The sequence below is a fragment of the Eutrema salsugineum genome, unplaced genomic scaffold (assembly GCF_000478725.1).
Source record: "Eutrema salsugineum unplaced genomic scaffold, Eutsalg1_0 scaffold_9, whole genome shotgun sequence".
In the NCBI taxonomy this organism is placed as follows: Eukaryota; Viridiplantae; Streptophyta; class Magnoliopsida; order Brassicales; family Brassicaceae; genus Eutrema; species Eutrema salsugineum.
Genome location: NW_006256342.1, coordinates 9,864,636 through 9,918,581, shown reverse-complemented (window position 1 = coordinate 9,918,581; position 53,946 = coordinate 9,864,636). Strand labels below are relative to the sequence as shown.

Below are 53,946 nucleotides of genomic sequence, written 5' to 3'. Positions count from 1 at the left end.
AATGGTCTCACTACTTGCTTGACACCGACCACACTGAGCATCGTTAACGAGATGTCTACTGGCCAAATTCCCAGAAATCGCAAGGCAGTTGCTCATGCACTTCCATAAGAAAAGTTGGACTTTAGGGTTCGTTGTTGTTTCCCAGAAAAGTTGGAACATAGGATCTAGGCTTAGTTGAAGCATTTCCACTGGTCTGTTCATCGGTTTCAGAATCTTTGTAATTAGAACCCAATATCCCGACTTCACTGTATACTCCTCGTTTTTAGTAAAATCTCAGAAAAAACCGTCCTTTGTTTCACCACCTCCAGGTCTAACTTTATCAATCACAATTGCATCCTCATTCGTAAAAACACCTGCGATCACCTCCCGATTCCACTCCTTGCCAGTTCCATCAATAATTTGATCTACCTTTGTATCAGGATCAAGGAGATGATTGAGGTGTGAGGGTACCTGGTGTCGAGCCGTTGGAGTAGTAGTCGGTTTCTTATCAATCCATTTATCCTGCCACACCAAGGTATCTTTCCCATTACCAATCAGCCTTCTTGACCCAAAGTTGAGAAGACCTTGAGCCGCATGTAAGCTTTTCCAAGCAAAGGAGGGTCTGGAACTCTGGATCCAAGGCTCATCGAAAGTGGATCAGAGTCTTTAAATTCTCTCCCTTTAAGCACTCAAATAAGAAGGGCATCTGGCTTAATCACTAATCTCCACAATTGTTAATCTTCCAAATCCTTGAAATCCCAATCCGCCTTCATTTTTTGGTTAAACAGAGATCTTTTCCAATGCATACCCCTAGACTCTTGCTTATTTTACCAGAACTCCGTAAAATACAGAAACAATGTTATCGCATACTGTTTTGGAAGCTTAAAGCAGCTCATCGTATAGGTGGGGAGCGACATGGCCACAGGCTTAAGCAATACTTATTTACCTCCAAGGGAGAGAAAATGGTTGTGCCACCCATTAACCTTCTGCTGGATTCATTCTTTTATAAAACCCAAGGTTTCAACTTTAGAACCACCAAACGCCTCAGAGAGTCCGAGTTTTTGAGGTTAGTTAGTCTCTTTTATTTTTGTTTTATTTGGTTTATCATCTAAAAATAAAAATAAAAACAAAGCAAAAGACATTGTTACAATGTTGGAGAGTAGAGCCTAGTCAATCGTTCATAAAGAATTGATATATCATCGATGTTCTCTTATTTGGTCTATTAGTTTTTTTAGGTCGTCTGGAGAAAATTTGGCCATCATAAAAAAATTTCATGATATTTCATTTCAAAATTTTAAATTTGATCAAACAAATCAGGACTGGAGAAATTTTAGCCATCATAAAAAATTCCATGATATTTCATTCCAAAATTTTAAATTCGATCAAACAAATCAGGATTTGAGAGATTTTTTTTTGAAACTGTTGATCCAACCGAACACCAAAGGAACATAAATGGGTATCAAAATACCATTCTTGTTATTGTGGACAAAAGAAGCAATATTTTCTACAAATACTCCAAGTCTCCAAGATAAGAACCCTCAAAGGTTCATTCCCTTTTGCAAATCATTTTTTTTTGTCTTTTGGGTGGTGAAAATTCATTTTTTTTCCCTGTCTTCTTATTTCGTTAATTACTGTTAAACCCAAACCGCCCTTTTCGACTCAAACAAAAACCTTAAAGGCTTAAACCCTTAAACCTGTGCGCCGCGTTCTTCTCCTTCATTCTCTCAAACACACAATTTTGTTCTCAAATCCCTCAATTGCTTTCGGTTTTTACAGTAAGATTTCTTCCGATTCTTAATATACAGTATCCTCTTCTTTCCATCACCACTTCCTTCCCGAATTTTTGCGTCGATTTCAATTTTCGTCGTGTCTGGATGGAATTTAGCAAAAGAGACGAAATTGATTGCCGTTACATATAAACCCTAATTTCGAGCTCTATCTTTGTTTCTACAGGTTTCGATGGCTATTGACGGGAGTTTCAATCTTAAACTTGCGTTGGAGACGTTCTCTGAACGTTGCCCCAAGGTGGATGCTTTTCCTACTTTCATTTCGATTATCAGCAAGGTAAGTCCTAGTAATTGTTTCCCTAAGCTTGACTTAGACATTTGTGTTCGGGTGTGTTTGAAATGTTTCTTCTTTTTGTCTTCTGTGTGGTGGGTTTGTTTAGGGAGAAGAAGTGGTGGATAACGAAGTTGTGATTAATGCTTTATCGGATGTATTTCTTCACCCGGAGCTTACGATTCCATTGGTTCATTGCTTCCTTCCCATCATAAGAAGAGTTGTAGATAGAGTGGTTGGTCTTCTTCATTTAGTGGGTGGTCTAAGCTCAAGTACTGGCTACTCAGAGGATGTGTCAGTCTTGGAAAATGCCATGAAGGAAGGTGTTAGTGTGATCGATTTTTATGTTCGGCGTGGGCAAAGGCTGGAGCTTCATGAATGTGCTTGCTTGGCATTCAGTCGTGCTCTTCATATGAATACGTCTTTGCTAGGGTAAGAGGGACTTTATTTCTATATTTTCGAAGCTAGAAAGAATATACAAGATGAAATCTGTCATGTAAACAAGCAATAAAGCTAAGAAATATGTTGAAAATTTACTTTGGTTTAGTCAAAAAAAGCTCGACTAGTCTCCTAACAGAAGTTTTCCTAATTTTTTTAGGTCTATTCTAAGTTATTTTAAGAAAGCTCCACCACCATACGAGCGAATTCTTGTGAAAGAAATAATTTCTGAGTCGCACATTGAGGTATGCTTGTTATCTTTGACATTTATAGATGTTAGAGCATCCTATGTAAATTATATGATATCGTTATTATTCTTATGATTTTTCTACTCTTTGGTTGGTTTCATTGGATATATATATATTTTTCCCCCTGAATCAGGCTACTACAGCTCCATACTTGCTTTGTCTTCAAGTATCATATCGTTTTCTGGTTATTAGACCTGAGGTTTTCTGTAAGCTGTGGGATTGGTCCTGTTACTTGGATTCCATGAAAAGGCTCTCTGACTGTCCCAGACAAAAAGGGCATTTCTTGGAAAAGCATAGAGACGCTGTGTGGTGTGGGATACAAATTCTTTCTGTTGTTTTGAGATGCAATGACAGAATGGCAGGATGTTATGGTTTTGAAGTAGAGGAAGCACTCTCATGCTTGCTACGGTATTGCCCTTTTTAGCTAGACTCAAGAATTCTATATTTGGTTATCGTCTTAAGTTCTGTTTCTAAAGGGTTGTTTTTACATTCAGCTGGGAGGAATTTTGTCAGGATATAGAAATAGAAAAGGCTGGATCATACATTCAATTGCCAACATACACGGGGTTGAGGTCTTTGCAAAATTTTAGTACCCTTGTACCTGGGACTCTTAAGCGACAATCAGCAGGGGTAGAAGAGAAGGAGCCGTTGATGAAGATGCGGAGGCTGGACACCTGGTCGGTTCACGTTGTGTTAATTTGAAATAAATTTCTGACTGATGTCTCATGTACTTGATTTTAATTTTTCTCATTTCGGGTTGATTCCTCCTTCCTCTTCAATTCAGGGATGTCGAATCTTTCTCTGAACCATTTGAAATTCACTCTAGGGTGAAGAAATCTTTTGAAATGGTCTCATTGGCTGTTAGTCAAAAAAGACCTGTTCTTCTGTATGGTCCCTCAGGCTCTGGAAAGTCTGCCCTTATTAGAAAGTTGGCTGATGAGAGTGGTAACAATGGTATGATATATCTTTAATATCTACTTATATTTCTCTCAAGTGTTTTTCTACTTAACTAGGTTCAAGGAACTTTCTACTTTACTGGAAGAGGAAAAGCAACTATCTTGAGATAGTACTGTGCATACTAATGCATTGAGTGTTTTCACTGTTAAACTGTAGGCCTTAAACGGAATTATTTCTCATTTGATTTTCTTTCTTCTTTATGCCTCTCTTTTTTTTTCGATAGTTGTATTTATCCATATGGATGATCAACTTGACGGGAAAACGTTGGTGGGCACTTATGTGTGTACTGATCAACCTGGCGAATTCAGATGGCAGCCTGGCTCACTTACCCAGGTTTGTTGCATGGAATTCAGATGGCAGCCTGGCGGTATCTATCCTCCTACGATTACGTTAAAATTCTTTTTTTTCCTTTTTGGCAGGCTATTATGAATGGTTTCTGGGTGGTTCTTGAGGACATAGACAAAGCTCCATCAGATGTTCCCCTTGTCTTGTCACCTTTGCTGGAAGGCTCATGCTCATTTGTGACCAGCCATGGAGAGGTAAATACTTTCTTTTATGCTCCTCTCTAAACTTCTTATGAAACATTTCTGTAAGGCACACACTTTTTGTGCTTTTCCTCAAAGATGTATTCAAGTTTCAGAGCTTCTTAACTTTTAATCTTTTCGCAGGTGATACAGATAGCAGAGAGTTTCCAACTATTTTCAACCATATCTACACCCGAATGCAGTGTATCACACATCAGGGAAGGTATATCTGGCAGACACTAATTAATTGACAGCTTAGCTATTGCATTCGTTGGCCTGATCCTGCGCTAGACCTACCAGTGATATCTGTTATCTTGCTAAAGTAGCGTGATCTAGGAATGACATACTGACATAGTTGCAAATTAGGTCAAATGGTCTTTTTGGTAGATAATGAAACCTACAACGGAATTTGTTGCTTGAAGTAGAAAGTCAATTGTCAGAGGAGATTAAGAGGCTCAACAGACGGCTGTTATAGTGGCTTTTCATGTTGGCTATTGGTCCCAGTTAAAATGGCTAATCTAATGACTGATTAATATGGCCTTTCGCAAATAACCAACCTACCTCAATGTGCTTGCTGGATTAGTTTCCTCCAATGCTATTGATGTTCGCAACACTAACGAAGTCTTGTAACTATTCATATTATCACGTGGCTTTAGTGCTTAGGGAATACCTTACTTTTTTTTGCTACAAATAAGATTTATCTCAGGAAACCCCTTACTTTCCTTGCCGCAAATAAGATTTATTTCAGGAAACCTTAATGATTTTTTTTTTTTTTTCTGGTTTTCTTGGATGTAGCTGGAAATTCTCTAAGTCCTCTGTGGAGGAGAATTGTTGTTTACCCTCCAGATCGTGAGAGCTTGCTAAATATTGTTGGTGCTCGGTATCAAAACCTCATACCTGTTGCAGAGAAACTTATTGGTAGGTTCCTCTTGAACATACGCCCTTGGCATGGATACTGTACTCACAGTTAAACTATTCCATCTTCGCAGAAACTTATGAAACTGTCAACTCTGCTCTTCGTCCCCAATTTTCCGGTTCAAAAACTGAAAACTCAGTGACTTTCAGCTCTCCAAGTAGATTTTCACTGAGGTAAGCATATTTCCATTAGTTTTCTTGTTCTTAATGGTTTGGTCTTTCTATTCTTTCTGAATGGTCGTCATTTTCAGAGATCTGCTCAAGTTTTGTGAACGGGTTCATGGTCTGTCCTCGTATGACGGTCATGCAATTTCTCAGGAGGTCTGATTCTTTAAGAGTTGCGTTTTTTAGTCGTTTATTCTAATTTTCATATATTTAATTCGGCTTACTTTGTGCTTTTTTCTCAGGCAGCAGATATATTCTCTGCGTCTTATATGTCAACTCAAAACCGAGTGACAGTAAGTGAAATTGTCGCTAGCATTTGGAATGTTCCCGTTCCAGGATCTCAGCATAAGCCCCCAATTCAGGTAGCTTAGTGTTCTTGACAGTGCGTTGCCTTTCTGCTTTGAGATTTTTACTAATTTTTCAATGCACTGCAGGAATTTTCTAGAACTCTAAAAATTGGCAGAGTTTCTCTTCCCCTTGGTGAAACTGCGGTTAGTTTTTAAACCTCTCTGTCCTATTCATTAGTCAGAGCCCCTTATTGATGTTCTTCTTTTTTTTCTTCAGTCGCATGATCGCTCAAGGTTTGTTGAAACACGCACATCCACACGGTTACTTGAGAAAATAGCTCGCTCTGTCGAGTACAACGAGCCAGTTCTCATGGTAGGAGAAACAGGGACAGGGAAAACTACTCTAGTTCAGAATCTTGCACAGTGGATCGGACAGAAACTCACTGTTTTGGTGTGTTTTGACGTACATTCTTATAGTGACCTTTATCGTAGTGGTTTTAATTTTCTTATTATTATTATCATTTTTTTTTTTGCAGAACTTGAGCCAGCAAAGTGATATAGTTGATTTATTGGGAGGTTTTAAGCCTATTGATGCAAAGCTTATGTGCAAAATGCTGCACAATGAATTCCATGAGTTGGCAAGAGATTCGAAGATGAAGGTATTTAAAACTTTCTCTCTTAGATTTCCTCCTGCTCTTATTCCTAACCTGATATACTTCAGAATGAATTTATTGGATGAGTCATGAGTCCTTTTCGTTTTTGGTATCCAGGATGATTCAGACGTTATGATATGGCTGCGAAAAACATTTAGAGCCAAGAGGTGGGATAAATATTTGATAGGGTTAAAGAAAACTATTGACCATCACATCAAAACTTGGGAAAAAGGGTCTAAATCTGGTAGGAAGAGGAAGACACCGGAAGAGATTGAGAGTTGGACTTGTCTGTCCCAAAAAGTGAAGAAGATTCATCAACAGATTTATTCAGGTGGAATGGTTTTTAAATTTGTCGAAGGTGCATTTGTGACTGCCCTCAGGGAGGGATATTGGGTTTTACTAGATGAAGTGAACTTAGCCCCACCGGAGATATTGGGCAGGCTTATTGGTGTTCTTGAAGGAGTGAAAGGATCACTTTGTTTAGCTGAGAGAGGGGATGTAATGGGCATTCCCAGACATTTGAATTTCCGTTTGTTTGCTTGTATGAATCCAGCCACAGATGCGGGTAAGCGAGACTTGCCGTTCTCCTTCCGTAGCAGATTTACAGAGTTTGCTGTGGATGATGACTTGTGTGATGATGACCTGGAGATATTTGTGAGGCGATTCTTAGGTGGACGTGAATCTGACAGTAAGTTAGTTGGCAACATTGTTTGCTTTTACAAAGAAGCTAAAAGGCTATCTGAAGAAAGCTTGCAGGATGGTGCTAATCAGAAGCCACAGTATAGCTTAAGGTCTCTTTACCGTGCACTAGAATATGCGATAAAAGCAGAAGGTATTGGCGGATTTCAGAAAGCATTATATGATGGATTTTGCATGTTTTTCCTCTCTTTATTGGATGCTTCCAGTGCCAAGATTATGCACCCCATAATACTACAACTTATCTCAAGGGAAAGTAGCCGTGGGCAACCACTTCAAAGATACTTGGGAGAATTAAAAGGCAGTTCTGATGAATACGTTATGACGAAGAGTGTAGTTGAACACCTTAATCATTTGGCGCATGCCATTTTTATCAAAAAATATCCTGTTCTCTTACAAGGACCAACATCCAGTGGAAAAACAAGCCTTGTCAAATATCTTGCAGCAATAAGTGGAAACAAATTTGTTCGGATCAATAATCATGAGCAGACAGATATCCAAGAATATTTAGGTTCCTATATGACTGATTCTTCTGGGAAGCTTGTATATCACGAAGGAGCGTTGGTGAAGGCTGTTAGGGATGGACATTGGATTGTCTTAGATGAACTAAATTTGGCCCCATCTGATGTCTTAGAGGCACTAAACAGACTGCTTGATGACAATAGGGAGCTTTTTGTGCCTGAGCTGCATGAGACAATCTCAGCGCATCCGAATTTCATGCTCTTCGCTACACAAAACCCTCCTGCTTTATATGCAGGACGCAAAATACTCTCTCGAGCTTTTCGTAACCGTTTTGTGGAGATTCATGTTGATGAAATTCCAGAAGATGAACTGAGTGAAATTCTTTTTAAGAAGTGTAGTATTGCAAAAACTCATGCTACAAAAATGGTTGAAGTGATGAAAGACCTGCAGCGCAACAGGCAGAGTAGCAAAGCTTTTGCAGGAAAGCATGGATATATAACTCCAAGAGATTTATTTCGGTGGGCAGATCGGTTTAGGGAATATGAAGGTAAATCTAATGAAGAATTAGCCAGAGAAGGGTATTACATCCTTGCAGAAAGGCTGCGTGATGACACTGAGAAGCTAGTTGTTCAAGAGGTGCTGGAGAGACATTTCCGGGTCAGTCTTGCAAAAGATGATTTGTACAAAGAGGTAAGTTTTGTTTTCTGATTTGAAACTTTTATAAAAACTGTTTTTTGATTATTGAACTCGCTCATATTAGGTTGCCTGAAATTAGTTTATATTGTTTGTCTTCGAACTTCATATATCCATTTGATGTAGCTGTATCATACAGTGAGCTCTGCTTGTTCTTGATCTTTTGCATTTTCAAAGACACTAACTTTCATTCTGATAGATTATGTTTCAAGGAAGCTGTTGGTTTTGCTGAATTATTACTAAGCGTTACTATTACTGCATCAACTAAGTTTTGCTATTTCTTACGCTACTCTGATGTAAGTAGATAATGATCTCTTCTGTTTTTTATTTTTTATTTTTTTCCAGGAGTTCCTTAAGCTGGATCAGCCGTTTTCCAGGTAATTGCGTTTCCCTCATATATCTTCTTAGAGTGAATCATTGTTTTTATCTTGTACACTCTGAGCTGAATTTTATGGTGCTATTATTTTCAATCTTTATATAGGAAAAGCAAAACAGTCACCTGGACTCGAAGTATGTGGAGACTATTTTTCCTCATCCAACGTTCTTATAAATTGAGTGAGCCTGTTCTTCTTGTTGGTGACACTGGGGGAGGCAAAACAACAATCTGCCAACTACTAAGCGAGAATAAGGGCCTAAGATTGCACATCCTTAACTGCCATCAATACACAGAAACATATGATTTCCTTGGTGGGTACTTTCCTGTGAGAGACAGATCCAAATTAGTCACAGAATACGAGAATCAAGTCAAGCAGTTAAAGCTCTCTGAGGCATTGGCACCTTTTGGCCAAGAGATTGACCTTTCTGCAGATATTGGTAGAGCTGAAGTGTTGATCAAATCAATAGAGGTAATTCTAGAGAAGTTCAAGAACGATTCAGTAATAGGAATGGCGGCCACTCCGCAGAATATTGATGTTCTTGAGAAAATACGGAACAATATGGTGATGCTGTATCAAAAATGGCGTGCAATTTTTGTGTGGCAAGATGGTCCCCTTGTGGAAGCAATGAGAGCTGGAAATATGTTTCTTGTGGATGAGATATCCTTGGCTGATGATAGTGTATTAGAAAGACTGAATAGTGTGTTGGAACCAGGCAGGAAATTGTCGTTAGCTGAGAAAGGTGGTCCCGTCTTGGAGGAAGTTGTAGCTCATGAAAAGTTTTTTGTTCTTGCTACCATGAACCCGGGTGGTGATTATGGAAAGAAGGAATTGTCACCTGCACTTCGTAACCGTTTTACTGAGATATGGGTCCCTCCTATTACAGGGACTGAGGAGCTGAGAAGTATTGCTTTGTCTGGCCTTTCCAACTCAAAGGAATCTGATATCGTAAATCCCATTATTAACTTCTGGGAATGGTTTAACGGGTTGCAGACTGGGAGAACGCTTACTGTCAGAGATCTCCTCTCTTGGGTTGCGTTTGTCAACGTGATGAATGAGAGCTTAGGACCCGCATATGCTATTCTTCATGGAGCATTTCTCGTGGTACTTGATGGTCTAAGTCTTGGAACTGGTCTTTGTGGGAGAGATGGTAAAGATCTTAGAGAAAAATGCTTCAATTTCCTATTAGAACTACTTAAGGTTTTCACTAGCGATACACTCCTTCTGGAACTATCAAGAATGGAGCAATATGGCTGGGGTGATGCCAAAGCAATTTGTCAAGAAAGTAAGAGTGTTCTGAATAAGGACATGTTTGGCATCAATCCTTTTTACATAAGTAAAGGTGATGAAACTCCTGAGATTGGTGGATTCGAGTTCTTAGCACCAACGACCTGCAGGAATGTGCTTAGAGTATTGCGTGCTATGCAGCTTTCAAAACCAATTTTGTTAGAAGGTAGCCCTGGTGTTGGAAAAACAAGTCTGATAATGGCGGTTGGTAAATATTCTGGCCACAAGGTTGTGCGCATAAATCTTTCAGAGCAGACTGACATGATGGATTTGCTGGGATCGGATTTACCTGTGGAAAGTGATGAGGACATGAAATTTGCGTGGTCTGATGGAATTCTCTTGCAGGCTCTAAAGGAAGGCTCCTGGGTTTTGCTAGATGAACTGAACCTTGCCCCGCAATCTGTTCTAGAGGGTTTGAATGCCATTTTGGATCATCGTGCTCAAGTCTTCATCCCAGAACTGGGCTGTACCTTTGAATGTCCCCCGACATTTAGAGTTTTCGCATGTCAGAATCCTTCTTCTCAAGGTGGTGGCAGGAAAGGTCTTCCCAAGTCTTTCCTTAACCGATTCACAAAAGTTTATGTGGACGAGTTAGTGGAAGATGATTACCTCTTCATCTGTCGCTCGCTTTACCCATCTATTCCCAGTCCACTGCTTTCAAAGCTTATTGCTCTCAATAGACAATTACATGATGGTACTATGGTATCTCGAAGATTCGGTCAGGATGGCTCACCGTGGGAGTTCAATCTACGTGATGTGATAAGATCATGCCAGTTTATGCACGGTAATATTTAGAGTTCTTTTAATTTTTCATAATAGCATTTCCAGGCGACGGTAGTTGCTTAGACTAATTTGAGTTCTCGTGTCGTTTCAGGGGCAACATATGACTTAGAAGTTGAAAGCTTTCTCAATGTTCTTTATGTTCAAAGAATGCGTACCGCAACTGACCGCAAGGAAGTTCTGAGTATCTATAAGGCTATTTTTGATAAATACCCTTCTATAAATCCTTATCCTCGGGTTCAGCTAAATCCTGGATACTTAGTTGTGGGAACTGCTGCTATTAAAAGAAATTTCACTCAGACTTATGTTTCCAGTGAGCAGTTGAAGATTTTGCCTGAAATCCGTCAGAATCTGGAAGCTGTTGCACATTGTGTGCAGAATAAATGGTTGTGCATCCTAGTCGGACCATCGTCATCTGGAAAGACTTCAGTGATCAGAATATTAGCTCAGTTAGCAGGATTTCCTCTTAATGAATTGAATCTTTCATCTGCGACTGACAGCTCTGATCTACTCGGTTGTTTTGAGCAATACAATGCATTCCGTAATTTCAGATTGGTGGTCGCTCGAGTTGAGCATCTTGTTGATGAGTATAACAGTCTGTTGTCACAGTCTACCCAGGAGGCCCTTTTGAGCAAAAGGAAAAGCTTAGTTTCCAGCTGGCTTTCCTTTTTATATAAGATTGATTCCTGTCTCTTAGAAAACCCTTCATCCTTCTTGAACGACTCTGTCTCACTCTCTAAATTAGTTGAAATTGTAGAATATCTGAGAAAGGTCTTGGAAGAAGGTCTTTTGCCAGTTAGTTGGTCAAAAAAGAATCTGGACCAAATCATGAAGACAATATTGAAGCTGAAATCCGATGAGAAGAAACAGTCAACGAAATTTGAATGGGTGACTGGAATGCTGATAAAGGCAATAGAAAATGGAGAGTGGGTTGTTCTTGAAAATGCAAATCTCTGTAATCCCACGGTAAGACAATCTCCCTTTCTAATATCCTGTTACGATTTCATTTCATTTGGTTTTACCCATGTGACCTTTATGGGTTTGTATGCACTACTAATTAGAACCAGCTCTGATAATTTTCCTTGTAGCTAATTGCTATCATTAACTTAAATTTCAGGTACTTGATAGAATCAACTCTTTGGTGGAACCTTGTGGATCAATCACTATAAATGAATGTGGGGTTATTGATGGCGAACCTGTAACTGTTATTCCACACTCCAACTTTCGTTTGTTCCTGTCTGTTAATCCAAAATTTGGGGAGGTGTCAAGAGCAATGCGGAATAGGGGTGTTGAGGTATTTATGATGGGGCCTCATTGGCAGCTGAATGAGGAAGATTCTAACAGTGATGAGCTCGTGCTGAGAGGTGTGGAAAGGTTTCTTGCTCTATCAGGTATTCCAGGTGACAAGCTGGTTGCCTCCATGGCCAAAGCACATGTTCATGCATTGCGTAATGGTCAAAGCATTGGTGTACGGATCACGTATCTTGAGCTTGAACAGTGGGTTCACCTCTTCCAACTGCTGCTCATGAATGGTAATCAACTTCTGTGGAGCTTACAGTTAAGTTGGGAGCACATTTATCTCTCTTCCCTTGGAGTAACTGATGGAAAAGATGTTGTTGATCTTGGACGTGATACGTATTTGTCAGATATTGAATCATTTATAGGTGGGGGTATGTGCCTACCTGGGGGGTGGCCAAAGCCTTTCAATTTGAGAGACTTGATGTGGTACTCAAGAGAAACAACTGTTAGACAGAATTGCATGTATCTGGAGTTCGTAGGAGCTCAGTATGCATTAAATCAGTCTGAAATAAGCTGCAATGTCAATTTGAGAGATGGGAAATTGGCTGCTGGGGAACCGAGAATAATTTATACTATTGACTCTCGGGCGTTAAATAGAATCTTGTTTCCTAAAGCCTTAACTGGGTCAACTTGTGAAGCAGATACAGCAAAATTTGACCATGGTTCTGCTTCAAAGAAGCTATTATATGCTGCCAATTGGACAATGGAACAAGCAACCGAAGAGGATATTCAACTCTATCTGGCGTGGTTTAGTTGGTTTAGTTCCAGGCTGCAACAATACTGTCCGTTTTTCCTGTATTTTCTCAGTATGTTGAAAGATGAGTTGCAGCATCCAATCTGGAGTCATATATTTCGATGTCGAAAAAACCTGAAATCCCTCTGCAAATTGGATCCAGATGCTGTTCCAATTCCGATGATGTCCTCCAAGTTGATTGATATAGCAGCATCAAATGTTCAGTCAAAACCTTACAGTAAACCCCTCTTTGAGTCTCTCAACTCTGTTGGCGTTCTTCGGCTTTCCTATCAGCAATGGCTTGCCGAAAGTAACTATAATCACACCGATGTATCCTCCTTTGTTCGCTTTTTGGATTCGCTTCGCGCATTGGAGAAGAAAATTCTTTGCGAAATTGTTGGATCACCTTCTTTCAGTGTGTTGATTCAGCTGTACACAGAAGTTATTGAAAAGCATTCATTATTTTGGTCTCGTCTGGTCTCTTCTTCAAATGAGTATATTTTGTTTTCCTTTTGGTCACTGATAAAGGCTGTCAAAAAGTTGCACAGTTCTTATCCTGAAGAAGTTCAAGTAGTTCTGGTACGCCTACCATTCATTTGTGCCATTTTATTTTTCTCTAAGTTATTAGACTGGTTGCTCAATAATATCGCTGGCTTTCTTCTGTAGGAGGAAAGCAAAAATATTAACCATATAGCTTTGCATGGTGACCCAGAAAAGTCTTTATTATGGGCTTATGGGGGGCATCCTTCCTTGCCGGTATCTGCAGAGCTGTACCATAAGCAGCAGGAATTTCTACAGCTCTGCAGTACAGTTTGGCCATTGAAATTTGAATCAGATGAACAAGGTTGGATATCTGAATTTTTTGGTACTACCCCTTTGATGGTTCTGTTAGAGAAATTAAACTCTCTTCTGACATATGTTGGGTGTTGGCAGGAAATGATCATCTTAACAAAGCCATTGCTTTCTCTGGCCCTGAGCTATGTTTGCTTGCCTTGGAAGGTAATTTTTCTTCATGAATTGCTCATCTCTGTTTCACTGTACTTATCTCCTCTAATACTAGTAGACTGCAATGTTCAAGAAACATTGCTGAGCACTATTTATATTCTTGTCTTCAAGCAGATGTTAATTGATTGTTGTGGCTTAACGTAGAAGTATATGAAACTGAGCCATTTACTGTACAGAATAGTCAGAAAATAAACTACGCCAAGAGAACTTGGATGAAAAATGCTGAATGTTTCTTAGTGATATCTATGTTTGAAGGATATATGATGCCTCTTATATTGATTGTTTGAAGCTGTGATTGCTTGATTGTGATATGATTCTCGTTATTGTATTTTTCTGTTTTGTCCTTCAAAAATTTACAGGTCTTTGCATTTCATCATACATAGCGGACAAAGATGATAAAAATTCAGTAGCTGCTGTTCAGCTGAATGAGATCTACCAGGTTTGTTTTCTTTGTTATACTGAGTGTAATCAGATGTCTCTATCTGCTACTCACAATTGACCATCATCACCCAGACGTTTTCGAAGAGGCTGGAACTAGAGAGGAAGAGACTGGAGGATAGAGTGGGTTCCAGTGAGAATGATAATATTGAAAATAAATCTGTTGCATGCTGTGGTTTCCACCCAGAGAATGTGGCTACAGGGTCTGGCTTCAGCAGTTGCGTGAAGATATGTTTTATTGTTAGTAGTGAAAGTAGTTCGTTAGACGTAGAGTTACTTGCTGTACTGCAGCACCTCTTGGTGACTCTATCTACTGAACATAAGGTTAGTGGATATTATTAAGAAAATGTGCGTGCGGTGCGCTACTCTTTGTATATCCCTGGTTAAGAACAAGTTTCTTGTTTACTTCTCCAAAACTTACTCTTTTGAGTTACAGGATCTTGTGGACGTTCGAAAACTGCTTAAACCTGCTCTAGAGTATTCGTTATCCTCAACAAGACCTCCACAAACTCTTGTAGCTCATCAAAAACTCCTGTGGGCAATTGATGCACGTGCCTCTGTACTAGGAGGTAAATAAATTTGGATATTCAGTTATATTTCTGTCTGCGAAAGTTAACTTGCTAATTATTTTTGTCTTTGTTGCAGTGGACACCAAAATTGCTGGTTTTGTTCTCGAGATGTGGTACTGGTGGCATTCTGTTTTGTGGAAAAATAGTCAAATCGGTCTCATGGTATACAAAATTAAATGACTTTTGTTCAGTCGTCACTTAGATTGCACATGATGTAACATCTTTCTTTCATCTCATGTTCACAGGGCCTACAGAGTATCTCAACAATCGGCAACTGTCCGGTTCTTTCGCCTTCTATGCTTATTCAGCCTGTGAAAACAGCTACCGTTGATCAGATTCTGTAAGTGTATCTCCATTATGACGTTGTGTGACCTTAACATTTAGTGTGGCAGCTCTTTTCTTCTGATCAGTTATGAGCATGTTAACTTTCCATACTTTTCTTTGCATTTTGGTATATCTAACGTTCATCTGTCACCAATATTGAAACATTGCACTGTGACTGAAATGCTTACCCTCTAGGATAACGCACTTTGACTCTTGGATGACGGAAAATGGTCTTTTGATGTTTATGCAGGGAAAGTGCTTTTTCTGTGAAGGATTATCCTGTTCAATCAATGAAACTTCTTTCTGCTTCACGATTTCTATGGAAAAGCTCACAACCCCATCAAGACATGCCTGGTTCTTTACTGTCAATAGCGCGTTCCCTTTTCCAACAGGTATTGGAGTCGTGATAAGTTTGAATAGTTTCATATGTTTCTTTGCTTATTGTGTGATTTTATCTTGATTTCAACCTCTGTAGATGATATATACGCACAAAAAGTCATTTGAGCCTGAAATGTTTGCTGAAATTAAGTCTGCATTCGATGCGATTGAGAAGGAGCAGAACATGGTATGAGTCCAAAAGCTGTATTTTCTTTTCTTTCTTTCCTCTTTCTTGTTAACATATTAAAGTTTTCTCAAAAGTTTATTTTGTGGAAAATAGCTACACCACCAAGTTTATGTTTCTCTCTTTTCGTGTATGCAGATGGAAGGCATTCAGAATCTCGTCTCACTGATCCGCTCATCAACCCATCAGAAATTGAAATCTGTTACGCACTCATTTGTCGAACCATTGGCGAAACATCTTTATTCTAAGTGCTCATCAAATGGTAGTGTATATAGTTTTTATATAAGCTGTAATAATTATCGCCTTGGCAAGTTAAACCGTCCTCGATGGGTGTAATTGTTCTGACAACTTTATGCCCAACTTTTGTAGAATTCTACGTCAATCTTGGTATGGCCTGGATATATCTTGGAGGACTACGCTTCCATCTTTTGAATAGCTTGGATGTGATAGATCCAGCCATGAAGATCACTTGTAAGCTGTCAGAGCTAGAAGATAAAATTTTATCGCTGAAGCAAAATATCGAGGTGGTTTTTCTTTGCATTGTATAGGCTCACAATAGTAGTTGCATATTGTATGTGTTTGTTTTTATTGATTAACCTATATCAATGTATTAACAGGTCCGGGGAGAATGTGAGTATCTGTCTGGAATGCTTTATACTGGCAACAATGACGAAAGAACTGAGCAGACACTGTCTAAGCTCAAAACTGAATGTAAAAACTTGCAAAGGAAGGTATGTAGCAGCCACTGTAGTTTCTCTCTCCCCCTCCTTTTTTGTGATTAATATATGACCGATCCCATCTCTCAGTGTTCACTTGTTGTTCTGAAACAGGTTATTTTTCGCTCTGATCCTAGTAAGTACCAGAATTTGAGAAGAGCGCTGGATGAGTTTGCGGGATTTCTCACACGTCCTATAAGTCTGATCAACGAAATTAAACTGCTTGATTGGAACCAGGTTGTTGAGCAAGTTTTCAACTGGCAGGTATGTTGCTGGCATGACTTTCATTTGTATTTTTTTTTTTAGTTTTATCCCTCGAACCTCATTTTTAAAATCTTGTATCCTTGAATTCTGCAGGAGACGGCAACATCTTTTATAGATCGGTTGTCTAGTGATTATCCCGAATATGTTGATATAACTCAGCCAATACAAGTTTCGGTATACGAGATGAAATTAGGTTTATCACTCTTTGTCTCTGGTGCTCTCTTGGGAAAAAGTCTCAACAAAGTTGGCATAGATATGGTTGACTCTGTCATGGTACTTACCTTTTATTTATCAGAAGTGTTTGTACATGTCATTTCGTGTAGACAAAAAATTAATGACTTACAATCCTGGCAGGAAACAATTTATGCTTTAATGAGATTTCCAAGGGGCTCCTCCTTAGCTTCAACTACCTACATTGAGAGCTTGCCACCACTGCACCTTTCTCATGATGCAGATTCTCGTGCTAAGTCCTTAGGTCTGGATGTTAGCTTGCTGCACAAACTGATCTCGGTTTCAAGTTCAGAAGATTCAAGAAAAGTAACTATTCATATGATTTCCCGAATTTACAATATTTAAATTTATGATTTTTCTACCAATAATGAGGTTTGTCAGACTTTTAAAAGTACTTTGTATTCATTATGTTCTGCTTGATTATTGTAGGTCTCCGAGTTGCAACTAAAAATTGCTTTATACAAAAATCTGCATGCTCGTGTTTTGCATTTTGTTGCCAATGCTGGGCTAATGGATAAAGCTTCTTTTGAGGTAAATTTGGTGCTTAGTTGTATGTCATGTGAATATGTAAATATGTTTTCTAACGTTGCAAGAGTTCTGCAGATATTAGGTAGAATTTATTTTGAATTGGTGAGAAATTGGATGGAGATGAAGTTTCAAGTAAGGACAAAGGCCGACGCTCTCTCTGGAATTTACAAATTTCGTTCCCGTGACTTCAAAATTGAGAGTGTCATGGAAGTAGATATAACTGCCCTTGGCAAGTACTTTCCAAATGATAGTTTCTCAGAATGGCAGGAGTATATGGCTGATGATGATATGAAACTTATGGTAAACCTTTCAGTCTTATGCTCCACTGGAACTTTTAATTTTCCTGTTTATCACTTCTGATTTTTCTTTTGCTCTCCACAGACACCAACCAACCAGGATGAAGAAAATTTGGAGGATGATTGGGACTTGATACAGGAGCATCTGGATAATATATATAGCACACATAATGAGTTATTTGGCTTCTGTGATCTCTCTGAAAAGGTATTGGCAACAACCGTTTCTATATTCAAATCTGCAATTTTTGCATCAGTACCAGTTGCCATTCCTTTGTATCTAACAAGACAATATATTATATGTCAGTCTGGAAGATTACGTATTACTGACAGTAGAACGCTGGATTCATTCACTGATTCTTATGAACTTGGAGTCAATATGATCAAAGGTGACCATCAGACACTATTTCTCGCCTTTGTTTATTTAATGTGGTTAGATTAGCTAGATTTAATATATTTCTGGATTATCTCTTGATTCGACCAGGACTAAGGGGTTTATTTACATCAAGCTTGGATGCAAAACTTGTTCCCGAACACCTACTTCGTCTTTGCGTGGAATACCAAAAAACTTTCACTTCTTACGATCAGTCTGCCAGTAAATACAACTTTTACAAGGTCTGCTAACTTTTTGCTTCCTAAAGAAGTTCATCTTCTCTTATTTATTTTACTGTGTTCTGACAATATCTTTTATAGGACTTTGATGGTCCTAAGCTGGGGAAAATGGTCAAGTTCCTCATCCCACTTCAACGGAAAATTTATTCTTTATTGCAAGAACAGGAGGACCATCCTGGTCTTCAGAAACTTTCCGATGTCCTTCGAATGCTCTTGGATATTCCTTCAAATACTCCGCTGGCAAAGGTATATACTCAAATCGGTTATATAAGACTGTATCCGTCAGCAAGAAAACAACTGTGCGGTAACAATGTTTCTTGATATATGGAAAGTATTAATGCAATGGTAGCTTATACCCACGTAATAACGGCTTCGTATTGCCGTCCTATTTGATGTCCTTTTTAATGATCTGTCATAACCATTACGTTCTTGTTTGCCATTGTTCGTGAAGGCTCTTTCAGGATTGCAATTTCTGCTTAGCAAGGTTCAGAAGCTACAGGAAGAGGGATGTAAATTGCCCATCTCTGGTATGGATTTAATTTTCTCTTACACTCGGTTGATTATGGACTCTCTTAATTAGTCATACAATTTGTTCCGTCCGCTATTTATTCTAATTATCAGGTGTCACATTGTGTTTTTCTGTCTCGTATAGATCTTTTGGAGCCAATTATTTCCCTCGCAAGCTCTTGGCAGAAGGTTGAATTTGAGCGCTGGCCTACATTGCTTGATGAGGTTCAGGATCAGTATGAACTAAGCGCTAGGAAGGTAGGAATAGTTAGAAATTTTTTTAGTTATGAACAAAATTACTATTAAGGGTAACACCAATACTTTTACTCTTTGCAGCTCTGGCTTCCTTTGTTTTCAGTTCTGTTCCAGAAGGATTGTGTTGAAATTTCAGAACATGAAAACGAGTTTATTTCACAAAGGTGTGCGCCAAAGGAATATTGTGGTGCTTACATATGTATATTTGCAAGTATGCGGTCATCTAAGAGATCTTTTTGTTGCAGTTTGGTGGAGTTCATTGAAACGTCAAATATTGGTGAATTTAGGAGACGTCTTCACCTTCTCTTTTGCTTCCTTCTTCAATTAAGTATGGGTGGCTCGTTGGGAATGTATTCAAGGTTAGCTGCGTATGATCTAATAGTCACATAAATTCTACTTTCCTCGTCCGTCTCAATCTGGATGGGTTTAAAGGGGTTTTAGCATCATTCCTTCAGCCGTCACTTTTGGCTGCACATCCACTGTTTACACTTGCCATCTAACTTGACTGTAATTTCTAGGCTGACTGTCTTTTCGCCTTTAACTTATGCTTTTACTTTGACAGTGATTCACACAAGAGGAAGGTGGAGATTTGCTACAATATTTTTGGATTCTATAGTCAGTTCTTACCGGCGTAAGCTCCTTTATAATTCTGTCTTGAATTTTATTAGTAAGATTCTTTGGCCAGGGTAGTGTTCTCAATTCAAGTTTCTTTTACCAGTGTACTGGAGCAGTTAGATTTGAATAGAAAAAAAGTTGAAGCTGAGTTAAAGGAGGTTCTAAAACTTTGTCGGTGGGAGAGAGCAGATAATTATCTGTACACTGAGACTACTAAAAGAACCCGGCAAAAGGTCAAGAAGCTGATACAAAAGTTTACTGTAAGTAATTGGTGACTCTTCTTTTTCATTTTCTAGTGGTTATATAAGTTCAAATGACGGAATCTCATCAAAGAGATTTCTAAATGGCACTTTTTTCCTTGAGCAGGACATGCTGCGGCTCCCTGTAATGCTTGATAGGCCAAACCTAGCTAAGGAACGAGTTCAATGTCTCCCTCTACTAGGTCCAGATCTTATGAATGTAGCATCCGACATGAGGATCGAGGTTTTAGTTAGTGATTTAGATGCAGAACAATTGAATGACAGGTATACCTTTGCATCTTGTGCCTTTCTGCACTGTTAGAAGTTTATGGAAGCTGAACCCTCCATCATTTATGCTATGAACTTTTCTTGGTAGGTTTTCCTGGTATGCTGCTTGGAGGAATAAATTAAAGGAATCGGTGGGAAGCTACCACCAAGAAATGCATCTTAAAACATTGCTGATGAGTGAAGGTTCGTTCGTACACTTCAATTCACTCTTTGGTTCTATATGGTCGTTTTTTTTTGTTGAGGGGAGTCTGCATATTCTTAAGCTTGCAAAATATATTTGCAGAGCACCACAATCCTTCCCCCGTGTATCAGGGTGATTGGAAAAATTTGTGGAGTGCAGTCGCTAAGATTGGTGGAAAGATAGCTGGCTGTTCAGAATTATGGAGAAACAATGACAGAGATGTTGCAAAAAAGAGGGAACTGACTGAACTTCTCAAGTTATTAGAAAATAGTGGTTTGCAAAAACACAAGTTCGAAAATGTAGAGGTAGAATACTTTTGATTGTCTATTTCTTTTTATGTTTCTACTTTCTGGTCATGCTTTATTTATTGATCAACTATGTTCTCTGATGATTTCCCTTTAATAGGTGTCAAAAGATTTGCTTAATCAGCCAGCATACGACCCAAAGCATCTGCTGCTGCTAACACATACCAAAAGTAGCATACATGCTTCCAAGGTTGTGGAAGATCAAAACAAGGAAAATTCACTGGTTGAGTGGAGAGCGGCAAATGAATTTTACTTCAAGAGCTTGGCTTCAGTGCAACTCTTGTTAAATATTGACCGAAAACACTCAGATGTTACATCGGAGCAGGTATATTTTGGTGCTTGTAATTTATATCTGGGCTTCTCTGAGTCTTATTTTAACCAGTTGTTTCAAACTTAGAGTCGCCCACTAAATTTCCTATGTTAACAGGTTAAGCGGTCAATCTCATTTCTCAACCATCTTGTTGAAATACAACGTCAGCAAAGGAAAACTGCTTATGGCTTCGCTGAACTTCTAAACCGCCTTCGCCAATGTGTTTTATCTTTAGCAAAATTACTGGGGGACTCAATTGAGGGGGACAGAAAGGACGATTCCGTGTTGAGTTTTCCCCGAAATCAACATGCTATCTTCAATTGCTTGTGGCTACAGAAGGTACTTCAGCTTCTAACTTGAATGATTGGCATTGAACCTCTGTTGCTACAACACTGGGTTAACTTGTTACTTATTGTGATATTGCAGCAACTATTTGATAACGTTAGTGCAATGCTTCTTGAGGAGTTGGCGTTGCTGAGAACTATTGGAAGTACACACTTGGACTCCTGTCAAACTGTTAAAACCTCATCACATAGTTTGCTCAGCTTAATAGAAAAGCTAATTCCCATCGCTCAAAATTCTAAGGTGCAGAATTCTTTGAGCTTTTTTCTTAATCTTTATTTTCTGTTATTTCTTGCAATAGTCTGAATCTGTGTTTATCATCAGGCTTCACTGGATAGGCTTCTACTTGACTCCAACGGTTTTATCATCACGCCAAGTAGCTGTCTTAATCAGTTTGTCACACAGCATATGGTTCAGCTTCTACACCAGAACTTTGATCGGCTTACAGACCTTGAGAATCAAATTTCGACTTTCTGTGAAGACAATGAGAAAAGCTATGCTAGAGACGTTCTACTTAATCATTTTTCCCCCGTGTTTAAAGAGGTATCCCTGTCTTTATTCAACCTTAGTGGATTCTGTTGACCTTTTTTAAGATGCTATCCCAGCAAATATATTGTATTTAGGTTTCTTAGAGTCAGATTTAAGAAATGTATTTAATGCAGGGGAAATTGCTGGCTGAAAATCTGAAGTCTTTAGTTAATGCTGGAGACCAGTCAACTGGAATGGAACCCAAGGAACAATTTGCTTTTGAAGAAAACCTTGCAAGGACATTTGCAAATGTTAGGGTTGTGATTGGAAAGCTTTGCTCTTATAAAGACGAAAATGTTTCTCAAGAAGAGGAAGGGAAGATTACTACATGGGATTGTCTGTTTAAGAAGGCAGAAAATGACCTGAACCTTGATAACCTATGTAAAATGCTGTCAGAAACATTTGGTTCCATTGTAAGTTGGATTGTCTTTTGAAGTTCGTGGATGCTATTTTTCTTTTATCTTTAAGCTTGAATTGAACTCAGGCTGCTATCTTCACAGGCACAACTGTTGAACTCATCGGGCGTCCTTTCAGCTTGTATTGGAGACCAGTTGAAGCAACTTCAAGCTTTTTTGGATCTTTTATTGAGCTTTGGCGATTGTTACCTCCAAGAGTTTTTGGCCATAAGTAAAACGGTATGTTTTTATCTTATGCTGTTCTTTCAAAGGCATCCAGGACAGATAGTTATACTCGTCTGGGCTCTAAGTTATCCCATTTATTGAATAACTGGATACGTTGTGCTTTAACTTTTGGTTTGTAGGTGTCAATGATAACCCATGTCCTCGCAAGTGTTCTTGCCGATCTATTTACAAAAGGATTTGGCATCTCCAAAAACGATGAAGATGATGGATCTAACGCTGACAAATCAGAAGCGGCAGAAGGTACTGGTATGGGAGATGGTGTGGGTACAAAAGATGTAAGTGACCAAATAGAAGATGAAGATCAACTGCTCGGCACAGATAAGAAGGTATATATCGTCTTTTCCTTATTGCCACCCATTCCTGAATTTTGCATGGGATTTTTTCACAAATTTAGATTTTCTTCCGTTGTCTCTGCAGGAAGAGGAAGAGAAAGAGCAAGATACTCCGGAAGATGTGCTGAGTAAGAATAAAGGCATTGAGATGAGCGACGAATTTGATGGGAAAGAGTATAGTGTTAGTGAGGATTCGGAAGAAGACGATGACGGCGAGGAAGGCGAGGATGAGCCGTTAGACTCTAAAATGGGAGATGCGGGATCTGATGCTGAGAAAGCTGATGAAAAGCCGTGGGACAAGGATGAAGATGAGGAGGCAGGAAATATGAATGAGAAGAATGAATCTGGACCATCTGTTGTAGAGAAGGACACAAAGGAGCTAAGAGCCAAGGATGATGGTGTTGACACTGCCGATGAGCCGGATGAGTCCAATACTTCTGACAAACCGGAAGAAGGAAACGATGAGAATGTGGATCAGGATAATTTTGGTGACACAGAAAATTTAGAAGATAAAATCCAGAACAAGGAAGAAGCACTTGCAGATCCACCTGGACTAACTCCTGATGCGGGCAAGGAACAGGTTGATGATGAAATGGAAATTGACAAAACAGATGAGGTCGAAAAGGAAGATCCAGCAGATCAGCAGGACGAACCTTGTCCAGAAGATAAGCATCCTGAAGAAGGTGAAAATGATCAAGAAACGGAAGAGCCTGCTGAGGAAACAATAGAGGCTAGGGCTGAAGATGTGTGTGAAACACTCCAAACGGAAGATCCTGGAAATGATCTTGAACAGAAATCTGAAACGGAACCAATAGAAGGAAAAGAAGTTATATCAGAAGATATGAAGCCGAACTTCTGTAATGATAATATTTCTGGCGTAGATTCTGGTTCACAAAATCCTCATGGATCTAATGGGTCGGGAGCTGGAAGCACAGCACCACAAGAAGATTTGTCAGCTACTAATGTTTCGGATGAACTCACGGATTCAATGGATCTGCCTTCGGGTAGTAACACTGAGATGAACTTCACGATGACTGGGTTGGCCAATGGTGAGGCATTGACGGACAACATACCAAAGATGGAATTTCCTCAAAACCAGTCATCTACATCTCAGCAAACCAAGGTGAATCCGTATAGAAACGTTGGTGATGCATTGAAGGAGTGGAAAGAAAGAGTTAGAGTCTCCTCAGACCTTGGAGAAAAGCAAGAGGCTGAAAACGAGATGGAAGACCCTGATGCTGGTGAATATGGTTTTGCTTCTCAGTTTGATGCAGGAACTTCCCAAGCTCTAGGACCTGCGTTGCCTGAGCAAGTGAACACAAATATGAGAGAGGGGGAATCTGAGGAAGAAAGACTCGCAGGTAATCAAGATGAAGCCTCTCCGATGGATACTGATGATGTGAACCCTGAAAACAAACCTGCTGTTCAGTCCAAACCGTCGATCAGGAATAGCATCGCTGAACCGGTCCAAGAACCAGATACAGACAGGACCCACCAAGAGAGCTCTCCCATTCAAAATTTTGATGATGGCAACAGCAGGATGGACTCTATGGTCTCTGTCGACAATACCTTCTTGGGGGAAGATTGTAATCCGGACTGGATGCAGGTGACTGACAAGGACTCAGAAAACAATCAGGATAATGAGGAAGATCCTGATGCCAGAAGTAATGCAGTTAATCTTTGGAGGAGATGTGAGTTGCTTACTGCGAAACCGTCTCAGGAACTGGCTGAGCAGCTGCGTCTTATCTTGGAACCCACACTTGCTAGCAAGCTCAGTGGTGATTACAGAACGGGTAAAAGGATCAACATGAAAAAGGTTATTCCATACATAGCGAGCCACTATCGGAAAGATAAAATTTGGTTGAGGAGGACAAAACCAAACAAGCGTGATTACCAGGTGGTTATTGCTGTGGATGATTCCCGTAGTATGTCGGAAAGTGGATGTGGTGATTTTGCAATTAGAGCTTTGGCAACCGTATGCCGAGCTATGTCACAGCTTGAGATGGGAAGTTTGGCGGTTGCAAGTTTTGGTAAGAAAGGAAGCATAAAGATGTTGCATGATTTTGGACAGTCCTTCACCACAGAATCCGGTATCAAGGTTAGTCGTCTCATTTTTTACAACCCCATGTCGCCTTCTCTGCAATTTCCCTCCTCTTCTGATTGCTCATAAAAAAACATGTCTTCTTTTTTGTGGTGCAGATGATCTCAGGGTTAACATTTAAACAAGAAAATCTCATTGAAGATGAACCTGTCGTCAATCTTTTGAGAAGCTTGAATGAAATGCTTGAGAATTTGGCCAGCACAAGGAGACAGTCTTACGGGAGCAACCCGCTTCAACAACTTGTGCTAATCATCGGCGATGGCAAGTTCCATGAGCGAGAGAAATTGAAACGATCTGTGAGAAAGTTTCTTCAGCAGAAACGTATGGTGGTATATCTTCTTCTTGATAACGCGGAACAATCGGTTCTGGATTTACAGGTATGTTCATTCTTCCTATCTATGGCTTATATTCTTGATTTACAACTACTTTGTCATGAAGCTAAAAACTGTTTTTATTTTGTAAACAGGAATTTGTTGCACAAATGGTAGATACTAATACTCCTCAGAAGATTGGCCCTCTAAAACAAATGACATATATGGATTCCTTCCCTTTCCCGTACTACATTGTGCTGAGAGATATCGAAGCCTTACCCAGAACACTTGGTGATGTCCTGAGACAGGTAACTTTCTCAATATCCATTTTCTTTTCCTTTTTAGTGTGGGGAAAGAAAAAAACACTGTCAAGTAACTTAATATAACAAAAATGTCCACTATTTTGTTTTGTTTTTGCAGTGGTTTGAGCTGATGCAAAGCTCGCGGGACTGAACACTTTTTGGATGAGAAAGGTCGAGGGCTACAATTTTGGTTTTGTCCGGTGTGATTCTTGCTTAGCTTTAATTGTATGCATTATGTACAAAAACCATAGTTATTCACAACGGAACCACAATGCTGTTATTTATATCCCTATATATAAATAAGACCCTCTTCTTTTCTCTTTCGATTTCCCACAAGTGGTACTGTTACTTGCATCTTTCATATGCTACATGTTTTCAGATTCGGTTCCAGTTCAGTTCGTGAATTTTTTTAAAACCTATTTAAGTACGTACACGTATTTTCAAATGTATAAGTTGCTATTATCAACTGTCAATCAAATTTTTCGATTTTGATTCAAATACGGAAGTACTATAATTAAATATAGAACTCCAATTCAATGGTTTCATTAAGTAAAACTTGATCTTTGTCTTAACCCCATTGAAACCATAACAAACTCAAAGCACAAATTGGATGCTGACATAGTTGATATAAGATTAAGCATGACATCAAGTTGACTGATCGGTTTGTTGTCAGGGTTATATCATTTGATTGAGTTACTTAACTGATAATTAATTTAGTTTATCGATCACAAGAGTTTTGGCAGATTTCAATTTGTTTGATCCTACATCTTTCTTAATTTATTATTTACAAGATCATTATAACCTTACTTCAAGTTCTATTTTCTTTGTAAGAAAAAAGGGAAAACGACGTATTTTTTCTTCAGAAATTTCATATACTAATAGATCCACCCGAATTTTCGATATGGTCCTACATCCAAAGTTAAAAACGTATTTCTATTTCCACCCGATTGGAAAATTTAAAACCTATTTACCCATAATTATTGGTTTGAGTGGTTTAGGAGCTTAACCTAGTATATAACCAATTTAATTTATAGCCGATCGAATTAAAAACCCGACCAAATAGAATCCAATCCATAAACCCGATTAAACCCATTCTTATTTTTTTTCTTCTTCTTCACCCGATCCATGATTATATTCTTCTTCTTCATTGAAAGAAAGCTGTTTATGCTCGACAAAATCTAGTCACCGATAACTGCCGATCAGTTTGATTACCAGAAGGCGAGCTACGACATATGAAGGAAAACCCAGAAAAAACATTGTCCAATCAGTCTGGAAAAGAATAGAATGGAAATTGAAATCCCGAATTCAAATTTAATCGAGATTTGATTGAATCCAAAATTATTGAATAAGAGCTTCACTTTCCTCTGATAAACGATCACAACACCATTTAAGAAAGAGACAAAAAACTGAATCATCAAACCCAGAAAACGAAAAACAGAAAAATTAAATTTCGATTAGCTAAATTGTTAATCATACCCATCAAAATCCCAAAATTGGAACTGACGGATTGAGAATCTCTTCCCTGTAGAGAGTAAAATAAACAAAACAAATCATTTCTCCTCTCTTGCAATATCCATCGACTCAGTGTAGTTAAATAACAACGTATGCAGAAACCATTCTCTCTCTTAATTTAACAAGAATGTCAAAGTTTTTCCCAGATTCGTAGCAGCCTTTGATCACAATCATGAAGCTATACACATTTAAATCAGCTTTGCTCTTGTTCTCGTTAAGAAACCCCAAAATTTTTCGAAAAAGACGACCCAATTATTAAAGCAATTCGGTCTGGGAATAAAACCAAATTATTTTGGTTTAGTTATTGGGTGAATCTGGTTTGACAAATTCAATTGGGTCTTGATCTGGTTTAATATTATTTTTAATGGTTAAACTAAATTTAGTAAACTGTAAACCGAATTAAATTATAGTTTAGGTGGTTTTTAGTTTTAAACTTTTATTTTGTGGATTAATATGTTTTGAACTTTCCAATCAGGTGGAAATACGTTTTTAACTTTCAAAATCAAAAAAATCTAAGATGAGATCAAAAATTTGGATGGATATGTTACTATATGAAATTTCCGATGGGGAAATATGTCGTTTTCCCATAAAAAAACATCTATAGAAATGTGCCGATTATTTTATTAAAGCATTTCTCGGTTTAAGCATTTTATTGTTTCTATATATATGGTGGTTAGTATTTTATCGGGCATAAAGTTACCGACTATTTTTTGTTAGTTAAAGATTACCGACTAATACTATGCAAAAGAAAAGAGAATGATCATTTAATTTGTTGATTGGACCAAACAAAATGGGTATGTATTGATAGCAAAGAAAATTATGAGGTTTCTTTCGAAAGTTATTTATAATATGGGGATGATGGGATTGTGTGCACGTTGTTAGAAAAGGAATGTTCAGTCTCTGTGTTCACATCCATTCGATTTTTGAATTAAGGTTATCAGGTTATGTGATCATCTTTTCTAATTCTTGATTCTGCAATCTTTGACTAAATAAGTACTAATTATATATCAATTAGATTTCGAGTAATCTATTTCAAATGGAATCTTGATGTATCTAATGATATCTATTGGATGTCACTATAAGAATGATCCGCTAGATTTTTGTTTTCTTTTTAAGTATCATTAATTAGATTTTTCCATTTGATAAATTATGAAATATACTGATATGTACTCTAGTGACAGAATTCAAACAGTAGTATCTTCTTGAAATATTTTCTGGTTGAATTTTATATATAAGTGTCCAGATAGAATTCTTACCACAATTTAACTTGGTCTCATGATGAATTGTTTAACATGCCTCTAAAATGAGAGAAGAAGAAAAATAATATATTTTCTTTACCCTTGTTACAAAAAAAAAAAGATTATGTTTATAGGTTATGATTGATAATATTGTATAGTAGTGGAATTGTATAAAATTACCATATTATTAACAAAATTTATGATTTTAATTAACTAAACTAAGATTAAAAAGCTAAAGAATTTTTTAAAAAAAGAAGAATAATATATTTGTGGGATAAACAATTATAACAAATCTTAATTTCGCAAAATTGTGTAATAGGTAAAAACTAAAGTGGTCACAAGATTATTTATTTATTCCACAATGGCGCAATTAATATTTTTTGTTAATCATATGTTTTATGTTAAGTTTGAATCTAAGTGATAACCCTATTAATTAACACAACACATTATGTACCCATTTTCAACAAAACAATTTAAACAAAAAAAATACAACATTATGCAACATGGCATGGTCCATTATTAAGTGTGCCTTGTTTGATAGAAAGAACGATGTCAGCCTTCAAAATGTTTTGTTTTCATTGACGATTTGCAATAGTTTAATTTAAAAATCAAAGAAATGTATATATTTTTGTTTCTGTTAGTATATATATAAATGGAATATATTTGTTATACTTTAAGCTTAATATTATATAATGAATTAAGGTTAATATTTCTTCTTCTTCTTTTTAAAGGATTAAGCTTAATACTTCTATTCAAGGTTAATACTTCTTTTTAAAGAGATATTGCGTATTCAGGGGTTGTGTCATCTCGTTTATTTCTAATATGTACCCGTTGTTACGAAATGACTTTGTCACCAAAAACATGTTGTTCAAAGAAGAAAGTGACGAGAAAAGTAAATGAAACAGGGATGATAATACTGGAAAAGAATATTCAGATATGTGTATCTTTTTTTCTTTCTTTTTTGTACAGATTGTAGAAATCTCTGGGCAGCTAGTTTTCTCGAGAATAGTATGATGCATAGAAGTTCCATTTGCTTTTCATATTCATTTCCCAAGATACGCAATCTTTACCCATCAATGCTTTTGCTTTTCTAATTGACGGCAAATCTTCTTTCTAATCATAAAAGTATATAACTCGACATAAAACAACACCAATTCTACATTTTCAACTTAAAATATTTAAAAAAACTATTATTTTAAATTTTACAGAAACTACTTATTTAAATTATTTAAAATTGTTTTTTTCCTTCCTCTTTTGGTCAGCAAGATAGTTACAACATGATCACATAACTTAATTCATATATAATTAGTAATTTTTATATTTTCTAATTTAGTATTTTTTTATACTTTCTCTGTTGTTTTGATGGTACATCATTTAGCATAAACAAACAAAAAAAAATGAAATGTTAAATAAAAATAAAATTGATGCCTACAAAGTTTTATTTATTATTAAAAAAAAGTTGTCTTAAAAACCAATTAAAATGAGTAAATTTGTAAAAGAAACGGAGCAGTTTAGTGCACTCAAACACAACCATCCATACAACTACAAGTGCACTTGATTTCAATCACCCAAATGGATAAGCACGTATAACATGAACCTAGTTAGGCCTGGGCAAAAAACCTGGATCCGAATATCCGAACCGGAACCGAACCGAGGTACCGAATCTGAACCGAAATTTTTAAAAATATCCGATGGATCTTAAACTCTTATACCCGAAGAACCGGAACCGAACTAGTACCGAACCGAGAACCGATTGGGTACTCGAATTATCCAAAATATAATTATATATCCTTTTAAATATTAGTTTTTTTTTGATATTTTTGATATTTAGTATATATTTCTGGTTTTACAGATATATTTTCTTTATTTTGGGACTTTTGGGTATATTTTTAAGTTTTGATATATATATTTTTGAATTTTTGTTATTAAAAAAGTGTGAGTCGAATTAAAAATTTGAGGCAAAAGATCCGGATCCGATTATCTGAACGGGAACCGAACCGAAATAAAGGTACCGAATCCGAACCGAAATTTATAAAAATACCCGATGGATCCTAACTTCCTCTACCCGAAATATCCGGAACCGATTGGTTCCGAATCGAAACCGAACCGAATATCCGAATGCCCAGGCCTAAACCTAGTTACCGGTTACCGCCAATATGGAGAAAAAAATGAATTTTTGGATCCGATTCAAATATATATTGCAAGAAAAAAAATGAGGCATTTCGAAGAAACAAAATCCATTTCAATTTATAAAATGGTCTGCCCTGAAAAATTAACTATGGAGTACAGGCTCAACAAGTACTATATCATACCATAAATGACTGAACCGATCCAATTTTGCTTGGTGTAAATTTAGATAGCTAGATATCAAATAACGAACCGCAAGTTTTATGTTGCAATTGGAAAATTTAAATTTTTTCTTTATTTCAAGTAACAAAACTTATTAAAAATCGAAATATAACCTCTCAACTATACTATCTTTATTGAAGGAAAACTGTGTTAAACTAATAGTAAATATCACAATTATCTAGATGACCACTATCTTTCACTTTATTTTATTATTACTACAAACAGATAAAATAAGCAATCCTCATCGAGTTTAGGATCTTGCCGTTTATGAAATATTGCTGGCTAGCTAGTGTCAAACGAATTTTATTTTCCGTACATGTTTTATATATAAAATTTAAGTCGAGTCCAAAAAAAAAAAAAAAACTCCATATCAAATACTTGTAGATAAATTGCTTCTTATTTTTAATTAAAAAGAAAACAAAAGGCGAAGAAAACAATAATGTGAAATTATGACACTCCAGTGCAGCACTATAAATACATGCTGTGGTATTCAGCAATGTTGTTCCCTATATCTCACCAAACCATCTCTTTCATTCTTGCTTTTCCTCATTCTCTCTTTCAATATCTTTTTTCTTAAAAAAAATAAAGGAAACTAAAGAGTGAAAAAATGATGGTTGTTTTAGTAAAGTATGTCCTCGTGATAGTGATGACATTGATATTAAGAGTCCTATACGACTCCATTTGGTGTTACTTCCTTACACCAAGACGCATCAAGAAGTTAATGGAACGTCAAGGCATCACCGGCCCTAATCCACGCCTCCTCACCGGAAACATCATCGACATCTCCAAAATGCTCTCTAATTCTGCCTCCCAAGATTGCTCCTCCATCAACCACAACATCGTTCCCCGCCTTCTCCCTCATTACGTCGCTTGGTCCAAACAATATGGTAAGTACCAGTCCAACGTTTCTATGAATGTCCTGCGCAAAATCAAAAAGAAAATTGTTCTCATCTCCGCTTTTGATTTTCAACAAAAAATCTCATTAAACACAAACCAAAGTTTTTTTGTCAAATAAAATTTTACATTCAATTAAAAAAAAAAAAATGATTTCCTTTGCCAATGTTCTAGACCGGACATGCGTGCAATGCATTTTGCATTGGACTACACACACGTAGGCCATGTCATTATGAAATGACGGAAATGCCCTTTTGCAGGGAAGAGATTTATAGTGTGGAACGGGACAGAGCCAAGGCTATGCCTGACCGAGACGGAGATGATTAAGGAACTGCTGACGAAGCACAATCCCGTCACCGGAAAATCGTGGCTCCAGCAGCAAGGGACCAAAGGGTTTATCGGGCGTGGTCTACTCATGGCCAACGGCGAGGCTTGGCACCACCAGCGCCACCTGGCGGCTCCAGCTTTCACACGTGATAGGCTCAAAGGATACGCAAAGCATATGGTGGAGTGCACAAAGATGATGGCGGAGAAGCTGAGAAAGGAAGTTAAGGACAGAGGAGGAGATGGTACAGAAGTGGAGGTGGGAGAGGAGATGCGGCGGCTCACGGCGGATATAATATCGAGGACAGAGTTCGGAAGCAGCTACGACAAAGGAAAGGAGCTTTTCAGTTTACTTACTGTCCTTCAACGTCTCTGTGCTCAGGCCACTCGCCACCTCTGTTTTCCGGGCAGCCGGTGAGTTTTTTTTTTTTTTTTTTTTTTACAAATTTCTTCTTCTTCTTCTTCTTCTTTCGCCTTTAGGCTCTGATTGATATATAATCCGCGTAAAATTGTTATGCCAATAGCATAATTATGCTGAATTGCAATTTAGGAAAATTTAAAATGATCAAAGTCAAAGAAATTCTATTTTTTATTAGCTAAATCAATATTGTTTGATTTTTTTCACAATTTTAACGTGTTAATTAAAATGGTGAATCTCTAGTTTAGCAATATCCACTAACATATAAAATTATAAGAGAAATAGCACATTTACATGGCCAAAAAAATTATATGTCACTATTTCTGGATTCGCTTGCGCCAAAATAAAAACGTTGCATGCAACTATCTGACTTTTTTGTTATCGTGATAAAACGTTGACTCAACGTGTAACTAATATTTCTATATATATGTAAAAGGTTTCTACCAAGTAAATACAATAGAGATATAAAGTCTCTAAAAACGGAAGTAGAACGTCTTTTGATGGAGATTATAGAGAGTCGGAGAGACAACGTCGAGATCGGTCGGAGTAGCTCACATGGGGACGACCTCTTAGGGCTTCTCTTGAATCAGATGGATCGCAACAAGAAGAACAATCTTAATGTTCAGATGATAATGGATGAGTGTAAGACTTTTTTCTTCACCGGTCATGAGACAACCTCTCTTCTCCTTACGTGGACCCTCATGCTCCTAGCCCATAATCCCACGTGGCAAGACAAGGTCCGTCGTGAGGTCCGGGAAGTTTGTGGCCAAGACGGTGTCCCTTCCGCTGAACAACTCTCAAGTCTTACTTCGGTACGTTCTTTTTCAACTCTCAAGCTATTACATTATTACTATTTTTTGAAAATGGAAAGAGATATATAGTACTCGTGTTTCACGATTTCCATTAAAATTTACAAAAAGAAGTTTCTTTATAATTAAATAAAGATCTTAGATATCAATATATAGATATGTCAGAGCAATATTATAACACTTATAAAACCAAATTAAAAAAAAAATAAAAAATCGCTTAAAACAATTGAAACATACATGTATGTCTTATGCGGTATGCATCAGTATACACATGTCGATTAAGTTTTGACTTTGGTCGAGAATTGGGATATAATCACAATAATTTCTCTTATTTTCTTAAATGTTTTGGTTTGTAACGCCATTTTTTATGGGTGCGGGTGGGGTACTACCTTCACATAAACACGCTACAGGCAATGCCACTAAGTCGTAGTGCTCAATTAGTAACTAAATCTCAGTTAGTACATATCTGGTCAACTTTGATATGATATATCCACAATTTTTTTATTAATGTGTTTTCTCGTATATTATAATATATTTTCTCTCTGTCAACCAGATAAACAAAAATGTAAAGATGATGAATTGTTGATTAGATATAGTTCGAATTCCAATATTCATGTCAAATGTCATGTATGATAGAAAATAAATTTTAGTTATTTATTTTGGAACTTATTAGAATGAGATAAAACTTACATTAGCACTGGTTCAGCATTAAATTAGATAGATAGAGACTAGAGAGACTCATGATGAATTGGCTTTCCACCTTTAAAATTGAACTAAGGAGTAAGGAATATTTAAATAATCGGTAAATAAAATATGCCACTTGTTTAAAAGATTAGCACTACAACATTCGTGGCATAAAATACTGCCCAAAATAAAAACAAAAACCCATTCATTAACTAATGATTCGATTTTGACAGCTTGAAAGAAACACGTACAATTCTTAAAACTAAGTAAAAGATTTTTGAGAAAGAGTCATAAGGCACTTCACAAGATTGCTAGATATGATTCTTAATATAAGGTTATATAATAAAATATTCAACTAACTTATCTTTCTTTCTTTTTTCTTATTTAAACAGTTAAACAAAGTGATAAACGAGTCATTAAGACTTTACCCTCCTGCCACTCTTCTACCAAGAATGGCATTTGAAGATATAAAACTAGGCGACCTAATCATCCCTAAAGGTTTATCCATATGGATCCCTGTCCTTGCGATCCATCATAGTAAAGAATTATGGGGCGAAGATGCGAATGAATTCAACCCTGAGCGCTTTACAACTAGAAGTTTTGCGTCTAGTCGCCATTTCATGCCTTTTGCAGCCGGTCCTAGGAACTGCATTGGCCAGACTTTTGCGATGATGGAGGCAAAGATAATATTAGCAATGCTTGTTTCTAAATTCAGTTTCACAATATCAGAGAATTATAGACATGCTCCTATAGTTGTTCTTACTATAAAACCGAAGTATGGAGTTCAATTAATTTTGAAGCCACTGGATTCCTGAAGGGAGGCTTGTTTAGTTAAGCTTCCTGAATCCTGAAAGAGTACAAATTTTTGAGAGATATGAGGGATTTGTAATTGAAACGATTTTGGAATGAGTTGGGTTCAATTTTAATATAAATTGGCGACAAATTTTGTGTTGTATTTGTATCTGTAATTTTATATAAATACGTATTTATCTATTTTCTTTTTTTAATAACTAATGTAGATTTTAAACCGAAATTCATACTAATCACCGATATTTATATATGGAAAATTGGACCTTTTTTTTCATTTACGGTACCTACAGTAATCAAGAGAGAACCACATCATTTCCATAGATGGTTGAACTCTATCCCTAACGTTCACTTAAGACAAGTCCTATACCCATTTCAAAAGACCACTAGAGTTCTTATTCATGTCCGAATTTTGAGAAATACTATTTACTCATTTGCTAATAGAGCTTACAAAATTGTCAGTTACCTAAATATTTATTATTTTAATAGTACTATTATTTCAAATCAAGTCTATAAAATATATTTTCATAGATTCATTAAAACACAACTGGCCTTGCTCTTGTTTTTTCGACTATTGGGTAAAAAAGTGAATTTTGAATAAAATACTATAGAAACTAATAATTATATGGTAAAATGGGTTCTATCTGATAAGCTTTTAAATAATAAATAAAACATGTTGTAGAATAAATCATAGGAATGATAAGTGATGGGGGTAACTAGTTGATCTTTTTCGTTTTTATTTATTTTGTTTTGGTTTTAGGTCAGCACTTATAATGACTAAACTACTTGATTTTTGCGTCTTATCTTCTATTATTTTAAGTGACTGAATCGATAATGCACCATTGTTCCATAACGGAGAAAAATTGCCAGCTTGTAAGATATATATATAAATATATATATATAATATATATATTTTGTCAACCAAGTTGTAAGTCTCTATATATGTCCATTACTCATTTATTGATTTTCTTATTGATTGTTTTTATTTTATCAAAAAGATCAGCGTATATGTTTATCACCAAATGAAGTTCTTAAATAGTCCAATTTGTATATCTGAAACCTTTCATTTGGAGCGAAATTTTGTATGCCGAATCTAAAGTACTATTACATGACAATTTGTTAGCTACCGAGATTATAATTTAGAAGTGAGTGTTTAAGAAAATTATGACGATAGCATAAGTTCAAAGCTCAATTGCAGGACAATTCGTTAACTTCGAGACTGTAGAGTGTAGACCTAAGGAACATAATCTATTATAGCTACCTCGAAAAAGTCTATCTATCGAGTTTACCGTCACACCCACAATACAAAATGCGACACTATTTACAATCTAATGTTGATGTGTGGTGGTGGAGCTGTGCTGGAATTTGTATGAAATGTACACAATTTTTTCCTTTTCAAATGATCATTGTCGTCTACATGGTAAATGACTAAAATTTAACTTTTGCAATTGTGTACATGGGGTCACCTTTTTGGCGCTGCATGTGATCTATCCTTTCAGTAATGATTAGACGCAAAATCTTCTTTCTATTTTAAATTAGTTTTATTATTTGAAGATAAGATATTAAGGGGGTATTATTCAATCAGATTTTTTAATAGAATTGAAATTCAACCATAATCCATTGTTATTCAACTAATGATTCTAAATGATGTTTGAAAATCCAATGTTATTGAATTTTTTCATTGTAAATCATGTTGAGGAGATTTTAAAGTTTAATGTTATTCAATGAAGATTTTAAATCTTTTACAAAAATCTAATGTTATTCAAAACTAAATGACTTTTAAAATCTTTGTATATTAAGTCATTTCAAATCAGTTCTAATAAATTTTTATGAGTAAATTATTAGAATCAAAATCCAATGTATATTGCAGAGATTTTAAAATCTAAACAAATGAATCCATAAAACTGATATCAAATTTTAAATCTAAAAGATTATAAAACCTAGAAAACTCATTTTAAATTCATGATTGAATAACACACCCTAAATGATTTAAAGAAAGGATGTGTACATTTTTGCTTAAAACTCTCTCCCGTAGGTAGAGGTTTTGGCCTGTCCAATCACAGTGGAGTAAACTTTCGGAAGGATGATTTCCTTGCCGCCTCCCAAGATTTTTTGGAATATTTCCAATTCTCCTTTCAAAATCTTTTCCGGTATCCTCGAAATTTCCAATATTTTGTGAAATCTTCAAAGTATATTTCTGTTTTTCTAGGGTTTTTATCAGCGCCGTCGCAAGTTACCCCTAAACATAGCAGCAAATCAGTAAGGTTGTGGAAAAAAAAAACTTCTTTTCTTGCTGCTAATGGACGGAATTCTTAACGACGCCATGAGTTCGATGAAGCTAGATGATGATGCTCCGATTGATCTACCGGATGAAGACGACTACAGCGCTATTGAAAGAAGCGGCAAAAGTTTGATCGGAAGACTCTTAAACCCAGAATGTCAAAACATGGCTCGGATGCTTCGTTCCATGCCCAGGATTTGGAAGATTTATGACAGAGTCAAGGGCATAGCGTTGACGAGAGAGAGTTTCCAATTCATATTCGACCTGGAATCTGACATCCAAACTGTGATGAAACATGGCATGTGGGACTTTGATGACTGGGGAGTGGTAATGGAAAGATGGATTGAGCAGCCGCCTGATAATTTCCTGAAAACAGCCCCGGTGTGGATCAGGATTTACAAGATCCCGGTCAATCACTTCACTCTCAAAACAATTGAAGCGATCGCAGACCGGATTGGACAAGTCAAGGTTATTGAATATGACCCAGAAAAATCTGTTCTCCAGGAGTTTGTCAGAGCTCAGGTAATCATTGACTTGGAACAACCCATTAGAGAGACCAAATCTCTCAATTTGCCAAGAGGCGGAGTCGCAGTGGTAGAGATCAAGTATGAGAGACTGGCGAAAAAATGTTTTCACTGCTTACGCCTAACACATGAAAAACAGCGTTGTCCTCTTCTCCAAAAACAACAAAAGAGTGTCAAGGTTATAGACCCAAGGCGCGTAAACCCTGTCTCAAGTGAAACACCTATACGTCAACACCACATCAACCTGGTTGAGAAAATAATGCCGATGTTGGCCCCTTCGGTTCCTCCAGGTTTCAAACCATTGCCATCTGTGGTCGCACCTGAAGTTTTTGAGCAGATACAATTATATATGAGTTCAGGGGACCCAGCTGAGCGTAACCTCCGTGAACTATGCATGAAACAGACTCTGGAAGCGCTATCCAGAGATCCAGTCGCTCAACGATCATATTTACGGTTGGAGCCCCCTCCAACAATTGTGGCAATCTCCACTGATAATGAGGAAGTAGTACCTCCGATGACTCACACATTCCAAACTCGCCACTCGGGTATCAATAGGACAGCAGAGATGCCTATTGGAGAGGACACGGACATTCCGTTAGTGAACGCAGTTGGGTCAGCTCCCACGGATAAGGCCTTACCAGCCTCATCAATACCTGCACATTCAGTCTCTCACCAACCAAAAAAGGCTGAGGAAGAGGCGGCAGCAAGAGAAGGGTCAGGCTATTTTACTCCTCCGGATAATGCTAATGGTTTCAGCATTGGGGCATCCTCAGACAGTCTCTCCGGTAATAGTAACAAGAGTATCCGTGCTGCGAGAAAGAAACCTACTTGGTCTCGTAAGCCAAGCAGAAACAAGGCTACCTCTATACAGTCCCCTACTCCTCCTGCAGTAGAGGAACTGCCAGTGAGTGATCCACCGAGTAAACGCAAGGCGACCGTGGACGCTACCCCGGCATCAAAAGTTTCCAAAATCTCTGAAGGTTTGATGGTTTTCCAGAAACCATCCATTTCCCAATGACGACACTCAGTTGGAACTGTCGGGATTTGAGGAGCATCTCGACAGTTCGACGCCTAGAGGAAATGTGTCATGAACATTTCCCGGCTTTTCTGTTTCTCCTAGAGACTAAAAACTCTAGTGATTATGTGTTTGGCTTGAGGAGATCGTTGGGTTACGACCACATTTATCTGGTAAACCCAGTGGGTCTCAGTGGAGGGCTAGCTTTATTTTGGAGGAATTCACATCAGGTGGATGTTTTATACTCCGATAACAGATTGATAGATGTGAAGATTACTACGGGGTCTCTGATATATTATATGTCGTTCGTGTATGGGAACCCGGAACGTCAACGACGGCAGATAGTGTGGAATAAACTGATAAATATCGGTGTTCAGAGAGATGAGGCTTGGTTCATCACCGGGGACTTTAATGAAATCAGGAACAATGACGAAAAAAGTGGTGGACCATTGCGAGTGGAGTCCTCCTTCTTCCCGTTTAGATCATGTATCCGCGATTGCCAAATACAAGAGCTGCCAAGCTCTGGTAACCGCATGTCTTGGGCTGGAGCCCGCGAAGTTCTCGATTCCAGAGGGTTTAAACAGAAGGTTTGGATACAGTGCAGGCTTGATAGAGCTTTCGGAAATGCAGAGTGGTTTAGGCTATTCCCAAGAACTCATTGTCAATACCTGAAACGAATTGCCTCTGATCATAGACCTCTCATATCATGGTTGGTGCAGGAGCAGAGGAAACCTGTGGGTAGATTCCGTTTTGACAAAAGATGGAGCGAGAATCCTGAAGTAAGAGAAGCCGTGTGCAGGGGTTGGAATAACGGAGTTGGTTCGAGGCCGCAGAAGGTGTCAGACAGGATTCAGGAATGCAGAAAAGAGATATCGAAATGGAAAAGGTTATCGGCACATAACTCCAAGAAACAGATACAGAGGCTTCAAAATGAACTGGAGTTGGAATCGTCTAAGTTATCGCCTTGTTTCACAAAAATGGCAGAGCTGAAGATGGCATTGACTAAATCCCTAAATGATGAGGAGATTTACTGGCGTCAAAAGAGTAAGGAGAAGTGGCTGCGTCATGGCGACAAAAACACGAAGATTTTTCATGGGAGTGTTAAAGCTCGACGGATGAGGAACCAGATCATTTCCCTTAAAGATGGAACAGGTGTGGAACGTTTTTCGGAGGAGGAAAAAGGGAATATTGCGATACAATATTTCCAAGACCTATTTCGTTCTACAAGACAAGGGAATTCTCAGGAGCTGCTAGAGGGCTTTATCGCAAAGGTCACTCCTGCAATGAATCAAGATCTGGTTAGGACAGTATCTGCATCAGAAATCAAACGAGCAGTTAAGAGCATCAGAGGAGAAAGTGCGCCTGGTTCAGATGGCATGACGGGGAGCTTTTTTCAAAGCTTTTGGAACATTACCGGAGAGCAAGTCATAATAGAGGTTAAGAAGTTTTTTGAGAGTGGAAGCTTACCGGAGGATTGGAATTTCACCCAAATCTGTCTTCTCCCTAAAAAACCATCTCCAACTGGAATGACGGACTTGAGGCCAATTAGCTTGTGCTCTGTAACATATAAGATTGTGTCAAAAATCTTATGTAACAGACTCAAGAAATTCCTCCCACAGTTGGTTTCCCCGACACAAGGGGCTTTCGTCGCTGGACGACTGATTTCGGATAACTTGCTGCTTGCTCACGAGATGATACATGGACTTCGCACAAACCCAGGTTGCAGAGGAGAGTATATTGCCATAAAGACCGATATGTCAAAGGCGTACGATCGGGTCGAATGGGACTTTCTGGAGGAACTTTTGGCCGTATGGGGTTTGATGATAAGTGGATCAGATGGATTATGAGCTGTATCCGGTCTGTGTCCTACACAGTTTTGCTTAATGGACAAGCGTATGGACACTTTTATCCTGAACGAGGAATTAGGCAAGGTGATCCATTATCTCCTTTCCTATTCATATTATGTGCAGAAGCTCTTGTCCATGTGATGAATAAGGCAGAAAGGGATGGAAAGATCTCGGGGATGAAGTTATCCAAACACTGCCCTGCAATACAGCATTTATTGTTCGCCGATGATAGTCTCTTCCTCTGCAAAGCGACTTTATCGGAATGCTCGGAATTTCTCAAATGTCTGCGCCTGTATGGGGATGCTTCGGGGCAAGTAATCAATTTCGCTAAATCAGCGATCACTTATGGCTCCGATGTAGATTTGATTACACGACGCCTGATCGCTGCACGTCTAGGTATTGATCAAATCGGGGGGGGAAGGAACTTATCTCGGACTTCCGGAGTGTCTGAGTGGCTCTAAACGGAAACTCTTAGCTTTCATCAATGAGAAACTTAGTAAACGCCTTAGTGGATGGTATGCGAAAACTCTATCATTGGGTGGTAAGGAAATCCTCATTAAATCCATTGCGATGGCGTTACCAGTTTATGCAATGTCATGTTTCCGTCTTACCAAAGATCAATGCCGCAAACTTACAACTGCGATAACGGATTTCTGGTGGAATGCTTGTGAGAAGAAAAGGAATATCCATTGGGTGGCTTGGAAAGATATGTGCAAAGCTAAATCGATGGGAGGCTTAGGGTTCAGAGATATTGAGGTGTTCAATCAATGCCTGTTGGCGAAGCAAGCCTGGCGTATCTTAAATGAACCGAATTCTCTCCTTGCCAAAGTCTATAAAGGGCGGTATTTCAGTAATACAGGTTTTCTGGATTGTGGAAAGGGTTATCGGCCATCTTATGCTTGGCGCAGCATATTACATGGAAGAGAGCTACTGGCTCGAGGACTAATCAAATCAATTGGAAATGGCGCAAGTACCAGAGTGTGGCTCGATAAATGGGTAATGGACGACGATCCTCGAAGACCGGTTAACAAAGAATTGTTTTACGACCTGAATCTCAAGGTATCTGATCTGATCGCGAACTCTGGTAGATGGAATACGACTCAGTTACAGGCACTTTTCCCTCCAGCGGACGTTGTGAGAATTTTGGCTCTGCCCCTGGGAAACACAGAAGATAAATTCGTTTGGGCGTATACGAAACACGGATCTTATACGGTCCGCAGTGGAGCGCAGTTTGTAGCTTCCCACCGTCACATCCCCGCTGGTGTACCATCTTTTCAGGATGCGGACAACATTAATGTCAAGAATCGTATCTGGAAGATTCATACGACACCAAAGATTAAGGTTTTTCTCTGGCGAGCCTTATCAGGGGCACTAGCGGTTGCACAAGGTCTGAAAAAAAGGGGATGTGCAGCTGATGATACCTGCAGAATTTGTCAGCACGGCGTTGAATCCATCAGTCATGTATTATTCCATTGTGAGGCCGCGAAACAGATTTTAGATACAGCTGGAATTCCGGCACCGCCTCAAGGGTTTGTGGATTCTGTTACGGAAAATATGGAACACATCCTTAATTTGATAGAAGACCAGTCTTTGAACGTGTTTCTACGACAGTCTATTCCGTGGCTGCTATGGAACATATGGAAGAACCGGAATGCAACTCTTTTCTCACGGAGTGTTGAAGCTGCTTTCGTTGTCTGTCAACGCTCGTCAGAAGAAGCCATACTCTGGCATTCGGTTAACAACCCTAATCACGGAAAGGATGGCAATACAGCTAGAAACAGCAACGCGACCGACAGATGGCACCCTCCTCTGACTGGTCTCATCAAATGCAATATTAATGCAAACTGGCGTAACTCTCTCTTACACAGTGGAGGGGCATGGATCGCAAGGAACCACACAGGAAGTGTTCTCTTTCATGCTCGGGAAGCGTTTACCCCTTCTCCTAATCGACTTATTGCCGAGTTTAGGGTCATAATTTGGGCTCTTCAGAGCGCAAAGGATCTTCATTTCACGGACATCATCATAGCATCGGATCTGATAGGAGCTGTGGAGGCTATCCAAAAACCATCAGTGTGGCCAAAGTTCAGAGTTTATAGCGACCACATCAATGTTCTCAAATCTCAATTCAACCGATGTGAGTTTGAAATAGAGGCGCCGGTATCGATCTCAGTAGCTCGAGCAATCGCCAAGAGTGTTACAAAAGATGGCCGATATCACTCCTACCTCGCCATGGGAGGACCCTCGTGGTTACAGGACCAGCTGAATCAGGAGGCTCGTTATAACATCTAGCAATCCTTCCATTTAGGATTTGATGTTTGATTTCCGAGTCGCATTGTAACCTTTATTTTTGCAATCTCTATCAATTAATAAAGGATTTCTTGACGACAAAAAAAAAAGATATTAAATTGAAACCACATAATTAAACGGATCCGTAGAAACAAAAAAATATTTAAAACCGCGGAAGCAAATATGAAGCGGGTACATGATGAATATGTTAACGTAAATTTGTTTAACTATAATCCAATACATAAAAGAAAAATATTCTATATAGAACACAAAAGACTTAAATAGCAAAAAAGGAATTGAATTAAATTTTTAAATTCTATTGAACACCATAATTCGCATGTTCATTAGAATATAATTAAACAGTAACAACGAAATAATTTTTTTTTTGTTAAACAACGAAATAAATATTGAAAAATACTTTATCTTGCATGTTATTTATCCCACTTGTGTTCGTTATTTTTAATAAGAAGAGGTAATTAGATAAAGTATCTCAATAATTGAGTTACTGATAGAGTTTTGTTTGAGTTTTGAAAAAGTAAGTTCATGTTTTCTATTTATTTACGTTGTAATGCTTCCAAAACGAACACAAGCTAATGTCGCGTTTCAACAATGATATTTAATTTCAACCCGTAAATTGATGATTTGCCACCAAATAGAAAGTATATGACTGATTGAATTGTTGTCACACTGGAATGATTTTAGCTCTCATGCGGCTGATGTCATTCCACCTAGTAGCCCACAGAGTGAGTCTACGCTTATACTGTTTACATTTACCACTTAGTCATTCTTGCAACAAAAGAATATCCAACTCATAATTTGGAGTTATCTGATGTCAAAACAATAGTCACATTTAATATTCTAATAACATGTGGAAGTTTTTTAGTTAACTAGTTGATCAAAGATTTATTAATATTTTTATATCAAATTTTTTTTTTTGAAACCTTTTTTATTGCATATATTTAAATGTAGCAAAAGTGCTTACTATAATTACAGCAAACCAACTTTAGTTACAAACCCATAATATAAAAACCCAAATTGAACCGATGGAAACCCAATAATAACGCCATAGATTTGAGGTCCAGGAAAATCGAAATCCCAATAGAATAAGAGAGACTGAATCATGGGAGAACCCTAACGAGAAGGTAGATGATATCGTCACCGTTGAACTAGAAGGGAGAACTGAGCAACTAACTCACTAGTGGAGAGAAAACCATTGCTGCATGCATTCACTGCTGGCAAGTGAAGGATTCTGCCCTCTGAAGGAGGAGATACGATTCCTGATGGTGCTTTTTTTTTTTTTTTTTTTTTATATATATCAAATTTAGAGTTTGATTTCTAGAGAACACAAATTTATGCAAATTCTTGGAATAATTCTTACCGCAAATCTCTAATGTGGTGTATAACTTAGTAGGTGAAGCCACTCGTCGTGGTTTTGTATGTTTAGAATACATGTCCATATGGTGTGCAATGTATAGAACAAAATATAAAAAATGTTTAAATGATTTTCATTCGATCGTATTTCTAAGTAAGTATAAGTAATATAGTTTAGTTTAGTTTCCATAAATTAATTATTTAAAATTATTTAAAATGTGAAAGCTCTATTTGTCAAACGATTAACCAAAAGAATAGTGTTTCTACATTACGTTTCGAATTCAATATTCCTTGAACTTTATTTATGGATTTACGTGGATGAAACTTTTTATTGGCTACATTATGTTTGATTTTATCACTCATTTGTGTGTAATAATATGAAAAACATAACAAAACAGAGATTTCATCAAAAACAATAAAAAACCAAACGAAAGTTCGACGCCTTCGGCCTTTCAACAATAAATACGAAGGATTAGGATAATCACACTACGAACAAATTATTCTTTGGGATCCATTAACAAACAACACGATAATTGGTTATTAAACTCACATTTTACCAACAAACAGTTTACATAAGCATTATTGATTTCCTTTTTCTTGCTTTTAAGTTTTAACACAATCCGTTAACACTTTAGTTTCTATATTTAAAATTTAAGAATATGTTTAGACTAGAATTTGTATACCATGACAATTTGAATAAATCTTGTTGTTATATCATCATCATCCAAATTTTTTTTTTAATCGAATGTTAAATTATTCAAACCTAAAAAAATCGTTTTTACAATTGGTATATAGAGTAGCTTGGAAAGCATATCTAAATAGCAATTGTAGGGTCTTCTCTTGAGACTGATCTGCTAAAAGTTCAACAATCTCATTCCACTGATATGTGTACTGCGATTGCAAGAGTTTACTGGTCAGATTACGCCATATCTGTCTTGAGAATCTGCAGGTGAAGAATAAATGGTTTCTTGTTTCAACAGGCTCCTTGCAAAAGATGCACGATGCATCTGCTCCTGTGTTCCACTTAGAGACGCGATCCCCAGTGGCGAGTCTGTTTTGGATCGCGAGCCAGGCAACAAAAAAAGCAAACTTCGGAGTGGAGTATAAGAACCATATACCCTTCGACCATTCTGCTGTGGGCCTAGCTTCTCTAATCAGGTGCCGCGCCAGGTTGCTTTTGAACTGAATTTTGGAGTAAACCTGTCATTTTGTTTTCTCCACATAACCACGTCATCATCATATACCCTCCCTTTCAGACTCTGCAACTGAATAGCTTCCTCTATACTGTTGAGAGCATCAACTTTGTGTCTTCTTCGACGGTGGGATCTCAAAACCTGTTTGACAGTAGAGTGGCTTGGGATTCCTAAATCGATACACCCTCTTTGACCCGTGATGTCAATCAATCTTCCGAGGGGAGTCCACATGTCAGACCAGAACGAGGTGTGATCTCCGCATCTAACCTCCATTCGAACAAAGTGTTTTGCAGTTTCACGGTAAATTAATCAGCTTTTTCCACATTCAGGACCCTGCAGAAGAAGACTCCTTCACAGTCCAGAAAGAGCCTTTGCGAATCAAGAGCCGTCTTATCCAATTAACCCATAAAGATGACCGAGAGGATAAGATTCGCCATATCAACTTAAGAAAACTGACTTTATGTGCCTCTGCAACCGATCTCAGACCCAATCCTCCTTCATTTCGTGGTTTGCATACATCACTCCAGGCGATTTTTGCTTTCTTGGGATTCAAATCCGGACCTGATCAGAGTAACGCAGAGCACAGCTTGTCAATCTCTGTGAGACACGCTTTTGAGAGACGAAACGCGGATGTCCAGAAATTAGTTAGGCTGTGGATAACTGAACCAATAAGCTGAAGGCGGCCTGCAAATGTTAGGTGCCTTGCAGTCCAGTTGCTGATGCGTTGGCGGATTTTTTCCAGTAAAGGTCTGTAGTCGGGAGCTTTCATTTGCTTTGTGAGCAATGGGAGCCCCAAATATCTCACGGGCCTTTAACCATCATCGAAAGGGAACTGAGCTAGGATCGAGTCCAGGGTTGTTCCCGATACACCTGCTATGTAAAGCGTTGACTTCTCTAAACTGATGTTCAAACCCGAGAATTCTGCAAACTCTCTAAAGACTCCAAGAATGCCTTCGATTGAGTTTTTCCTGCCATCTGCAAAAACTAACATATCATCTGCAAAACATAGATGTGTTAGTTTGAGCGTCTGACATGAGGGATGATAACCAAACCGACGATTTGAAGCAGCTTTATCCAACATCTTTGATAGAATGTTCATATTGATCACAAAAAGATAAGACGAAAGAGAACAACCCTGACGTAAACCCCTTTTGCTTTGGAAATACCCGGCAAGCTCTCCATTCACTTGAACTGAGAAAGATGCTGATGTTACATAAAGTTTAATCCAATGTATGAACTTTTGTGGAATGTTCAGAGCAGTGAGAGTGGAGATCAGAAAAGGCCATTGTACAGTATCAAATGCCTTGGAGATGTCTATTTTCAAAGCACAGCGCGCAGAGATGGTTGTCTTGTGATAGTTCTTCACTAGTTCGGATGCAAGGAGGACATTTTCCATGAGAAACCGGTCTTTTATAAATGCCGATTGGTTCGGTGCAATGAACTTTGGGAGCAGAGTTTTTAGTCGGTTTGCAAGTAGCTTAGATATGACCTTGTATATGACATTGCAGCATTAAATGGGCCTGTAGTCTTTCATCATCTTAGAGTCTGTTTTCTTGGGGATTAGTGCCAAAATGGTGGAATTAATCCCTTTGGGTAAAAACCCTTTGTCGAAAAAAGATTGCACTGCGATGACAAATTCCTTGCCGAGAACAGGACATGCTTCCCTAAAGAACTCACATGTGTATCCATCAGGACCAGGTGCCTTGTTTCCTGGCATTGCAAACAAAACCGATTTAATTTCTTCCTCAGTTACTCCTCTGCTCAGCATCTCGCCTTCCACCTCACTGCATTCATATCCCAACAAATCCCGTAGGTAATCCTCCTGATAACACCGGATTTTGACCATTTTTATGGATCATTTTAATATTTTTACAGGTATTTTTACTTCATTTTCAAAGGTTTTCAAAGTATTTCTATGTTTCCGGATTTTAAAAGACTGTTCAGGTAATTTGGGATAAAGAGGCACAAAATGGAACAAAAAGACTCTTTTGGATAAATGCAGACCGTCAGAACTCTCATGGAGAGACGAAGACCTTCTCACCGTCTGATCACCCTCAAAATTGGACAACTTATAGAAGAATCAACCAGCTTTCAAATGCACTTGGTCTGGAGACATTCCAACGGTTGGATCTCAAGATATTTCATTAGCCCCGGAGCCATTCGAAGTCGGTCAGCAACTCACCCGACCGCGGCCAACAAGCTATTTGCCGCGGTCAGAAGCTTCCCGACCGCGGCCAACAAGCCAATTGCCGCGGTCACAACACTCCCGACCGCGACAATCAATCTCCGAGTTAAAGCCCACTTATTTGAAGCCCAAAGTCATTCTCAGCCTCAATTCTGGAATCCTAGAGACCATGGAGTATTGGAGACTATAAATACATGTCATTTAGGTCGTTTTAGAGAGGACCCTTCATACTTTACAGAAACCCTTTTCCTTTAGCCATTTTTATGAGATTTTGTAGAAGATTGTTCAAGTCCGAGTTCTTCAATAGAGAAGCTTTCTTTACTCTTTTCTTTACTGTTTTTCATTACTTTTATTAAAACCAATGATGATGTCGAACTCAGCCATGTCTGAGTAGATCCCGAGTTGGGCTTAGGGTTCCCGAAAGGGGCTCTCATAATCGATTAAGACATCTAGGTTTATAGATCGACCTGTTCTCTGTTTATTCTTGTTCTTATTGCATGTATGCTTGATTGATCACCTAGTATCTGATCTAGATAGTTAGTGTTGCGAAAGTTTTCATTAATTATCAGCCCTAGAATGAAACAGGCGATTTTTCCGTAGGAGTGGAAACCTACCTGCGGCGAGATCGTGAGTATTGACGAGTCTTGTGCAGCTCTTGCGTTCTCTCCCTTCCAGGGCCAGAGTGGAAACCTACTGGTCAGGGTTGCGAGAAACAGTTGGTTATGATCACGACAGTGACGTAGTCATACCGCCGTACTCTAGCTCTAGAACCCATATATCGTTATCTGTCAATCCCAATCTATCTACCTTAGTGTTAAAAGCGATTATGATCCCTTAGAGTTCCCAAAAGCTCAGCGTTTTTAGCCATAGTTTACAATTCCATCGATTTTTACTTGCTTTCTTAGACCTGCATTTCAATTTCCTTAGTTCATTATTTACTTGCTTTATTTACCTTTCATGTGATATCTTACTTGCCTTATTAGTCTTTCATTCGATATTTGCCCATTCTAATTGCATTCCATTCGATTTTCTTACCTGCTTTTTAGGATAGATTTATTTGCTTTCTTTTGTTTTAGTTTAATTCGCAAGAAAAACAACCAACCTTTAAAACCAATTTAGTCTAGACATAAAGTTAAAAAGAAGAATACCAGGCACACAAATCTCTGTGGATTCGATCCCTAAATACTATAACTGATTAGCTGTTCACTTGCGGCTTTCATTTCTTTTGTTAAGGGTAAAACTTGTTCCCTCACGTAGTAGATACGAACACACCAAGTTTTTGGCGCCGTTGCCGGGGATTTGTTTCGCTGCCTTTTGCTATTTTTCTTGTTTTAACTTCTGTTCTGGACACTTGATCTCTAGTTCTTTCTTAAAGTTTTGCTGAATTATCTTTCCCTTCTTTTGTTTTTCTCTGAATTGCATGAATACCAGGCGCAGACCTGTATAAAACATTCCAATTCTAGACGAGATAGACAGACACGAAAAAGAACTTCGAAGACTTAGACGAACGCAAGGAATGGCCAACGATGACCAGCCTGGAGATCCTATTAATCGAACTTTAAATATGGACCAAGATGGGTCCGAACATGGAGGAAATGAAGAGAATGATCACAGAGGAGGTGATCATGCTCGACAAGATGGAGAGGAGGATGAGGTTCCTCCAAGAAACCACCAGAACCGAGAGAGAGAAGGACGTGAAGACCTTGATCCACCCATCAATGCAGCCGATGGTGACCACCCAGAAATGCAGCCGAATGAACGCATTCACCGCCCCATTCCGCCAGCAAATCAACACCGAAGACAAGCCAGGAACCATCGCATAGCTGATTTTGATGCACTTACTCAAAATTTTCAGAATCGATCTGCGATTCAAGTACCATTTCCAAACCGGAATGAGTTTGAAGTCAAGCCTCAAATCATCTCATTGGTGAAGCAAAACCAGTTCCATGGAGTTCCTTCTGAGCACCCAATGGACCATATCGAGCTTTTTGAAGAAATTTGCAGCATGATGAGAACAAACCAAGTTCCACCTGACTATATAAAGTGTAAGTTGTTCCCTTTTTCACTATCAGATAAAGCTCACCGTTGGTTGAAGTCTTTGCCTGCAGGATCGATTACCAATTGGGAAGAATGTAGAACTGCTTTCCTAAACCACTTCTACACTAAGTCAAGGTCGAACAATTTGAGAACGAAGATCTCAACATTTCAACAAGGGCCAACTGAATCTTTCTATGAAGCTTGGGAACGTTTTAAGGAATATGAACGTGACTGCCCTCACAATGGATTTCATGGATCAAGCCTGCTGAGCACATTTTACCGAGGTTTGCAACCAAAATACAAACTTTCACTTGATACAGCTAGCAATGGAGATTTTGGGCAAAAGACGATAACCCAAGGAAGAGCTTCATCGAAAATTTGGCTCAAGCCAATAGCAATGACTGTCCTGAATACGATCGATCGATGAAGCAAGCCGGAACAGACAATAAGGAGATAACCGAGTTGAAGAACATGGTGAGCCAGCTTCTGAAGAGCAACAATCGCCCGATCCATGCCTGTGAAACCAACAATGGCGCAGAAGATGAAGGACCTAGTGATATCGATCACATTAATCAAGCATTTCAAGAAGAAGATGTGAACTACGTAGGAGCACTGGTGCCATACCAAAATCGCTCCAACAACAACTTCAACAACCTTCAGAATGCAAATTACAACAATCTCTCTTACCGCAATCCAAATGTGGAGAATCCTCAAGATCAGTACTACCCACCTCAGCAAAAATCCTTCCAAAACAAGTTTCAAGGTGGAAACTTTGGAGGAATAGTACCATATCAACCGCGACAGCCATATAACTACCAAGGTACGGGTTTTAACAATCAATTTGTACAACAGCAGGGAGTCACGACGACCCAGCTAGCTTCACAAATCGGTAGACTTGAACAGTCAATCCAACAGCTCGTTATGACGAACAAAAAAGCATCTAAAGACGTGAACGTGAAAGTGGACTGCATGTACAATGATCTGAATGGTAAGTTTGAATCTTTATCTTCGCACGTAAAAAAGTTAGATGTGCAAGTCGCCCAAACAGCCGACTCTATGAAGAGGCAAAGTGGAGTTCTTCCAGGAAGAGTTGAAGATAACCCTAAGAAGTTTTGCAACGCCATAACCACATTGCCCGAAGAAGAGGCCGGAACCAATGGAAGAAAGAAGAAACCCCCATCTTTGTACCACTGTACAAGGATATCGATCCCAAGCAGCCACCGTTTAAGGTACCTGAACGATCACCGTTTCAAAGGCTTACCAAAGCCGATGATCCGGGACGTTTTGTTTTCCAATGTTTCATTTCAGGAATCAAGTTTACAGACTGCTTGTGCGATTCCGGAGCCAATGTCAACATCATGTCTAAGATATTTGCCGAACAATTGGGCATAAAAACCTTAAGGACATCGACGGTTAAGGTTATCTTTGGAGATTCATCTCAAAAAGATACTAAAGGGGCGATTCATGATCTACAAGTTCTAGTGCGAGATAAGATTGTTCCAGCAGATTTCCAAGTCCTGGAGATGGATAAAGACAAGGAGAAGCCACTCATTTTTGGAAGACCATTCCTAGCTACAGTAGGAGCAGTAATCGATCACGCAAACCGGCATGCTGTTTTAGATGAATTTCCAAGTAAAGGAAACAGGCCAAAAGAGAAAGAAAAGGAGAAGCCGAAAGCTTTTGCAAAGATCAAGATCATCATTCCACCAGATGCAACAGAAACTAGTGAGGACCAAATCCAGGAGCTGATCGAAAACACAAAAAGGGTTCTGAACAACATTAAAGTCCGAAAGAAGAGTAAAGGTAAGAAGACTTCTCCTCAAGGAGAAGAAGTAAAACCTCCAGCAACCGGAAGTGATAAAGGCACATCAAGTGGAGTGCCATTCAAATCAGCCTGATTCCTCATGCTTACGTCGAACTAAACGACTTAAAACAAAAGCGCTTATGGGAGGCAACCCATTTAGGTACTCTTTCTTTTAGTTTTCTTTTCCTTTTTACAAATTATGCTTTCTTTTTCTTTTTAAGTTTTAGGTATGTTATAAAACAAAAACAAAAAAAAAATCAGAAAATTAGAAAAACCAAGAAGAAAAAGTAGGTTTTCAGGTGCTCGGCCCGGCAAAAACGAGAAGATTGGACAATAGGCCGCAGGAGGAAGAGCCGCGGTCGCGACCGTTCGACCCGCGGCCAAGGGTGCATCGACCGCGGCACCGTGAATATGACCGCGGCCGAGCCCTCGATCACCGCGGTCGCGCATCTCCTGACCGCGGCCGTTGGTCGTTGAGGTGACGCCGCAGATTTCTGCCGATTCCCGGTGTTGCCTGGTGATTTCCCGGTGTTTCCTGGTGTTTACCTGGTGATTTCCCGGTGTTTCCTGGTGATTTCCCGGTGTTGCCTGGTGTTTTCCCGGTGTTGCCTGGTATTTGCCTGGTGTTTGCCTGGTGTTGCCTGGTGTTACCTGGTGATTCCCGGTGATTCCCGGTGCTTCCCGAAATGTTCCCGGTAAAACCCGAAAAGATCCTCCGTAAGTTTTAAACTTTCCTAAGGTGCAAACAAGAAATGTAAGTTCCCGTAAACTTAAAAATTTCTAGAAATTTTCCGTTTTTGCTACAAAAACGCTTTTTAAAGAAAAGAAACAAACTTTTTGGATCAAAACTCCTTCTTCCCTTCTCTTCTAAAAGATTTGGAGATTTAGGAGATAGAACACATTTTTCAATTCTTAAGCTTTTTAAAAGATTTTTGTCTAAAACCTCACTTTTTTTCAAAACTGATTCCAATTCTGCAATCAAATCTCTCTTTCCAGCAAGGTATGAACCTCAAACTCGCCATTTTTAATTGATTTCAGAACTTAGGGTTTTTTAAAAAAGCTCAAATCTCTGTTTATTGGTGGTGGAAATAGCTTAAGAATGATAGATTATCCATCTAGGTTATCTAAAAATCGATTTTAACACCTAACTTAAGAGAAATTGAGATTTTTTGAAATTTGGATTCTACATGCTTCATAAAAATAGAATTTGGAACAGCAAAATTGACGAGTTTGATTAAGTCTTGTGTGATTAGTGATTAGTATTGGGTAATCTTTAGAATTTACATGGAAATTGCTCATAAAAACCGATTTTTAGAAGATTTCTATGTTGAGAACATCAAAAATCCGAATCTGGTCATGAACTACTTGATTTCTCTGATTTAAAATCAATTTTGTTTGCTCATGGTTTTAATTAATCTCTTTATGCTAGTATTAGTATAACAGATCTTAATGTGTTAAAATCAGCATCCAAATTCATTCTTTTTCCGAGAACCATTTCGTTTTGCAGAAAAATGGAACAAACCAGATCCCGAAGAAGCCGTCGCAATGGTGACAGCTCTGAGGACATTCCCGATTATGCTACTCTAGGAGAGTACATGCTGAACCAAGCCAGACCGAGAAGAAGAAGCTATGTGATGAGATTGCTCCAGCACACAAGAGAAACACGAGCAGCTCCCGAGCCACCACAGATTCGATACATTGGGAGGGAGACAAACCCGAGAGTGGACTATGCAAGGCGTTTCAAGAAGCTGAACATCAAACCCACGCCTTGCATTGATTATCATACACTCGAGATGCTTGGAATCAGAGAGGATGTGATCTGGTACATCGATGCACTTAAGCTGAGACCCTACATGGAGCTGAACCTTCCGACTTATCCTGAGCTAGTCCGTGAGCTTTTAGCGACTATTACACTCCACCACACGAAAAGGAGGAACCCCAGAGCATCAGATGACATCTTGTCATTCTCTATCCGCGGACAGCCTTATTCACTCACCATTTCCGAGGTTTGTGAAGCTCTTAAGCTTCCATACACTGATGGCATTTACCTTGAAGATGAACCTGATCTTAACCTGTGGAGAGAGATGGGTCATGGAACCTATGATAGTGGGAGATCGAAGTCAGCCCTTCTTAGCCACCCAGCAGTGCGAGTTGTGCACAAACTCTTAGCACACACGATCTTCTCTAGAGCAAACATGGGAGGTGTTTTGAAGACTGAGCTCATTACACTTCAGATTCCGTTTATGGACGACCCACGACTTGCTTGCTTTGCATGGATCATAGCGCAGAATATGGTAAAGGTGAAGCATGATTTACATGGTTGCGAGGACGCTACTCCAGCTTTCGGGAGTGCTATTACAGCGATACTACAGGCTGTAGGATTCGATTTCTCATCTGACGAGCCACTTCTCGATGTCTGGTATGATCTACTTTATCTCTCTCGCGATCACACTATCTCTCGTGCCGCTTTCGATCCAGACAGATTTGGTTACAAGTATTGCACTGGCACCGAGGAGCACCGAGTCCGCTTACCTTCAGCATCTATCCCGAGATTTTGCAACGGAGGACGCCCACGATGGACTCCAGTATCCGATGATTTTCTGCCATCTGTACCTCGTCTACCATTCACCATTGGCCAATACATAGTAGCCAAGGCGAAGCGTGATGCAGCTGCGGCCCGTGCTCATTTTCAGCCATCTATTTCGACTGGCCACACCTCATCATCTACATCATCACACACTCATTCCAATCTGGAGCGCAGAGTTGAGAGACAGGGACGACGCTTTGAGCGCGTTATCACCTTCTTACAGGAGCAACACCATTTCGCAGACGACACTTCGGAGGATGAGTGATTGATCAGCACTTCACTACCATCACGGTTCTATCATCATTATCTTTTCTTTTATCTTATTTTATTTTATTTTGCTTTTATTTACCATCTTCTCACCAACTTTTTCACACTGGAGACAGTGTGATTTAAGTCTGCGGGAGGATGTCTATCCGTACTAATCATTTCCCTGC

General features: G+C 38.5%; 3 protein-coding genes and 1 non-coding gene across 4 annotated transcripts; 3 read left to right on the top strand and 1 right to left on the bottom strand.

Annotated features, from left to right (window-relative positions):
* Nucleotides 1-1,640: 1,640 nt before the first annotated feature.
* LOC18008682 (midasin) lies at nucleotides 1,641-25,651 on the top strand. Its single transcript, XM_024155539.1, has 63 exons — nucleotides 1,641-1,754; nucleotides 1,933-2,043; nucleotides 2,147-2,469; nucleotides 2,636-2,720; nucleotides 2,857-3,131; nucleotides 3,218-3,400; nucleotides 3,508-3,677; nucleotides 3,904-4,013; nucleotides 4,100-4,219; nucleotides 4,349-4,427; nucleotides 5,000-5,122; nucleotides 5,194-5,293; nucleotides 5,371-5,440; nucleotides 5,527-5,646; nucleotides 5,719-5,775; nucleotides 5,849-6,022; nucleotides 6,108-6,230; nucleotides 6,342-8,072; nucleotides 8,421-8,452; nucleotides 8,557-10,520; nucleotides 10,611-11,482; nucleotides 11,634-13,127; nucleotides 13,215-13,392; nucleotides 13,482-13,547; nucleotides 13,913-13,992; nucleotides 14,067-14,315; nucleotides 14,428-14,560; nucleotides 14,637-14,722; nucleotides 14,806-14,900; nucleotides 15,135-15,276; nucleotides 15,360-15,449; nucleotides 15,585-15,708; nucleotides 15,816-15,970; nucleotides 16,064-16,177; nucleotides 16,277-16,426; nucleotides 16,520-16,699; nucleotides 16,781-16,963; nucleotides 17,087-17,188; nucleotides 17,261-17,485; nucleotides 17,567-17,686; nucleotides 17,786-17,867; nucleotides 17,963-18,093; nucleotides 18,172-18,336; nucleotides 18,542-18,617; nucleotides 18,743-18,855; nucleotides 18,934-19,016; nucleotides 19,098-19,211; nucleotides 19,415-19,483; nucleotides 19,571-19,727; nucleotides 19,834-19,991; nucleotides 20,083-20,177; nucleotides 20,278-20,480; nucleotides 20,581-20,805; nucleotides 20,908-21,129; nucleotides 21,217-21,375; nucleotides 21,457-21,675; nucleotides 21,795-22,073; nucleotides 22,161-22,295; nucleotides 22,421-22,627; nucleotides 22,719-24,731; nucleotides 24,833-25,111; nucleotides 25,201-25,353; nucleotides 25,466-25,651. Exons 2-63 carry the CDS (start codon nucleotides 1,939-1,941, stop codon nucleotides 25,496-25,498), a joined length of 16,152 nt encoding a protein of 5,383 aa, XP_024011307.1. The 5' UTR covers nucleotides 1,641-1,754; nucleotides 1,933-1,938; the 3' UTR covers nucleotides 25,499-25,651.
* Nucleotides 25,652-30,907: 5,256 nt separating this feature from the next.
* LOC18008508 (cytokinin hydroxylase) lies at nucleotides 30,908-34,392 on the top strand. Its single transcript, XM_006391412.2, has 4 exons — nucleotides 30,908-31,333; nucleotides 31,601-32,078; nucleotides 32,519-32,894; nucleotides 33,968-34,392. Exons 1-4 carry the CDS (start codon nucleotides 31,054-31,056, stop codon nucleotides 34,388-34,390), a joined length of 1,557 nt encoding a protein of 518 aa, XP_006391474.1. The 5' UTR covers nucleotides 30,908-31,053; the 3' UTR covers nucleotides 34,391-34,392.
* Nucleotides 34,393-36,681: 2,289 nt separating this feature from the next.
* On the top strand, nucleotides 36,682-38,205 carry LOC112085453. Its single transcript, XM_024154668.1, has one exon. The coding sequence runs from the start codon at nucleotides 36,682-36,684 to the stop codon at nucleotides 38,203-38,205; it is 1,524 nt and encodes a 507-aa protein (XP_024010436.1).
* An 11,058-nt stretch (nucleotides 38,206-49,263) lies between these two features.
* LOC112087130 lies at nucleotides 49,264-49,370 on the bottom strand. Its single transcript, XR_002899908.1, has one exon. It is a non-coding gene; the product is annotated as a small nucleolar RNA R71 (small nucleolar RNA).
* Nucleotides 49,371-53,946: the final 4,576 nt, after the last annotated feature.

Bases quoted from the DNA above. Each gene is read 5' to 3' on its own strand.
- LOC112085453 (XM_024154668.1), top strand. From the start codon at position 36,682: ATGGACGGAATTCTTAACGACGCCATGAGTTCGATGAAGCTAGATGAT.
- LOC18008508 (XM_006391412.2), top strand. From the start codon at position 31,054: ATGATGGTTGTTTTAGTAAAGTATGTCCTCGTGATAGTGATGACATTG. The intron at 31,334-31,600 runs GTAAGTACCAGT...GCCCTTTTGCAG, and splicing joins CGCTTGGTCCAAACAATATG to GGAAGAGATTTATAGTGTGG. The intron at 32,895-33,967 runs GTACGTTCTTTT...TTATTTAAACAG, and splicing joins AACTCTCAAGTCTTACTTCG to TTAAACAAAGTGATAAACGA.
- LOC18008682 (XM_024155539.1), top strand. From the start codon at position 1,939: ATGGCTATTGACGGGAGTTTCAATCTTAAACTTGCGTTGGAGACGTTC. The intron at 4,428-4,999 runs GTATATCTGGCA...TCTTGGATGTAG, and splicing joins TGTATCACACATCAGGGAAG to CTGGAAATTCTCTAAGTCCT. The intron at 19,017-19,097 runs GTGTGCGCCAAA...TTTTTGTTGCAG, and splicing joins AACGAGTTTATTTCACAAAG to TTTGGTGGAGTTCATTGAAA.